Source organism: Triturus cristatus, chromosome 2_1 (assembly GCF_964204655.1).
Source record: "Triturus cristatus chromosome 2_1, aTriCri1.1, whole genome shotgun sequence".
In the NCBI taxonomy this organism is placed as follows: Eukaryota; Metazoa; Chordata; class Amphibia; order Caudata; family Salamandridae; genus Triturus; species Triturus cristatus.
This window is the reverse complement of record NC_140581.1, coordinates 50,888,389-50,960,477: the sequence shown is the minus strand read 5'-3', so window position 1 is coordinate 50,960,477 and position 72,089 is coordinate 50,888,389. Positions and strand designations below refer to the sequence as shown.

General features: G+C 47.4%; 1 protein-coding gene across 1 annotated transcript; it reads left to right on the top strand.

Moving 5' to 3' along the window:
• The first annotated feature begins 11,978 nt into the window (after positions 1 to 11,978).
• Positions 11,979 to 38,319, top strand: LOC146863710 (uncharacterized). The gene is made up of 3 exons (XM_085627860.1): positions 11,979 to 12,311; positions 17,936 to 18,059; positions 35,772 to 38,319. The coding sequence occupies exons 2-3, from the start codon at positions 17,975 to 17,977 to the stop codon at positions 37,886 to 37,888; spliced, it is 2,202 nt and encodes a 733-aa protein (XP_085483986.1). The 5' UTR covers positions 11,979 to 12,311; positions 17,936 to 17,974; the 3' UTR covers positions 37,889 to 38,319.
• Positions 38,320 to 72,089: the final 33,770 nt, after the last annotated feature.

The following is a 72,089-nucleotide window of genomic DNA, read 5'->3' as shown; positions in this document are numbered from 1 at the left end:
CACACACAAGATGATCGAATTCTCTCTTTCAGGCTGCCCACCTTAGGGATGTGACTAGCCTTGACATGCAACATGCCGCCTTGCATAGCTGTTTCCCACCTGTCCTGGTGCCAAAAGGGTCTTAGGGCCAAGGGTGGCATCTCCCAGGTTTGAGGGAAGCCAGGCTCCCATATAAAAAGGAGGTGTGCTTTTTTAAGCTCCCTGCCTTGACATGCCAATTTACTAGCCATCCTGCTGGAGGAGGTGTAAACACCTCTTCATAGGGCAAATGCTATCTCTGACATCTGACGGCGGGACTCTCACCTCCTACAGGGTCAGAAACTTGTCTATGGTGACAGGCTGGGGTGGAGCAGTCAGCCAGCACACTAGAGAACTAGTAGAGTTTAGGGGTACCTCTAAGATACCCTCTGGGTGTATGTATTAGCAAAACCATCACTGGAATCAGTGAGGGTTTATTAATATGAGGTGTTTGATACCAAGCACCATAGGCTTCAGTGTTGCCATTATGGAGCTGAGTAACTCATTTTGACCAGTGCCCAGTGCGTACCTTAGGATGGCTTCCCGGTTCACTTGCAATGTCTAGCAATAGAACCAGACAGTACAGGGGCATATCTGCTCATGCAGATATGTCCTCACATAAAACATAATTCACCCTGCCTTAGGGCTCGAAGGCCTGCTGTAGGATGACTTACATGTATTAAATGCGGTGACTTTGGCATGACACACAGGAGCGTGTCAGGTCATGTTTTCAATCATGGTTTGCCCCATGTCATACAGCCCGCAATGGCAGTCTGTGTGGAATTTGTGTGTGGGTCGCTTAGGGCGGCATAAGATATCCTGTAGCCCTTAGGGACCCTTCTTAGTACCCTGGCCCTAGACACCAGGTGTACCATTTACTAGGGACTTACAGGGGAGACACAGGCCTTAGTCAATTGTAAACAATCAGACGTCACTTTGGTTCAAGGAGGCAGAACTGGCACTGAGATCTGGTCAGCAGGCCTCAGCACTGGCACTGAGATCTGGTTAGCAGGCCTCAGCACTGGCACTGAGATCTGGTTAGCAGGCCTCAGCACTGGCACTGAGATCTGGTTAGCAGGCCTCAGCACTGGCACTGAGATCTGGTCAGCAGGCCTCAGCACTGGCACTGAGATCTGGTCAGCAGGCCTCAGCACTGGCACTGAGATCTGGTTAGCAGGCCTCAGCACTGGCACTGAGATCTGGTTAGCAGGCCTCAGCACTGGCACTGAGATCTGGTCAGCAGGCCTCAGCACTGGCACTGAGATCTGGTCAGCAGGCCTCAGCACTGGCACTGAGATCTGGTTAGCAGGCCTCAGCACTGGCACTGAGATCTGGTTAGCAGGCCTCAGCACTGGCACTGAGATCTGGTTAGCAGGCCTCAGCACTGGCACTGAGATCTGGTCAGCAGGCCTCAGCACTGGCACTGAGATCTGGTCAGCAGGCCTCAGCACTGGCACTGAGATCTGGTCAGCAGGCCTCAGCACTGGCACTGAGATCTGGTTAGCAGGCCTCAGCACTGGCACTGTGATCTGGTTAGCAGGCCTCAGCACTGGCACTGAGATCTGGTTAGCAGGCCTCAGCACTGGCACTGAGATCTGGTTAGCAGGCCTCAGCACTGGCACTGAGATCTGGTTAGCAGGCCTCAGGGCACTGTCAAAGTAAAAAATCAGCATCTAGTAGCTAAAAAGGGGGGCAATAAAGTTGGGGGATAACTGCAACAAAAACCCAGTTTCTTACATTTTCACTTTTTCCCTGTGTGTGCTGCATAAACACACTGCTGCTTTGGTGCTACCCTCTCCATGGGTACAGCACAGTTTATTTTAGCGACTTTTGTTTGTCACCATGACAAGGATTGTGTTTATTGCTTGAGTAGGGGGTTCACCCTCCTCAACCAATGACCCAACGTCTTACAGCCGTGATGCATGCGTGGACTGTAGGGGCAAAATGCGATGCATCCCATATCAAACAAGCATTTGCAATGCAATAGGTCTCGCATTTTCGCAAGTTTAAGCTATTGGCATTGTTAATGACTGCCTTTTATTTATGTTTTAAAAACCAAAACATTAATAAAAGTAATTGTCAATTACAATGCCAATAGCTCAAACTTGCTTAAATGCGAGACCTATTGCATTACAAATGCTTGTTATAAGTGGTTAGGTTTTTCTGGCTGATGACAGAGCTGTGTTAAAGTAGTAACGCATTCCATCGGTTAGTTTCCCAGTAAATATATAATGTAGCAAGTACACTGCTGGTTGCCCTAACAGCCTATTATTGCATTTTCAGACTACGTGGCTTTGCGTTTCTATTTCGGTCTTAATGTGTACTATTGTAATGCAAGGTAGTTGAGCCAAAAAAATGAATAATTATACATCCGTCTTTCAATAACTTTAGATTCTTTTACTATAATTTAGATTACTGAATGTTTGCTGTCTCGGATCACGAGAATAAAATGGACACACTTATAAAGGAGGTACACTTTAAAGCTACACTCGTCAAACATGGCAGCAAAGGTTTACTGTTGTGGAAAGTAGAAAATAAGGTTGTGAATCACTTCTCATCAGCATCACACAAGCTGAGTGGCACAGTATGTTAATACCCACGTACCCAAAAGAGTAAGAATTCCCTTCGCGCAGCAGAGGGCCATCGGCAACACTGTACTGAAAACTCTTCTACAGACCTGGTTGGTGCCCAGCAGACATTCCTGCATGAACATGCATGAGAAGTTGGGGAGGGGGGGGTTAGGTAGGGCAATCCCTTCCTTAAACATTCCAACTCCTCCCTCTCTTCAAAGGTGCCAATGCCGACAAACAAAGAACACAATTGCCTGAAAACAGCAGTGATTTCTGATTAACACGTTTCACAGACACAACAGACCCTGGCTCCAAAGGACAGCCTTTTGTTCAGTGAAGTTCTGTGCACCCCTCCCACCCCCAATGGCCCTCCGGTGGGATCCATCTTGGCGAAAAGGATGTGCTGTTAGTGAAAATATCCAGAGCACAGGGAAGTGGAGCAGCACTCGGGTGTTTCCAGGGAGCAAATGTACTCTGGACATGGCGCGCCACTCTGGCTTTCTACAGCCGTTGGAGTGGAAAAGAGTAAACTCTTCATCGTTTCGTCATGGCTGGTATTTTATAGTTCAAAAGCTTTATTTCGACAGTTAGTCATAAAAGCACAACAATACAACACATATCGCACAATAAATAAGACATAATACAATACAGTTACAAGATAAAATGATTATTAAATTCCATATACTGTCGGATATCTAAAAGTTTAATAAAAAAAGGATATTACTGTAACAGCTGTTTCCTTGCAGATCTTATCCTCCAAGCCCAACCCAAAAATTTAGCTAAACAGCAGGCAAAGAAGGGACGAGCGTCAGAGTGCAATATGCGTAAAGCTTCCAAGTATGATCTTGTACCAAGGCTCCTACATAAAGGCTTCAGCCATCTCGACCTAGGCACAGAATAAGCATGGCACTCGAACAACAGATGAGCTATGGACTCGACCCTTAAATTACAAAAGGGACAGTAAGGGACAGTTTGGTATGGAGGTTTCCAGGTAGACGTAAAATGACCTAGGGGAAGAACACCCACCCTGAATTTAAAGTATAATGCTCTATCACCTGGGTTGGAGATTGCATCCAAATAAGGTTCTCTGAAAGGGATCTCCTTGACTAACAAAAACTGGGCGACAGATTTACAATGATTGGGGTTACACAACCTCTCATTATCCACCCAGAGCCAATCGATCTTTTTGAGCAATTGTTTTGAGGGTGCTGTTCTATTGACCCAAGCATCTCCTAAACCCAGGTCATAGAGAATTCGCTTAACCTCCCTGTTTTTCTTCGAAAGAGGGGAGAAAGGCCCCTATCCCTTACTCGCCAGGTAATAAGCGTTAGTCGAGAGGTACTGGTTCTTGCCCAATGACAGGGGGAAACCCCTATCCCCCTAGTTTTAGCAAAAGTTCTGATGGGTTGTCTAGGCAAGATTGGTATATTCTGATTCTTGGAGGAACAAATTCCAATTCAAAACAAGTTGATTTAAACGTGAGCTAGTCCTTTATTCGCACTCACACATAGGAGTGGGTATGAGAAAAAACCAAGGGGTGGCACAGCCAACACGTGTTTCGCCCCCTACATGGCCTTTGGGCCTGGGGCTTCTTCAGGGCGGGTATTACTGGAAATAGAAGTTTCAACGATGTGCTAGAAAAATAGCGTAGGATTCTAAGGGGAGGGGATCTCAAGTCTTGGCTAATGCCTGGTACGAGCGTTCTGTTTGATTCAGTTCAGAACTTCTATTTCCAGTAATACCCGCCCTGAAGAAGCCCCAGGCCCAAAGGCCATGTAGGGGGCGAAACACGTGTTGGCTGTGCCACCCCTTGGTTTTTTCTCATACCCACTCCTATGTGTGAGTGCGAATAAAGGACTAGCTCACGTTTAAATCAACTTGTTTTGAATTGGAATTTGTTCCTCCAAGAATCAGAATATACCAATCTTGCCTAGACAACCCATCAGAGCTTAACCTCCCTGTGCCAGATTACCTTATGCCAACCGGATGAGGATAAGATTTCGCTCAGGGCATCTGCGTAACTACTCAATTCAGGGACATTCCATATACTGGCCCATAATAAAAGGGGACGTAGCCTGGCTTGCTCGCTGATTGAGCGTGTGCCTGCGTCAAACAGGAGGGGAATTGTGGGGGTACTGTGGGGTAATTTCATAAGGTCTTTATGAAAGTTGTTTTCAAGGTGTGTCAAAATGTCAACTCTTTGTACACCCCACAATTCCGCACCATACAGAGCTGCACTCACCACCCTTGCCCTGTATATATCAAGAAGTGCCCCAATAGGTTTTAAAGCTGAGGCACGTTGTTCCTTGAGCAGGGCCCCTGTGACCCTCTTGTGGGTCAAGAACACCTTTTGGTGATGCGCCTTCCAGCTCATATTGGCACATAGACGGATACCTAGATAGTCAAATTCGTTGACTCTATCAAGGGGAACAGAGTCCAGGGAAGGAGGAACAGCCGCTTTCCTGGGAGGGTTGAGAACAAGGAATTTGGTCTTGCTTATATTTATGGACAGGCCCTTGGTATCACAAAAGGCCTTAAAACTAGAAAGCAACTTTTGGATACCTGCTGGTGACTTTGAAATTAGGAGGGTATCATCCGCAAAAAGGAGCGTAGGTACTTTTCTGCCAGCCAAGGATGGTGCGTCTGACGGCTGTTGGAGCAGATGTTCCACCACTCCGTTAACATAAAGAGAAAACAGAGTGGGGGCAAGCACACATCCCTGGCGGACGCCCCTATCTACGGAGATACGAGATGTTTTCTCCCCCTGGGTACCCCACCTAATCTGGGCAAAGTTGCTTTCATGAAACTTTATAAGCAAGGCCAACAAATAGGGAGGTAAACCCAACCTACCTAAGACATTCCACAGTTGGACTCGTGGGACCAGGTCGAAGGCAGTTCGCAAGTCTATAAAGACTAAATACAAGCTGCCCCCACCCAGCACAACCACTTTCCAATATATCATTAGAAGGCGAAACGTCTGCTCGATGGTACCCATCCCTGCTCTAAAACCAGCCTGGAAATCTGACAGAACCTGATTTTCTTCAATCCACTGCAGAATCCTACCTAGTACCACTTTGCCCGCAACCTTTTGAGTAGAATCAAGCAAGCTAATAGGACGATAATTAGCTGGGTCGTCCCGACAACCTTTTTTGAAAATAGGGACGACCTCAGCACCCCTCCATGAGTCAGGGAGAGAACCTCCCGACACAACCTCATTCAATAGTGATGCAATTAACCTACTCCAGGATAATGGGTATTTCTTCAGCAAGTCACCCGGGATTCCGTCCGGTCCGGCAGCCTTGTTAGAAACAATACAACTAATTGCCCTTGCAACTTCCTCAGTGCTGAAGGGGCAGGGATTAATGGAGGTCTCAGCTGATAAGCTGGCGAGAAGGCCCATGTTAGGATGAAGTACCCCACTTTGGGCAGAGTAGAGTTTAGAGAAGTGGGCAAACCAAAGATCGCCAGGAATATTGCAGGTAAGCAGGGAATCAAAAGGTTTGTCCCTAGCTCTCAGCAGCTCCCAGAACCCCTTGGTGTCTTTCCTGGAGTTTGCCTCCACTAAATCCCACCAAAAACTATAATCATGGGCCTCCTTTGCCTCAGCCATAACTTTTTTATAGCGTTTCCTCGCCCATCTAATGCTGCCTGCATCCTTGCTTTTCACTGCAGAAATAAGTTCCCCCTTTGCGGCCCGACATTTAGAGGAATACCACTTGTTTCTTGCTCTAGGAGCGCTTTTCGCAGAAACATTCGCGCTGGGTTGGGGTATAATAAACAAATCACTTAACAGCGCAATGGTTTCTGTGAATAATGATGAAACAGATTGGCCGGTGGTACCCAGGGCTTCAAGGCGCGTGCCCGATGCTGCCATAGTGGTCCCTGCCTGTGCCATCCTTTCCTCATCCGCTGCTACTTTAGCCCACTTTAGGCGCCTGCCACAGCGCGAAGGAGCAAGCTCATGGGAGGTTTTCCACTTGTAGGGGAACTCAGCTATGTTCCCAGCCTGCCAGGGGGAAATCAATGTTAAGGAGAGAGGATTATGGTCGCTATCGCAAGACGCAATAACCTCCATATCGTAATGGAGTGGCCACAAGTTATAATTCAACAGAACATAATCTATTCTAGAAGTGTGTCTAATCCTGTTATAGGTGTGCGCACCCAAAAGATCCGATTTGGATCGACCATTAGTTGATCTTAGGTCAAATTCCATACAGAGAGCATTGATGTCTACCGCGCTCTGGGACCATTTAGGGATCGGGTCTAGGGTCAGGGTGGGAATGCCTCTCCTTATATCCTCATCCCAGGTATCCAGAATATCCTCCCTGGCCAATGGCTCGAAACAGCAATTAAAATCGCCTGCGAGAAGAATATAAGAATCAATACAGCAGGCGGCAAGATCGTTACTTAATCCTGTGGAGGATAGAGTAGAAGACCCGCCCCTAGCCCCCCTTAAGTAGAGGTTAAAGACCTCCAACTTCCTGCCCCCTGGGCAAAGGATGGATATCCTCTGGAGATCAGGAGAATGCGTCGGCTTTTGGGTTACACTTAAACCTAAAGCGATATTAACCCATATAAGAAGGCCACCCGACGGGCGGCCTTTACGTCCATATTGAAGGGAGGCTGGAACAAAGTAGGTCGTAAATCCCACTCTGTGTTTAGGTTCAAGGCACCACGTTTCCTGCAAAAGACAGATGTTATAAGGGTCCAAAAAGGCATTCCATTCAGGGATTTCAAAGTTACGGGCGAGCCCTGCTACATTCCAATTTATAATCTTTAACAAAGGGACGTCAGGGGTAATCTCCCTTGGAGGATTATCTAGTGTGGCAAGAATGGACGCAGGTCCTACCCCCTCCGCAGTAGATCTGTTTAGCCTAGGTAGTGGCTCAAACTGGTGGTGATAGGGTGCTATTGCTACATCAGACAACCTCCTGATTGATGAAACATTTTGGATTGGCAAAACATCCTGAATTGGAGGCAAGAGGATCGTACAAGATGGATTCAGTTGATCCCCTACTACTTGGGAGACGGAAATACATGGCGTATACAAACTCTCCTCTATAGGTAAAACAGAAAACGTTCCCTCTAGACTAAGGGAGCTAACAACCGAAGGAACAGACACTACAAGAGAAGAGTCGTTGTGCCCCAAGGCCTGTAATGAGGGGACCTGGGGAACCGGTTGGCATACGAGTCAATCTACCTCCTCAAGCCCAGCAAACCGATTCGGGGTGGAGAAACCATACCAATTTATACATGAATCTTGAACTTTTTTGGGATGGCTCCTCCAGTTATGGTGGTGTACAATAGACCAATTCTCTTCCCGTGTGTAACTAGGACACGGAGGGTAAAAAAATGGCAATGGCCTAGGTGTAACAAGAGAACCTTCACCAGTAGGCCAGGAGCAGATGAAATGTGCCGTGTGAGGGTCCTCAAAGGTCACCACTATACAGTCCCCGGGACTAGATTTCTTTGAGGGGCCCACCCAGGGGGTTCTGCGTACCATCAAGATTCTACTTCTCTGTCCAATAGGGATTGGTCTATTCACGTTAAGCCAATGAACTGTCTTGTTCTTCAGAGACTCATAGTTCTCATGATGGCCACTTCCTAACTCAGGGACACCCGTCAGCACAACCACATGTTCATTGGCCTCTGGAGGGAGATCAATGTAACCCCCTCTAAAGTTGTTCTTAGCAGGAGGGCTCTTAGATGAATGTAACGCCACTTCGCTAGGAGGGGGCCTACGCGGTGCACCAACTTTGGATTTAGCTAATAGTTGGGGGGTAGGACGCTTTAGAGCCTTAGGTATGGAGGCGGTGTTAGTAGGATCCACACCCACAGTCCCTGATGTAGGAATAAAACGTGCAGTGGCGGGGACAGGAAGGGAGGTTTGCGGGACTTGAGGGGGTAAACCATGGGAGGGTGGCTCAACAGCAGGAAAACCCTGGTTTTCTAGACTTCTCAGGCCGAGAGTGGCCAGAGCAATGATGCTCTTTTCCATCTCGAGCAGATTATTCTCAATACGTGAGAGTCTAAGATCGAGAGGAGTAAGAAGTTTTTTGAGGGTTTCCCAAACTAAACCTATGAATTCTCCTTCATTACTATCCCCATTCTCTACATGTAGGCCCTCTACCTCAACCTCTGACTCCGTGACCGTAGAAGCAGTCAAGGGAGCAGAGACTGGACCCTCTTTGGCTCCCACATGATGTGGTTGTTCCCTGGGCACACGCCCTTCTATGGAATTTAATGCCGGGGCACTAGTCAAATTCGGGTATTGTGCAACCACAATTTTAGCCTTCTTGCGGCCGTAAGCAGACCGGGAGGTGCATCTTTTTTTGGGTTGATATTTTTTATTAATAGAGCGCCTGAGTGGAAACAAAGCAGGGGTAGAATTATTAGAACTAACATCCTGCTTAAAAGGCGTATTAGGAGAATTCATTGCACTATCCTGGGTCAGTGGCTCTAAAGTAGGGGGTAATGTGGGGAGAACCGGGGTGTGATGAACATCAACCTGTGCAACTACACAGTGGGGGATAGATGGGCTCACCGGGGTAACCACAGTAGCTATATGGCCTGGGGAAGATTTTTTTGACTGATCAATTACCTGGGACAGTCTCCTAGCGGATGCCAGTTCCAGAGAAACTCGAGTCTGGAGTTTAGAAATCTCATAGTCTATAGCTGTGTTAGTACGGGTAATAAAATCGTCCATAGGACCAATGATTGAGGGGCCGCCATTTGCGACCTTGCTCCGTGTCTGCCTTGTAGACATAGCTTTGTAAACAACAACGGCAACCCCCTGGCCAGACTGAGGGTAAGAAATAGTAACTAATCAACAAATAAGGAGCAACAGAACTGTTAAAATGATATACAAAAGAGGGTAGCCCCGACCTGACCTCGCTGACCTCGAACGGCCTCAAACGGCCCGCTCTTTGCCCGGTCTTTGCCCCGGGCTGCGTCCCGCGCGCGTCCCGCTAGCGCGAGTAGGCAGGGAGACGATCATATAATGGAGGGCAACAGTATTGGGGGAGGAGTCAGGAAGAGGACCAGGTGCGGCTGATCTGCATCGTGCACAGCACCCTGGTCCTCGCAGTCCTGAATACGCCGGTTCTTGCAGGGTCAGAGTCAGCACACCAGCAACAATTCCCCAAGTGACTGCAGCAGAGTCCCGGTCCCTCGAGCGGCTCCCGCGAAGCGGGGGCCGCGAGGGGCGGTGTTGATTTCAAAAGAGCTGGGATGAAAGTCCAAGAAGTCCCTCCGATGGGCAGCAGCACCAGCCGAGATCACAGATGGAGCCCACGATCAGGGGGCTGCACCGCCTGTTTAAGGTGTTGGGGGAGGAGTCAGGAAGAGGACCAGGTGCGGCTGATCTGCTTCGTGCACAGCACCCTGGTCCTCGCAGTCCTGAATACGCCGGTTCTTGCAGGGTCAGAGTCAGCACACCAGCAACAATTCCCCAAGTGACTGCAGCAGAGTCCCGGTCCCTCGAGCGGCTCCCGCGAAGCGGGGGCCGCGAGGCGCGGTGTTGATTTCAAAAGAGCTGGGATGAAAGTCCAAGAAGTCCCTCCGATGGGCAGCAGCACCAGCCAAGATCACAGATGGTATTTTATAGAAGGTGAAATAAAATTGGGTGCAATTTTTTTTTTTTAAAGCGCCTGCTGCTTTCTGACAGGTAACATTTTCGGGGTGTTAACGAACACAATTGTGTTGGCATCTATCTTTCATGAGGATGTTCAAACAGCTAAAACATGGTTCCATGACCAGAGACACTGCTCAAACGTTCCACATTTAAAAGGCAGTAAAGTAAAAGTACCGGAAGCGGAGCCAATGAAGTACAGGTACAAAGAAATGCATGCAATGAAAAACAAGAGCAAATAAGTGTGCACACGAGTCCTAGTTAAAAGAACCAAAGCAATCATTCCCACATGATGGGCTGGGCAGAAAGCAACTAAAATTTACCCCATCTAATGCGTGGTGTGTCGATGTTGTGAGGGCTAGTCGGGAGGGGCTCTGGAAGAGAGACTCGACATGAGGCTCTTTCAATTTACAGTGAAAGCACTTGTTGTACACGTTTGTGTAATGAAGGGAGCCCAGTGAAGCAAAAGGGAGGAAGGGGTTAAGGGTGGGTGCATGATGGAAGGGTGGCTCTGTGAGGCCGGGAAACCAAGATAAACCTTGTAAAAAAGCTTAATGCCTGTAACCGAGGATGTGGCTTACCATCCAAGGCTGCTGCCTTTGTAGCTGGCGTCTTGTAAGTAAATAATTCTTGGGATTGCTAATGAAAGCACCCAATTTAGGACACTAGTAAAAGGGGGTGGCAAATGTTGTTCACGGGCGCTTTGATGTCCTCAGTGGCCGCGCGGCTCACTGAGAACATCAAAGCGCCCGCGAAATGTAAGTGATCGCAATCGCGATCACACTTCAAAGCGCGGCCGTGTGGCAGGCGAAAGTGAAAGAAAACGAGTGCTTTCAGGCCTCCAAATGGTGCGCGCGCCCGGCACACATGCACTGTATTTGGAGGCCTGAAAGCACTTGTTTGCACTTCCAAAACTCGCTTACTATAAGTCTCGCCAGAGCAGCGCTAAAGCGCTGTCTCAGACGAGACCTAAAAAACCCACGTTCTCCTCTTTATCACTTACACACAATATTATGCCTAATTGGCCCAATGACGCCACTACGGCAAAACTGGACTATATTTCTGAATTTCCTTCCTCTCATAGACCATGAAATCTGACTAGGGTATGCACTTTCTGGACTGTGCATGTACACCCATCAGTTTCTCTACCCAAACACTATTGATGTGTGTTTTGCAAATGTGGGGCCCATTTGAAACATTTTAATGTGGCTCCACCATTCTGTGAAAGTGCTGACACACTGAAATGAACAGAATATACTAAACCATTTCACAGGGTAAAACATAAATATTGATGATTTGGAAAATACCTGATTAGGCAATTCTCTCAGTCATTTCACTGAAAAAGCGATGAGAGCCTCTATCTTTCATCTCTGCAAGTCACGGCTTCATCTTGAAACTTTGCCTTTTCTTGCTGCGTGATTTAGTCAAGCCAGCAACATAATGTGCACTTTTGTGCTGAAGACAATTCAAATGAATAATGTTAGCCGAGTCAGTAGCTGAATGTATTTTAGGGCTGTTATGTCACATTTCAGAAGCATGCTTAGACACATCCTGGTCTTTCACTTCCCGCCTTCCAGAAATGCTCCCCTGTGCGGGCTCGCCCTGTCCTTCGGTGGGATGCAGATAGCACGAGCTTGGGTGCCAGCATGTGCACCATTAGATGCTCTCTCTGGGGAGGACACCTAATGTTAGGAGGGTGGAGTATGAGCTAATGCTCGGGGAGGGCTCTGAAGGTCACTCCCGATATCAGTAAAATGTGCAACATTTGCTCGCAGGTGTTTGCCAAGATTATTCACCATCTGGTTAATAGTCGCAGGACGAGAATTTCCGTCTGTTGATTGTTGGCATTGGTTCTGTGGAAACAGTTCTACCTCGAATGCTTCCTCCTAATTTGCATTTCAGATTCTATATCTACAAAGATCTCTACTCCACCATCACTCACTGAGTGGGACATCCCACCTGAGGCGACGGAAGACAAGAGCGGCATCGGTGAGGCCTGACACCATCACTCACTGAGTGGGAGAGATCCCATCTGACCCTGGGAGATCCACCAGCGAAGTGACCTGACCTGACCTCGAGTAATCCGTCAGAAGGTGAGAAGGTTATTTCTTTGCAACTTTGAGAAGTTTGAATTGGTAAAAACACAAATGTCTTGGCAGGAGCTGCAGGGCATCTCTGCCAAATGTTAGTTTGTGTGAGAAACCGTCAGCAACAGAAGGGCTTTTATTGGCAACACATGTTTTGAGAGAAACTTCAAGGGCAAACCCTTCTTTTTTGTGGGATAAACACCTCCTGCAAAAAAAGAAAGGGGAACTTGCAAACCTGTCAAGCTTTTCAAAGGCCACACACAGTTCAAAGGAGGCCTGTCTGCAACATAAGCGCTTCCATTAAATAATCAATATCTCCCCCCTCAGGCACTCCCGACGTGGGTTTAAGGCTGGCATTCCTCAGGGAACACTTAGGGCAGATCACCAAAGTGTTTCCAAAGGCTCTCAGCCCAGATACCGACTCGGAAAGGCTTCTCTGAATCATGGAACAGGTTTAGGGAATCAGACCGAACTGGAATTTGCGAGGCGCATTCCTTCTAAATACAGCTTTATGTTGGGGTGTATTAATGGTTTGCAACCAAGATCCGGTCGCAAACATTGAGAGCCATAATGACCATTGATTTATGCAACGCAGCGAGACACCTTGCTGCGGTGTGTGTGGGAGGGGGCAGGCATGTGCCATCTCTATCAAGACACGTGGCGTTCCTGCTATCTCCTTGGCTACGCACTTTTGGCGGCCCAGTGCCAATGCAGGCAGGATTGCTTCTGTGCAGCAAGGGGCACCTGCCTGCACAGAAACACTCCTTGGGGGAGCTTTCCCCTTTCAACATGGGCTGCAGAATGCCGCACATGCAGAAGAGGGAAAAAAAAGATTTCTCCTTGTTACGCCTCCCCTGGGAAGGTGTAGCGTGTTCATGCACTCCAGGGTCTACCACTCATGGTAAATCTGGGTAAAAGCCCGAATCCCGCGCTCCACCCCTGGGATGCCTGCCTGGAGCAGAGTGAGCTACGGCAGCAACGTGTGCGGGCTTGCGTCACTCCAGGCTTGCGTGGCTTGGTAAATCACATCTACGTTTTGTATGGCCGTGAGTTTGCTTTCATGCCGCAAGGGAGACACACATCTTTGATACATATGACCCTAATATTTTACGAACATTCACCATTTGCAAATGAGAAGAGGTCCTGTCACACTGGGAATGTATTTCTTTTATTAGTAGGCAGTGGACCATCTGATAACTGCTTACCCTGACAGTATGTGAGACACTTTTTTAATGCTTTGAATGATCTTTTCAGGAAAGCATGTTCATTTAAAAAACATGATTGCTTTATTTAAAAGCGATCATAGATGTGGTGGCGTTCTGACTGCGTTGTGGGTTGTAATTTGCAACTTACCTCATTAATATTAATGAGGTAGGTTGAATTGCAACCCACTATGGTTCTGTATTTTGTGGAATGACGTACTAGCACATAGGTTGGTTCACAAAGTCACAATGCATTGTGTGCGAAGTGCAAGTGTGCCAATGGCCACCAGCACTCCTGAGGCCACCCACAGAGCTCGTGACCAGAGCACCCCCTATCTTCCTTCTGCCGCAGTAGCAAACACTTGCATGATGCTGCCATCACTGGTGGTTGCACGTCATCGCTGTGTTGTGGCGGTAAACTATTGTCTTCCAGTCTACCCTGCCCCTTTGAACACTGTCCCCATATGACTAGTACCGATATCCTGAGAAAGGGCGGGCACTCTGTCAGTGTCTACATACCTTTTTAGCATCTGGCTACACACAGCTGGAGCTGCCTGGTGGCAACACTAATGTTATCATTGAAATGACACATTGCAGACAATTCCATTATGCGGGGCGCGATAGGTGAAGATTGCGGTGCACCCCTCATCCATGGAGGGGGAACAACCTTTACAACGCAACTTTTACAACGCACTACCATTACAACGCATTTTTTACAACGCATAATCCATTACAACGCATGACATTACAACGCATGACACTACAACGCATTTTTAAAAACTACCTTTACAACGCATTCCATTACAACGCATACTACCATTACAACGCATACCATTACAACGCATAATATTACACTATACTATCCAACACTTACCCTACTGATGCACCCCCTGGAGTTAGAATAGTAATTTTTACCCCTATACTATCCAACACTTACCCTACTGATGCACCCCCTGGAGTTAGAATAGTAATTTTTACCCCTATACTATCCAACACTTACCCTACTGATGCACCCCCTGGAGTTAGAATAGTAATTTTTACCCCTATACTATCCAACACTTACCCTACTGATGCACCCCCTGGAGTTAGAATAGTAATTTTTACCCCTATACTATCCAACACTTACCCTACTGATGCACCCCCTGGAGTTAGAATAGTAATTTTTACCCCTATACTATCCAACACTTACCCTACTGATGCACCCCCTGGAGTTAGAATAGTAATTTTTACCCCTATACTATCCAACACTTACCCTACTGATGCACCCCCTGGAGTTAGAATAGTAATTTTTACCCCTATACTATCCAACACTTACCCTACTGTTGCACCCCCTGGAGTTAGAATAGTAATTTTTACCCCTATACTATCCAACACTTACCCTACTGTTGCACCCCCTGAAGTTAGAATAGTAATTTTTACCCCTATACTATCTAATACTTACCTTAAATGTAATTTAATATTATGCGTTGTAATGGTATGCGTTGTAAAGGTAGTATGCGTTGTAATGGTAATGCGTTGTAAAGGTACTTTTTAAAAATGCGTTGTAGTGTCATGCGTTGTAATGTCATGCGTTGTAATGGATTATGCGTTGTAAAAAATGCGTTGTAAGTGCATGCGTTGTAAAAGTGTGCGTTGTAACGTCATACATCCCCATGGAGAGGCGGCTTGGAACCCGTGTCTGATTAACATCCTCGGGTCGGCACACTCCGCGTCTGCATCGCACCCAGGGAGAGGAGCGTGGCCTGTGCATGTCAATGTCACCTCACGAGCTCTGGACCTGCTTGAGTGCAGGGGGAGAGTCGACCCCCCCACTCCACTGCACCCTTTGGCACATGCCCGCCGATGCACCGCAAGGCTTCCGCCCTCCCTCCCTGCAAACACAGGAGCGGGCTCAGTCCTTCATCGCTCTATCGCGACAGGTCCTGATTATGAATTGGTGCAGATAGCTGAAAATACTTTGTATGATTTGTCCACCATAAACAGACATAGCTGTGGCCGCTCAAGGGGCTGACGTACCCTATGACACGCCCTCCCCGTTCGACGGCTGAGAGCCGCTGCCAGCTGCAATTTTAAAACTAGCATCAGCAAAGCCAGGGTCATCGCATTTGCAGCTTAGTGGCTCAGCCAATTTCTTGTGATGACGCTGTACCTCAAAATAAAAAGTAAAACAGTAAAGGTGCGTGACACATGCATGCATTAGAGCACGTGCACTCACCCGGGGTACTGAGGTCCAAGGGCTTGTGGGTAATATGGAGGAGTGTGTGGGGGTGGGGAAGGGAAAAGCAGCACACCTAGGGTAGGGGAGAGAACATCAAAAGGGAGAGAACACCACAGAAGCACACAGGTGAGAGAAGGCAACACTGCGAAACGCAAGAATGCGAGAGAGTAGTGCGGGGGAAGGAGCAGAACACAGGCAAGGGAGTAAAACAAGGGGGGGCAGACAGCTGCATGTGTGCAGTGCTTGTTGTTTAATCAAAAACAAACAAGCGGCCAATAGAGGGAGGGAAAGTAGACAGACGAAAGAGAGAAAAATTAGATGGAGGAAGGGAGAGAATAACATGGTGGAGACAGCTGGAAAACACACGCACTCTCGGGGAGTGCTTCATCAAAAAAATTGTTCCCTGAAACTGAGCAGTAGAAGGATTCAAGTTAAGAGGTTATGCTACAAAGGAAGCACAAAGGCAAGATGGACAATGCAAGTCATCCAATAAGAAGCAAGCAAATGAGAGTGACAATAAAGCCACCCTATGGCAAGCAAAGGTGTGCTTTCAACACACTGCGGACAGTCGATCTTGTGCAGCCAGAGAGCTTGCACTGTCTCGGCGGCTTGACCTAATGAGTGGATATCAGACACCTAGTGTTGGTTTTGTTATGTTGGAATGGTGGGTGATTCCCTTAGCAGTATAGTGATGAGCTGCACCACAGGGGAGTCTCCTGCCGATGCCTCTCCATGTGAACATGGAGTCAGCAGAGAGCTGAATCTCAAGACAGGATTGGCCAACTGCTGGGACCTGAGCCATGTCTTGTATCAGCTCTCCAGTGTCATAGTGTAGACTGCAGCTCTCTGACTGCTGACAGTCATAGTGCCAATATCGGCAACAGTTATCACAACGCACATAAGTACATAAATAAAACACACGACACTGAATGTAAGTGGAGAAATATTGCTGCAGGTTTATTAGCATAAGCAATATGCAAACAAGGTGGGTTATCTTACGGGCGATCCCAGGGCAGGCCAGCCCCTATGCCGCCTGCCCGTCTGATAAGCCTAGAGTCACCATGGCAACGCCAATTGGTGTATACCTAATGTTGGGAGGGTCCCCCCCCTCTCACCCGTGGACCACCAGTCCACTTGCTTCACACGCCCCCCCGTGATGGGTGGGCGGAGCATACATGGCAGCCCCCGGTTGCTCAGACCCACAACCGCCTGTCGGATAGCGGGGCGCCGTCGGTCTTCCAGTGGACACGCTAAACATCCCTGGGTATCCTGGCTTAGCACCACGCGGTGCTGCTGCATGCTATACCCCTTGGTATGTGCAGACCCTGGATCGCCCTGTAACTCCTCCTGCAACACAAAGTGAGAATTGTTAGAAAACCTGGCCCCCCCTTTGTCCCTCCGGACGCCGGGTAAGCGGATGGGCGGGCAAGGCGAACGAGCGGACAAGAGGGCGAGGAGGGGGCGGAGACAGAATATGTACCCCCCCCTGGCTCCTCCCCGCCGGAAGCAGCTATCTGCTGGGGTCTCCCTTGGTCTATCCCAGGGACACGACCTCCCACCCCTGTGCCTTCCTGTGGCACTAAGGCGGCCGCCCTCAAAGGGGCGGGCCGCTGCGCAACCCCCCCCCGGGCAGCCTTACACAGCAGGGGCAGTGTGGACACTGGGGTGGAGGTGATGCTGTCAAGAGAGAGACGCTTCTGATGGGAATCCTGCAGGAGTTGACTCTTTCCAGCCTCTGTCCCTCTGAAGAACACATCTTCTCTATCTCGTGTACTTCTCAAGTCCTTCAGGGTGGTAGAAGGGGCCCGGACTGGCCGTAGCGTGCACCGGGCAATCCCCCGGTGTGCCGCACGGGTCGGGGCCGGTTTTGGCTCCTTGGATCCGTTTTTGTTACAGGGCCGTTTTTGCAGAATAGCCGCAAAATCGGCCCTGTAACAAAACCGGCCGAAAACCGGCCCTGACAAAGCGCTCGGCGGCACCCCCAAGCCGGGGGGGGGGGCGGGGGCTGGCCGAGCACTTTGCCAGGGCCGGTTTTGGTTCTCAGTCCGGCCTGAAAGGTTGAGGTAGAAACAAACTCCTGCAAACCTCACTACTTTTCAAGGGAGACTTTTCCCGCCACCATTCTTTTCTTGATTGCCACAGCTTCAGGTATTTAGCGGTCTCTGTTCTTTACATAAGCGCTTATGATATCTCTCTGCCCTCCTATGCAGGACGAAGACCCGGCTAGCAGTTATCTGAACCCCGGCACCATGGGGCCCCGAATACTGGTTCACTCGCTGGTCATCGTGCTGTCCATCATGGAAAGTTCATATTCTGGTCCAGTTGCCATTTACAGTAAGTTTTCTGACACAAGAGTCTGATGTACTTCCGGTTAAAGAGGAACTTCATGCAGAGACAACAGTGATCATGACACTGTTAGACACCCCCTCCCCCCCAACAAGAGGGTGAAAGCCGTCTCACCCTTACAAAGAGTACTAAAAACACCATCTAATGTGTCCAACCAATGCCCCCTCCAGATGTGCTGCCGCCCAGCTTTAGTGATGTCTCCATAGTATGCGCGCTCTTGGACGGCGCTGAGGCCTCCTCAGAGGTGATCAGAGGAGACCTCCTTCGCTGAGGTGCTTCACCTATGGTACAGGCACGCGCAGGGGTTTGCACATCAGGGCGACCACTGACCGGCAGGTGTTTCTGAACTTTCAAATGTCACTTTCTGAGAACAGTGCTGAACCTGTGATTCAATCACTTGATGCAGCCGGAAGCTGTGCACGTTCCTTATTACTCTTACCTGTTAAATGTGGTTCCAGAGGCTCAGAGCAGAGTTCATCAAAGTGTGTAAAATCATGACTTTAGCAGTTTACTTAAAGGAGTAAAGCCACATGTCCCTGTATAAGGGCACAGAGCAGAGCTCACCCATGTGTGTAAAATCATGGCTTAACCAGGTAACAGAAAGCCTTATGCAGCCCAGCGGCGCTCATTCATGTGTGTGAAGTCATGGAGTGGGCAGTTAATAGAAAGGGACAAAAGCCTTATGTGTTACCATGCAGCCCAGCGGCGCTCATTCATGTGTGTGAAGTCATGGAGGGGGCAGCTAATAGAAAGGGACAAAAGCCTTATGTGTTACCATGCAGCCCAGCGGCGCTCATTCATCTGTGTGAAGTCATGGAGTGGGCAGTTAATAGAAAGGGACAAAAGCCTTACGTGTTACCATGCAGCCCAGTGGCGCTCATTCATGTGTGTGAAGTCATGGAGTGGGCAGTTAATAGAAAGGGACAAAAGCCTTATGTGTTACCATGCAGCCCAGCGGCGCTCATTCATGTTTGTGAAGTCACGGAGTGGGCAGTTAATAGAAAGGGACAAAAGCCTTATGTGTTACCATGCAGCCCAGCAGCGCTCATTCATCTGTGTGAAGTCATGGAGTGGGCAGTTAATAGAAAGGGACAAAAGCCTTATGTGTTACCATGCAGCCCAGCAGCGCTCATTCATCTGTGTGAAGTCATGGAGTGGGCAGTTAATAGAAAGGGACAAAAGCCTTACATGTTACCATGCAGCCCAGCGGCGCTCATTCATGTGTGTGAAGTCATGGAGTGGGCAGTTAATAGAAAGGGACAAAAGCCTTATGTGTTACCATGCAGCCCGGCAGCGCTCATTCATGTGAGTGATGTCATGAAGTGGGCAGTTAATAGAAAGGGACAAAAGCCTTATGTGTTACCATGCAGCCCAGCAGCGCTCATTCATCTGTGTGAAGTCATGGAGTGGGCAGTTAATAGAAAGGGACAAAAGCCTTAGTTGTTACCATGCAGCCCAGCGGCGCTCTTTCATGTTTGTGAAGTCATGGAGTGGGCAGTTAATAGAAAGGGACAAAAGCCTTATGTGTTACCATGCAGCCCAGCAGCGCTCATTCATCTGTGTGAAGTCATGGAGTGGGCAGTTAATAGAAAGGGACAAAAGCCTTACATGTTACCATGGAGCCCAGCGGCGCTCATTCATGTGTGTGAAGTCATGGAGTGGGCAGTTAATAGAAAGGGACAAAAGCCTTATGTGTTACCATGCAGCCCGGCAGCGCTCATTCATGTGAGTGATGTCATGAAGTGGGCAGTTAATAGAAAGGGACAAAAGCCTTATGTGTTACCATGCAGCCCAGCAGCGCTCATTCATCTGTGTGAAGTCATGGAGTGGGCAGTTAATAGAAAGGGACAAAAGCCTTAGTTGTTACCATGCAGCCCAGCGGTGCTCATTCATGTGTGTGAAGTCATGGAGTGGGCAGTTAATAGAAAGGGACAAAAGCCTTATGTGTTACCATGCAGCCCGGCAGCGCTCATTCATGTGAGTGAAGTCATGAAGTGGGCAGTTAATAGAAAGGGACAAAAGCCTGATGTGTTACCATGCAGCCCAGCAGCGCTCATTCATCTATGTGAAGTCATGGAGTGGGCAGTTAATAGAAAGGGACAAAAGCCATATGTGTTACCATGCAGCCCGGCAGCGCTCATTCATGTGAGTGAAGTCATGGAGTGGGCAGTTAATAGAAAGGGACAAAAGCCTTATGTGTTACCATGCAGCCCAGCAGCGCTCATTCATGTGCGTGAAGTCATGGAGGAGGCAGTTAATAGAAAGGGACAAAAGCCTTATGTGTTACCATGCAGCCCAGCAGCGTTCATCCCAGTGCGTAAAGTCATGGAGGGGGCAGTTAATAGAAAGGGACAAAAGCCTTATGTGTTACCATGCAGCCCAGCAGCGCTCATTCATGTGCGTGAAGTCATGGAGGGGGCAGTTAATAGAAAGGGACAAAAGCCTTATGTGTTACCATGCAGCCCAGCAGCGTTCATCCAAGTGTGTAAAGTCATGGAGGGGGCAGTTAATACAAAGGGACAAAAGCCTTATGTGTTACCATGCAGCCCAGCAGCGCTCATTCATGTGCGTGAAGTCATGGAGTGGCCAGTTAATAGAAAGGGACAAAAGCCTTATGTGTTACCATGCAGCCCAGTGGCGCTCATTCATGTGCGTGAAGTCATGGAGTGGGCAGTTAATAGAAAGGGACAAAAGCCTTATGTGTTACCATGCAGCCCAGCAGCGTTCATCCAAGGGTGTAAAGTCATGGAGTGGGCCGTTAATAGAAAGGGACAAAAGCCTTATGTGTTACCATGCAGCCCAGCAGCGTTCATCCAAGTGTGTAAAGTCATGGAGTGGGCAGTTATTAGAAAGGGACAAAAGCCTTATGTGTTACCATGCAGCCCCGCAGCGCTCATTCATGTGCGTGAAGTCATGGAGTGGGCAGTTAATAGAAAGGGACAAAAGCCTTATGTGTTACCATGCAGCCCAGCAGCGTTCATCCAAGTGTGTAAAGTCATGGAGTGGGCAGTTAATAGAAAGGGACAAAAGCCTTATGTGTTACCATGCAGCCCGGCAGCGTTCATTCATGTGAGTGAAGTCATGGAGTGGCCAGTTAATAGAAAGGGACAAAAGCCTTATGTGTTACCATGCAGCCCAGTGGCGCTCATTCATGTGCGTGAAGTCATGGAGTGGGCAGTTAATAGAAAGGGACAAAAGCCTTATGTGTTACCATGCATCCCAGCAGCGTTCATCCAAGTGTGTAAAGTCATGGAGTGGGCAGTTAATAGAAAGGGACAAAAGCCTTATGTGTTACCATGCAGCCCAGCAGCGTTCATCCAAGTGTGTAAAGTCATGGAGTGGGCATTTATTAGAAAGGGACAAAAGCCTTATGTGTTACCATGCAGCCCAGCAGCGCTCATTCATGTGCGTGAAGTCATGGAGTGGGCAGTTAATAGAAAGGGAAAAAAGCCTTCTGTGTCTCTCCTGGTGTGAAGGAGAGCTCATCCATGTGTGTAGAGTCACAGTGTGGGCAGTTAGTAGAGAGGGATGCGGGCCATAGGTGCCCCTCAGATTGGAGAGGAAAACTCACCCGTTTGATTTGGGCAGTTAGGTGAAAAGGCCAAAAGCCACACATGGCTCTGTCTAAAGCTGGAAGCGATGAGCTGCATTGAAGAAGGATGTCCTTGATGGGAATCATGACCTGTGCGCAGCACTCTTTTCTCACTGAACCCACCCCTTTTCTAGGCAGAGGATACTACCGCATCCAGAGCTGATGCAGTGCAATGAGCGCATTATACCTTATCGACTCACACACACTCACTGTATCCTCTAAACTGCAGCAGAATACACACTGATACACTCCATCAACAGACCCTCACACCCTGTCAGGCCTGCTCAATCTTGGGTAATGCCACTCGTGCCGTTACCTCGCTGCACTCTGCATCAGCTTCCTGCATTGTCATATCAATGAATCTGTGATTTAATGAAAGGAAATACCAGTATTTGTAAAGCGCACAGCTAGCTCCGAAGTGGTGTCTGGTGCTGGGGCATTTGGAAGAATAAGCAAGCTATTGCCCAGAGTCACATGGTGCTGGGCTGACCTGCCGCCGGCACCGGGATCAAACCGTGAACCCTGTAGTCTGGAGTCAGGCAGCCTGGCCGCTGCGCCACACCTCTTTCCAACAGTGCATAGCTCTAAATCAGTCAAATATCATATTCCACGTTTTTAGGCATGCAAAAGGCCCAATTTGTAAGATGTTTGCACACCTAAAATGATTTATCAATTGCAAAACCACATTTGCTGATGCACCAATGTAAAGAACATCACATCACAATGCACTACCTGCCCCCAGCCCTGCTTCCTCGCCCATCATTCGTTGACTTTATGATTGTCTTTGACCAGGTACAGGGCTCCACTGAGCCACCAATAGCAGGAATCGGCCGTCTGATCACAAGTGGGCCGTAGACTTGTGGCCTGATTCCAGCTGTCACGGAGACGCTTCTGGCCGTTAACACAAGGGACTAAAGCCCCATGAATCACTGCCTATTAATAAGTGTCATCATCATCCTCCTCATCATCATCCTCTTCTTCATCATCATCATCATCATTATCATCATCATCATCATCATCAAAGTAATAGTAATAATTGTAATCATATTAATCAAACAAAAACAATACTACTACCACCAATACTATTAACTCTTTAACCGCTGCGGAAATTCCACGGCGGTGCGGCCGTTTAGCAGAGTGGGCGGGGCTGCGTCAGCCAACGGACGTGCGCAGCACTGCAGAGGCAGTGCTCGCGAGGGCCGTTGGCCGACGAACACACGCAACAGGTTAATAATAAAAATAATAATAATCAATGTATTGGAAACGAGAAACAGTACGCGGCACAGTGTATGATGAAGGCACCAAATTGTGCATGGATCACAAAAGATGATTTTAAAAAGGCTCAATACATCCTGTTGACCATTGAAGGCCAAATCAGGTCATTTACTTGTGTCTCACGGCCAGTACAATTTCAACATGTATGAAAATTGTAAGAATACGAATGACATACAGGGTCCTCTGCATACAAATACAAAGGGGAGCCCCGGTGACCACAAAGGGTCCTTGGAGGTTCACCATAACACGCCAAGTTATCCCTGAAATCCAGAGGGGATCTTCTTGTGAACACAATTGACTCAAGATGAGTTTGGGTCACAGCAGAGCAGCACGAGGCAAGGCTAAACACTGAAGAGGTGGGGAAAGGAACTTAGTGTCCAGGAATGAAACACTGGACTGGCAGAGAGCAGCACAAGGTAAGGTTAAACACTGAAGAGGTGGGGGTCCAGGAATGAAACACTGGACCGGGAGCAGAGCAGCACAAGGCAAGGCTAAACACTGAAGAGGTGGGGAAAGGAACTTAGTGTCCAGGAATGAAACACTGGACTGGCAGAGAGAAGCACAAAGCAAGGCTAAACACTGAAGAGGTGGGAGTCCAGAATGAAACACTGGACTGGCAGAGGGCAGCACAAGGCAAGGCTAAACACTGAAGAGGTGGGGGTCCAGGAATGAAACACTGGAATGGCAGAGAGCAGCACAAGGCAAGGATAAACACTGAAGAGGTGGGGGTCCAGGAATGAAACACTGGACTGGCAGAGAGCAGCACAAGGCAAGGCTAAACACTGAAGAGGTGGGGAAAGGAACTTAGTGTCCAGGAATGAAACACTGGACTGGCAGAGAGCAGCACAAGGCAAGGCTAAACACTGAAGAGGTGGGGGAAGGAACTTAGAGTCCAGGAATGAAACACTGGACTGGCAGAGAGCAGCACAAGGCAAGGTTAAACACTGAAGAGGCGGGGGTCCAGGAATGAAACACTGGACCCGGAGCAGAGCAGCACAAGGCAAGGTTAAACACTGAAGAGGTGGGGGTCCAGGAATGAGACACTGGAATGGCAGAGAGCAGCACAAGGCAAGGCTAAACACTGAAGAGGTGGGGGTCCAGGAATGAAACACTGGACCGGGAGCAGAGCAGCACAAGGCAAGGCTAAACACTGAAGAGGTGGGGGTCCAGGAATGAAACACTGGACTGGGAGCAGAGCAGCACAAGGCAAGGCTAAACACTGAAGAGGTGGGTGTCCAGGAATGAAACACTGGACTGGCAGAGAGCAGCACAAGGCAAGGATAAACACTGAAGAGGTGGGAGTCCAGGAATGAAACACTGGACTGGCAGAGAGCAGCACAAGGCAAGGCTAAGCACTGAAGAGGTGGGAGTCCAGGAACGAAACACAGTACTGGGAGCAGAGCAGCACAAGGCAAGGCTAAACACTGAAGAGGTGGGGGTCCAGGAATGAAACACTGGACTGGCAGAGAGCAGCACAAGGCAAGGATAAACACTGAAGAGGTGGGAGTCCAGGAATGAAACACTGGACTGGCAGAGAGCAGCACAAGGCAAGGCTAAACACTGAAGAGGTGGGGGTCCAGGAATGAAACACTGGAATGGCAGAGAGCAGCACAAGGCAAGGCTAAACACTGAAGAGGTGGGGGTCCAGGAATGAAACACAGGACTGGCAGAGAGCAGCACAAGGCAAGGCTAAACACTGAAGAGGTGGGAGTCCAGAATGAAACACTGGACTGGCAGAGGGCAGCACAAGGTAAGGCTAAACACTGAAGAGGTGGGGGTCCAGGAATGAAACACTGGACTGGCAGAGAGCAGCACAAGGCAAGGCTAAACACTGAAGAGGTGGGGGTCCAGGAATGAAACACTGGACTGGCAGAGAGCAGCACAAGGCAAGGCTAAACACTGAAGAGGTGGGGGTCCAGGAATGAGACACTGGAATGGCAGAGAGCAGCACAAGGCAAGGCTAAACACTGAAGAGGTGGGAGTCCAGGAATGAAACACTGGACTGGCAGAGAGCAGCACAAGGCAAGGCTAAACACTGAAGAGGCGGGGGTCCAGGAATGAAACACTGGACTGGCAGAGAGCAGCACAAGGCAAGGCTAAACACTGAAGAGGCGGGGGTCCAGGAATGAAACACTGGACTGGCAGAGAGCAGCACAAGGCAAGGCTAAACACTGAAGAGGTGGGGGTCCAGGAATGAAACACTGGACTGGCAGAGAGCAGCACAAGGCAAGGCTAAACACTGAAGAGGTGGGGGTCCAGGAATGAAACACTGGACTGGCAGAGAGCAGCACAAGGCAAGGCTAAACACTGAAGAGGTGGGGGTCCAGGAATGAGACACTGGAATGGCAGAGAGCAGCACAAGGCAAGGCTAAACACTGAAGAGATGGGAGTCCAGGAATGAAACACTGGACTGGCAGAGAGCAGCACAAGGCAAGGCCAAACACTGAAGAGGTGGGGGTCCAGGAATGAAACACTGGACCGGGAGCAGAGCAGCACAAGGCAAGGCTAAACACTGAAGAGGCAGGGGTCCAGGAATGAAACACTGAACTGGGAGCAGAGCAGCACAAGGCAAGGCTAAACACTGAAGAGGTGGGAGTCCAGGAATGAAACACTGGACTGGCAGAGAGCAGCACAAGGCAAGGCTAAACACTGAAGAGGCGGGGGTCCAGGAATAAAACACTGGACTGGCAGAGAGCAGCACAAGGCAAGGCTAAACACTGAAGAGGCGGGGGTCCAGGAATGAAACACTGGACTGGCAGAGAGCAGCACAAGGCAAGGCTAAACACTGAAGAGGTGGGGGTCCAGGAATGAAACACTGGACCGGGAGCAGAGCAGCACAAGGCAAGGCTAAACACTGAAGAGGTGGGGAAAGGAACTTAGAGTCCAGGAATGAAACACTGGACTGGCAGAGAGCAGCACAAGGCAAGGCTAAACACTGAAGAGGTGGGGGTCCAGGAATGACACACTAGAATGTCAGAGAGCAGCACAAGGCAAGGCTAAACACTGAAGAGGCGGGGGTCCAGGAATGAAACACTGGACTGGCAGAGAGCAGCACAAGGCAAGGCTAAACACTGAAGAGGTGGGAGTCCAGAATGAAACACTGGACTGGCAGAGAGCAGCACAAGGCAAGGCTAAACACTGAAGAGGTGGGGGTCCAGGAATGACACACTGGAATGGCAGAGAGAAGCACAAGGGATGTATGTCGTTACAACGCACACTTTTACAACGCATGCACTTACAACGCATTTTTTACAACGCACAATCCATTACAACGCATGACATTACAACGCAGGACACTACAACGCATTTTTAAAAACTACCTTTACAACGCATTTCCATTACAATGCATACTACCTTTACAACGCATACCATTACAACGCATAATATTAAATTGCATTTAAGGTAAGTATTAGATAGTATAGGGGTAAAAATTACTATTCTAACTCCAGGGGGTGCAACAGTAGGGTAAGTGTTGGATAGTATAGGGTTAAAAATTACTATTCTAACTCCAGGGGGTGCAACAGTAGGGTAAATGTTGGATAGTGTAGGGGTAAAAATTACTATTCTAACTCCAGGGGGTGCAACAGTAGGGAAAGTGTTGGATAGTATAGGGGTAAAAATTACTATTCTAACTCCAGGGGGTGCAACAGTAGGGTAAGTGTTGGATAGTATAGGGGTAAAAATTACTATTCTAACTCCAGGGGGTGCAACAGTAGAGTAAGTGTTGGATAGTATAGGGGTAAAAATTACTATTCTAACTCCAGGGGGTGCAACAGTAGGGTAAGTGTTGGATAGTATAGGGGTAAAAATTACTATTCTAACTCCAGGGGGTGCAACAGTAGAGTAAGTGTTGGATAGTATAGGGGTAAAAATTACTATTCTAACTCCAGGGGGTGCAACAGTAGGGTAAGTGTTGGATAGTATAGGGGTAAAAATTACTATTCTAACTCCAGGGGGTGCAACAGTAGGGTAAGTGTTGGATAGTATAGGGGTAAAAATTACTATATTATGCGTTATAATGGTATGCGTTGTAATGGTAGTATGCGTTGTAATGGAATGCGTTGTAAAGGTAGTTTTTAAAAATGCGTTGTAGTGTCATGCGTTGTAATGTTATGCGTTGTAATGGATTGTGCGTTGTAAAAAATGCGTTGTAAGTGTAGTGCGTTGTAAAAGTTGCGTTGTAAAGGTTGTTCCCCAGCACAAGGCAAGGCTAAACACTGAAGAGGTGGGAGTCCAGGAATGAAACACTGGACTGGCAGAGAGCAGCACAAGGCAAGGCTAAACACTGAAGAGGTGGGGGTCCAGGAATGAAACACTGGACTGGCAGAGAGCAGCACAAGGCAAGGCTAAACACTGAAGAGGTGGGGGTCCAGGAATGACACACTGGACTGGCAGAGAGCAGCACAAGGCAAGGCTAAACACTGAAGAGGCGGGGGTCCAGGAATGAAACACTGGACTGGCAGAGAGCAGCACAAGGCAAGGCTAAACACTGAAGAGGCGGAGGTCCAGGAATGAAACACTGAACTGGGAGCAGAGCAGCACAAGGCAAGGCTAAACACTGAAGAGGCGGGGGTCCAGGAATGAAACACTGGACTGGCAGAGAGCAGCACAAGGCAAGGCTAAACACTGAAGAGGTGGGGGTCCAGGAATGAAACACTGGAATGGCAGAGAGAAGCACAAGGCAAGGCTAAACACTGAAGAGGTGGGGGTCCAGGAATGAAACACTGGACCGGGAGTAGAGCAGCACAAGGCAAGGCTAAACACTGAAGAGGTGGGGGTCCAGGAATGAAACACTGGACTGGCAGAGAGCAGCACAAGGCAAGGCTAAACACTGAAGAGGTGGGGGTCCAGGAATGAAACACTGGACTGGGAGCAGAGCAGCACAAGGCAAGGCTAAACACTGAAGAGGTGGGGGTCCAGGAATGAAACACTGGACCGGGAGCAGAGCAGTACAAGGCAAGGCTAAACACTGAAGAGGTGGGGGTCCAGGAATGACACACTGGACTGGCAGAGAGCAGTACAAGGCAAGGCTAAACACTGAAGAGGTGGGGAAAGGAACTTAGAGTCCAGGAATGAAACACTGGACTGGCAGAGAGCAGCACAAGGCAATGCTAAACACTGAAGAGGTGGGAGTCCAGGAATGAAACACTGGACTGGGAGCAGAGCAGCACAAGGCAAGGCTAAACACTGAAGAGGTGGGGGTCCAGGAATGAAACACTGGATTGGCAGAGAGCAGCACAAGGCAAGGCCAAACACTGAAGAGGTGGGGGTCCAGGAATGAAACACTGGACTGGCAGAGAGCAGCACAAGGCAAGGCTAAACACTGAAGAGGTGGGGGTCCAGGAATGACACACTAGAATGGCAGAGAGCAGCACAAGGCAAGGCTAAACACTGAAGAGGTGGGGAAAGGAACTTAGAGTCCAGGAATGAAACACTGGACTGTCAGAGAGCAGCTGATGTTTGAAAATACACATAATGACAACTATGGTGATTTTTGACAACCTTGTTTTGTTTTCTTTCATTTTGGCAAGGTTAACGCCAAAACCACTAAAACGTAACCAAGTAAGAAATGAAAAAGAGTGAGTGTAAAACATCACCAGAGTGGGTATTATAAGTATGAGCATGGTTTCTTGAAGAAAATGACAAAGGTACCACAGTGGATAATGGTCTGTTTGACACTCAGCAGCCGCCCAGCTCTTACCAGCCCTGTCTGCCTCCTGTAATTAACCACCCCTGATGTTTTACCCCACTACATGTGTCTCCTCAAGTTCCGCACAATCCTGCTCGATTGATATCTGTTTCCAGTAATACTGGGCTTGCTGGACAATCTAAATATGATACATTTCACTGGAGACTTGTTCAATTTTTGCTGCAAAAAATACATTGAATTGAGCTATTTACTAGCTTTTCTGCCAAAAGTGGCATCACAAGGCCACCTCAGAAATGACATAAAGTCAGAGTAACAGAGAAAACAAAACAACTCGGTGTCGGTGTGTTGAACCCTGTATGGAGGGAGACGGCTCTCATACCTGGCTCCCCCACCCAACAGTAGGGGGCAGTCTAAGGTAGAGCAGTGAACAAAGAGGACAGATTACAAGAAAAATAGTACATATTTTTAAAAGTACTTCAGTTGCACGCAAACTCTGATGTTCTTCTTTGGAAAATAATCAATAAATAAGAACATAAAAAACAACATTTGATATGCTTTAACACTACAACATGTCAACACACGTAAACTGGTGAAGTCAATATAGCTGCTTTGTTAATAAGAAGACAGCCTTTGACTTAAGAGACTGTAGACAGAAAGTACGTTTTTAACCTGTGGTCCACACTCCACTCGGGGTCCCCGATAAGTAATCAGGGGGTCCCGGACTGCTTACAAAATTAAATAATATTAACAAATCAATAAAGTATACATACATAAAAAATCAATTGTAAAATTGAAATTTCTAAAAACGTCTGGAATCGTGATGGAATTTGAAATTAGAGGCAAAACATTAAGTTGGTATCTTCAGATAGATTCCTGAGAGCAATGCAGATGCATCACACAGTGTATATTATAGACGACGGGTGGCCTCAGTTGAGTTTAGAAAATCTCTGAGCTTTCCAATAAAATTCAAATGTAATTTGTTTGTATTAGTTTGATAATTAAATTAAATATTTGATATTTTGTGTTTAATTCATGCCTGTCTCTATTTTTGTGTTTTATTTTGCGGTTCAAATCATCCAAAATTCTCCTGCCAGGCTACCCAACCCCCAGTAGTAACACAGTGGGGGGTCTCAGATTACAATAATGAATCAACAGGGGTACCCGGACTCCAGTAATGATTACGTGGGGGTCAACAGAAGTCAAAAGGTTAAGAACCACTGCTCTAATTGACCATGTAAGTTCAAAGATTCATAATTGTTAACCGGGGGCCACTTAGAGATCCTTGGTGACTGGCAATATATAAAGAAGAGCCCATATACAGAAACTCACTAAATATTAACGGATTCTTCAATTCTTTAATCTTCCCACATGTGCTCCGCATTTTACAACAGTAAATGATTCCTCTTTTTTTGTGAAAGGCATCTAAGGAACAACATTTCACTTGCTTCCATTGGTGAAGGAAACAGCAGACACCATCTCTATCAAAATTGGAAGATCCGTAGGAAGACAGTGAATCTCTTCAGTTTAACAAGAGTATTCCAGATTCTGGAATCTCCATGTGAAAGTCCTTGAGCAAATAAGGAATTGCCAGGGGAATCCGACCCAGAATTACACCTCCTCATGGCAACTATTCATTTCTAAGTGAATCCTCAGGTTGGTGGGATGTGTAACCCCAAGTGAGTTGCCAACACTCCTGGCATCAGTAGCTCTGGGTGTGGGGAAATACAAGTCCAATCTTCACAATGAGAGCCTACAATGGATTGTATTTGATTCCACGTTGAGTTTCAATCACTAAATTTGAGGCACTGTCCACCATGATATCTTTCAGTCAATCCTCCTTACTGTGTGTCAGATCCAGTATTATCCTCTCATGCTCTGGAATGTGTTGCCTGAGGCGTATCCTGCACTAATTCTAATATGTCCATGTCTGATATTACTAGTATATGTCTAGTATAACCATGTCTTCTGATATGGTAAGCATATCTAGTTGATTGGACTAATGAAAACAGCTGCAAACCTGCAGGCAGAGATTAACACCTTTGTACAGGGGCAGATGTTCTACTTTCTCCAGAAGAAGTTCATCTTGATACCCTGCCAACATCGCAGTTTTCCAGTCATGCTTAAGGAACACATCTATACATTCCTATATGCTCCAATGGAGGATCTGTACACACTGCACAATTTAGTCAGGGAAAAAAGTCAACTAATTTTTGCAATTGCACGGTTTTCGTTATGTTTTTTTCTTTAGGAGGAAAATAGTATTTCCACTGAGGAATCACTTAGCTGACACCCACGAACTTTGGGGATGGTCTTCTACCCTACCACCCTGGAAAATAAATGATTCCTGCCCCTGCTAAGAGAAAATCTCCAACTAGGCCTGAATGGAAAAGGGTCATAGGAGAGCTTGTGCCTGCCACAGTCCGGTGTGTATGTGGGCATTGATAAACTTTGAAGGCTGACCAAGCATTGAAACACCAAATCTCGTCCACTCATGTGAGATTCGCTCCTGCAAAATATTGAACTTGGTTTGGGTAATATGACGTGAGAGTGGCAAATTTCATGCAGCAATATTAACTTTTGTGAGTTCATGAATTACTTTTGTGAGATGCAAAGGACTTTGTGTATGTGTAATCTGCCTATGTATGTTTATTATGTGTAGTATGTATTTATATATCATGCCTGTGTAGACTAGGATTTGTTTCCATGTCTACTATGTATCTATATACTGTTAGCCAGACTCTTTAATTTGACTAAAATTGTATGTATGAGGGGCTTTCAGACACCTCTCTTCATCCATTGGCCGGGTGCGTTATTTGCATTTTGCTTCAGCCCACTACAGCATACAGTATCGGGCAATGGGTCAGCTTAGTTAAGCAAGGTAGGTCCCTCAGTACCAGTCGTTCTGTTTTCGCTTTATAATTACTTTAGTGTTGTCTCTGTGTTTAGAGTCCAATGTACTGACAAAACCATTTTGATTGCAGTACAGGCCAAGTGCCAGCTTTATGATATCCCATCTCCTACTAATACTGTGGTCAATTTATTTTGCAGTGGCCTTTATCAATCTGACTACTGCTATTTCACATCTGCACACGCAAACTCTGAACATAAGCTAATCAGTGTGTTTTAGCATTGCAACCCTACATGTCTTTCTTTCTTTCTTTCTTTCTTTCTTTCTTTCTTTCTTTCTTTCTTTCTTTCTTTCTTTCTTTCTTTCTTTCTTTCTTTCGTTCTTTCTTTCTTTTGTTCTTTCTTTCTTTTGTTCTTCCTCTGTTTCTTTTTTCCTTCTTTCTTTCTTGCTTGCTTTCTTTCCTGCCTTATTTCTCTTTTGCCTTTTTTCCTTCTTTCTTTCTTTCTTTCTCTTAGCAATGGGATCTCTGGTTGGCTAAGGCTTGCGCCAAAGCCAGGCAGGGACCACCACTCTAGTCAGGGCAAGGGAGTTACACGCCAAAGATAACCCCTGCTCACCACCTTGGTAGCTTGGCACGAGCAGTCAGGCTTATCCCGGAGGCAATATGTAAAGCATTTGCTCAACACACACAGAAGCAACATACTAGGCACACCACAAAAGGAAGTCCACACAAGGTTATATCAAAAATAGTCTTTGTATTATCATAAAACACATTAGAATAGTAATCACACAATATACACTGTGCCAACTGGCACTGGGCAATATTTACAGGGGATTATATACACATGACAGGGCCACTTAGGCCACTGTCAGAATCATCACTTAGTAAAAATAGTAAATGTAGAACATAGAATAACCATAGAACACAACCAGTAATTACTAGCAAACACTGTACTCATCATCATCCTGTAACACAAACCATGTTATGCACAGTATCACCTGAGGCGTGAAATATATTCTGCGCCAACCTCATAAGCATAAACACATTATGCAATCTTCTCATAAGTCTAAACGCATTAGACCATAACCTTCTGAGCATAACTCACATAGGAAATAATCTCACTAGCATAAACCACAGTAGGCAAATAACCTAATACCTAAACCATAGTAGAGAATAGCTCAAACATAAAACAGTATGCAAAACCTCATAATCATAAAACCACATTTAGAGGCATAAATCAGGGTGCGTAAATCATACTACATAAATCACATTTCCTAGCACCACATAAATCACATTGGTCCACCTGGCCAACTGGCCTTCTTCAAAAGGGGCTCAAATGCCCTATGTCAAAAAGTCAGGGCAGCTGCCAATGCAGCAACATCTCCAAAAGCGCGTAACTGCACTGGGACAGAGAAGTGTCTCTCACTCCTATCTCACACAATGCCCCCAAAGAACTGTGGCCTAAACTTCGCAGCTGGCACTAAGTGCTGCACAGCTGTGGATGTCAAATGAGGCCTGGCACCACTGTGCCCTCCAACAAATATGCGAAGCGTTGCAGCTGCCTGCCCTGGTGCGGTGCAGCTGAGAATCAGGTAAAAGGGTCCTGGCACAACTGTGCCCTCGGGCCCCACTGGGCTTCTTTAAACAAACTTGGCCCCCAAGACGCTGCAGCTCCCCTCTAGCAAAATGGGGCAGCTGTAGAAGACAGCCAGAACTGGACACTAGTACAGGCACCACTGGTCCTCGAGACCCCCACTGGGGCCCTTAAAAAATGGTTGTCCCATCGTTGGAGAGGCCCTCTGTCAGACGGGGCCGCTCAGGAAATAGGTGAGGGGCCGGATCCGGCTCCACCAACGCCAAGAAATGCCCCCATCGGCGGAGCAGCCCGCTGCCCTGCGGGCTTCTCAAGGGAAGGTCACCGCCTGTGCATCGATTCTACCCCCCCCACCCCCCCAGCGATCCCTTACTCACCGGGCTCTCGGCTGTGGGTGAAGCCTCCTCATCCCTTTCAATGTACAGCGCGGGTTGGGCTCCCGCCTGGATTCTCTATTTCTTCATGCAGGCCCTGTCCTGGGACCCGGGACTCTACATCGACATGGCCGGCATTGGCACGGGGCTTCCCTTACTCACGGGAGCCCCGCGCTGCTCTCGGCGGCCTCGGCTGCCTCACTAGACTTCCTCCTCTGGCTGTCCCATGGGCGCGGGGCATCCCTCGGGGAAGCGTAAGTCCCGCCCCACATCAGGCACCACCACCTGGCTTCCAGTTTCGGGCCGCGGCGGTGATTCTTTTCAAGACGCGACAATGAGGGGTAGGCTCCATCTTGATTTAAAAGTATAAAGCGGGGTGGGCTCCCACTGAAGCGGCCATGTGGGGTGGGCACCCACGATTAAAATATAAAAATAAGCGGGGTGGGCACCCGCCGAAAAAGGCACCAAAACGTGAGGGAATCCCCACATCAAACTGCAGCTCTGTTTTCCGAAGCTCACGCTCTCCTTCTCCCAAAGTCAAGCGCTCCCCAGGCGCTAGAACAGGCAAAAGTCCTGTAGTTTTAAAAGAATAAGTCTTCAGCAATGAATGGGGCAATGCAGGGCCAGGGAGGCAAGCCCTCCTGGTAGCCCCCCTGGGCCCTAGCAGCAGCCTGCCCCAGCAGGATCAGCACCAAAGTACAGAGAGACATTATGGGGTCTCAAGCCCTACTTTTATACACCCTTTTTCCTTTGTGTCACAGCACAGGGTTTGGGGATACCAGTCAGAACTGGTTTAAGGGGGATTTGGAGCACTTTGTTTGCCAAGCTCCTCTTCCCCTTTGTCAGGTGGGGGCTCGCCATCAGGGACACCACAGGGGGCGGAGCCAGCATTCACTAGGGAAGCACCATCCTATACAGAGTCAGGGGATTACCCCTCCCACTACTCTTAGCCCAGGTGTCCCATTCAGCCTAGCGCTGACTCACCCTGACCCTCCTGGAGCCACCCACACCTCTCAGGTCCTGTCACTCACAAGCCTGACATGCAATTCACATCAGGCAGGCAGACACATAGCACACAGAAATGCCAACTTCTAAAAGTGGCATTTCTAAAATAACCAGAATAAATCTGCGCACATCATTGCGCAGCATTTATTCACACAATTTCCTACATACCAGACTTGACCACACTGCTCCTCTCGTATCAGGAATAACCACTGACACACACTGATCAGGGAATGCCCAATGCATTCCTATGGGAGGGCAGGCCAACCTTACAAATGTAACACAGAGAGCTCACACACTTTACACTGGACCACAATGGTGAGAGCTAAGGCAAAAAGGTTAGGGGGGGAACCTGCCAAAAAGGGCCAAGTCCAAGATTTTCTCTGTCACTTTTGCCTACTTTCCTTCTTTCTTTGATACTTTATTTCTTAATTTCTTTCCATATAAGCCTCTAGTTGCAACATTCACATTTTTCTTCCACCCACTTCAGAATGCATCAAGGGCCAATGCATCAGCCCACTTCAGCCTTTGACTGACTTCACTATTTCCTATTACATGCTGCCCTTTCACAAGGGGCACATCCATACACTGAGTAGTTCCCTCCAGTGCCAGGGCATTCTACGGTAATGTCAACTTTTTTTGTCAAAATACATTTTTAGCTTTAGCCAATGTTTGTTTTTAGATTGATGGAGGCCCTGGAGCTTCTTGAAAAAGTACAGCTTTACAAAAAGCATGACAAAACAAACATGAGTTGCCAAAGGTTGGTGGCCAACACCAGACCTATTGCCTTAGCCAATTCTTGTTTTGACACTGTGATGACCTCGTAGTTTGCAATCTCCTGGGAGCAGCGTCTCACCTTCACTACTACAATAACGTATTCCTGATATTCCCCTACATTTTCCAGTAAGCCCCAGTTTTAGTAACTTCATACAAATTTATGAAATAAGGCATCAAAGAGGGAGCAGCCATTGGACCGGATGTGCACTTGGGTCACCCGGAAGAGATTACACACCCTATTTTCCCATTATTATATGTAAGATGAGAAGTTAGTTAATAATGTGTAAATTGCTCATTCGCCCATGCATTCTTGTTGCTACATAGTTTGGAGAAAAGGTTACATTTGTCCCTAATTAAGAACTTTTGAAAACAAAAGATGAGCCTTGTATTTGCTGAAGTGTGGTTCTGTGAGAGGGATAAACTCAGCAGCAGGAGCTACAGTTTACATATGTTTGGTTTAAAGAATTAATGATTTAACCTCTCCAAGATATATTTTCCTCCAGATGTTTGTTGTTATTTATTGTATTCTTTCATGTTTAATGGTCAGGCACTAATTAATTACATTGTTTTTTAACTGGTTTCTCTAGGATTCAAGAGGGAAGTTGACTGTAAATCTTCAGCTGCGAATCTCAACGATGCAGTCAGGAGTGTCACTAAAGCCGAGGACGTGAGGTTGGAAGCCGAGCTGATGATGAAGCCCTACGCCAACTGGGAAGAGTTCCTGATGCCCGCCCCCATCTCCATCGCCATTCTGGGAGAGCTGGCAGCCATTTCATCAGCTGGAGGCGACTTCTCTATCAACCTGAATCCACCAAAAGATGGATTCAAGTACATGAAATACCCAGAGTCATTCTCTGCCACCCTAATGCAGGTCTGCAATAAAGCCTGGGTTTCCTTCAGCACAGCAAACAAAAACATGGATCAGATCAGGCTCCTCACAGGTTCCATGCCAGGGGCCAATGCAGAAATTGTCAAGATTCTGTTCCAGAAGACTGCTTTTGTTAATGCCCTGCTCCCGAAGCGCCTAAGCGCTTTGCTCAGTGTGTCCAACGAGTGCATATCATTAGCTCAGTCAGTGGAGATGAGTTTTAGTGACACCATTCATCTAGTCCAGGAGGTGCTTGAAGCTTGTCTGAACTCCAAGAGGGGCTACGAGAAGAAGCTGACTGATGTGAAGATCGCCCTGGAACAGCTCACCATAAGAGAAGCATCTTCAAAGAAATCTGTGCAAATGGCAGAGGAGTTCAGGAAGACTACTGAGACACAACTAAAGGATGCATCAGATGCTTATAAGAATGCTCTGAAGAAAGTGCCATCTGTGTGGGAAACCTTGGGCGCTAATTTTGTGGGTGGCCTTCTTGATGCACTGTCTTTCGCTACGTACAAAGTTATAGACATCTTTCTTGGCCCAGGTAGGCCTGCCAGTGGGACTGCTGGTTCTGCTGGTTCTGCTGGTAGTGTTGGTACTGCTAACACAAGGGATGTGAAGTCCACCCAGGCAACCAACAAAATTTGCTCCAAGTCCAATCAGATGACAGCTATCACAGAAGGCCTTCGAAAAGTCTTGGATAGTAGAGGCACAACTATTAACATAAAGATTGTTTATGATGAGAGAGAGAACGCAGTGACAACAAACTATGTAAAAAGACTGATATTGTCTTTGAAACAGGATATAGCGAATGAAGCTAAGTGTAAAGCACAAACACTGATGGATGCTGTTTTACAATCTGCTGTTGCTATTTGTGAAGACTTGGAAAGAGCTGCATTATCTAAGAATACAGATGGCAAGGAATTGAAATCACTTGCTCAAAGGATACATTTGTTATTTAGCAGCTCAATAAAAGTTGATTCTTACTGTAAATCAGTGACCTACTCTCAGCCTTTGCAGCAAATGCCACTAAATGCGGCGCACACTCAAGGCGGTGTCGGCATAGGCACTCAATCTGCACAAATGGCACAGGCACGAGTGGAACAAGCCACACTCCAATTACAAAAAATTCAGGACATGTACAAGGAATCTTTTGAGAATGTCAAAAAGGAAAATGAGGAACTAACAGCCATCCTGGTTGAAATGAGGGGCCACAAACTGGAGCAAATTGATTTTGATACAGCCAAAAATATGCTCATTAAAGGCTTGGACTCCCTGGGGAAGGTGAAGGAGCAGTGGGAGAAGATGATCCGCTTTTTCCAGATGATATCCAGCCTCATCGGGTCCTGCTTAGGAACAAATGTCAATGAGTTAGTGCAGTCCATCAAATCGGTGCATAGCATTCCCAACTACTCTTCTGAAGCCTTTGTGAAGGACATGTTGTACAACCAAGCCTTTAAAGCCAGCAACATCGCCAACTTAATCAACATGATCTCGTCTACCTACTGTGAGGTGTCACAGCGCTACCTGATGGACCGCGTGAGCGCTTTAGGAAGATTTCTCACCATGACTCCCTCAAATCCGGCGTTCCAGATTGAGCGTGAGAAGTTACAAAGTGGTTGTGCAGAGGCACAAAAATCAATTCAAGATTTGGTGATTGTCAAAAAACAAGACTTTGACATGAGTATAGAGGCAAGAGTTGATGCAATCAATTGCCAGCTGGGATCAGCCATCCCACCCATGTCAGCAGCAGAAAAGAAGCAAATTGTTGAGGCTGTAAATGCAGGGGCAAACGCAGTGGAAGATTCAAGTAACCAGGGGTTGACACATATCTAGCTTTGTCTAAGAGAATAAATATGTTCTCTTTAAGTCAAGGTTAATTCCTTAAGCTTTGCTTTGGAGGTGGTGGGTGGAAGCTGTTTCCATTCAATGGATGTGGGTAGCAGGAACTTTACATTTGGTGTATCACATTTCTTGCTTCAAATACATGTTGTCCATTCATTTAAAATCATGCCTGATATGTCACTCTTTGGAAGTCACATTACACGCAGTACCAAGCAATGATTTATCACTTATGTGCATTGGTATAGATACCTCGATTCATAACCTCGAAGCCACACTCTGCCTTGAAATGAATACATTGATCCATAAGGGAGGGCGGGTCTAAATGGCCACAAGATACATCTGTTATTGAGCTTATATGTATGTGCTTGGACTCAACACAGTCTCAAATATTCTGCCCTTTCAAATTAAAGTAGTAACAGGTGCGTGGTTCCAGTGCCTTCTTCTGACAAGGAATTCTGAATTTAAAGTACATGTGCCTCAGAGCTGCTTAGTTCAGGATTGCCGGGTCAATTTGTATGCAGACCTAGGCCCAGATTTTAAAAAGTGTTACGGAACACATCATAGACTCAAAGTTGCTGAGCCGCATTGCATCACAGGGCCGGAGCAGGAACAGGCCATATCTACAGAGATAGGGCACTCTCCTCCCCTTTCCCTAGTGCTGATGCAAAATCAGGCTGCCGAGCACCACGCATACACCTTTGAACCTGCATAGACTTTGTACTGGAAGGATATCCATTGTAGCTTGTGTATGGTGCTTAGGTGGTGTTGTATAGGGAGTGCAAAGGTAAATTAATATGGTATTTGTAGAGCACAAACTACTCACCCCTATGGGTGAGTAGAGCTGGGGATCAAAGCGAGAGGTCTGTGCTGCAAAGTGAGATGGTCTGGCCCCTGCGCCACAGCTGTGTGGAGAATACAGATTGGCGAGGGTGCGGGAGTTGGCGTTATATGGCCCTAAAATAGGGGGCCTAAGTTGTAAGTTATAGGGTGGCTCTAAAAAGAGCCCTTGTGTTTATTAGTTAGAGCTACATATAAGTGCAGATGGACAGCTTCCAGTTATTCAGGAAAACTCGGTTTCCCTGATCTTTGAAGTGTACTCCATTTTTTCCGAGATTTTTCAATCGGTGGACAAAATTGTTTGGACTTCTGTCTTTGGCATATATTGGAATATACAAAGACAGTTTGAGGCAAAAGTAACATCAATTGTCCAAAGGTGTCCTTCATAAGCATTTCCAAATCTACCCCAGTCAATGTGCTTAGGTTGTTTCTACCACAAAGCACAATCATGAGGTCAGGGTGTTGGAGATGCAAACAGGTTTTAACTAAAGGCAACAATTGGAGCCACTTCAATCCTCTCTGTCCAAACCATTTAATGTCCACATTTTGTAAACATAGGTCTAAGTCAATACGTCTCTTTTCGGCATACCTCTTACACCAGAAAACATAGCTATGTCCTACGATACACACTAGCATTTTGGAGGTATGGCTGGAAGGTATGGAAAGATGTCTGTAGCTCATGCAGTTCCTTCGTAGAATAAGAGAGATGTTTAAAGATGGGGAACTAGTTTCTTTTCGCATACAAAATGGAACCTGATTGGGAGATGAAAAGCATTGTTTTTTAAAAGTAGGGTGCACATTCGTTTTGTGGAAAGGTATGTTTGTGATTGGTTAAGAAAAAGCAGTTTGCACGTACATATAGTACATATTATAGAATAAAATTTGCTCAACTTGCATTTGGAAGGCACTGTTCGATCTTAAAACAATCGTGAACTTTTAACCTGCACGTGCCGTTAAATGTTCGAGAAAATGTTGCAAAATTATATTGCTAGGTTTAAAAATAAATTATGAACTTTTAACCTCCACGTGTTGCAGAATGTTCTAGAAAGCGTGTTGATAGAATACGTTGCATTTCTGACTTCGATGTGTACTTGAATATTAAAAAAACGATTTATATGGAAAAGTAGAAAGACAGTAATAGAGAGAATTTTTGAAAGCTAAAAGAATCAAGGAACTATTGTAATTTGTTCTGGATTACCTACTGGCGGTCGCCAGTTGGTAGGTGTCACTGTTAACGGTCTGAAAGTGCGGTGTTGCTCAGAGTGTCATTGTGATGATATGATATGGTGCTACACTCGGGTATGAAACCAAGAGTCTAAACCATGAGGTCATTGCTGTAAAGTGATGTGGTCTGGTATTTGTAGCATACGTGTGTTAGTAGACGTTTATACCATACAGGGAGTGGGACACAAACTACTGACCGCTACTATGTGTTGATAGTATACCGGAAGCTGGAAGTGAAGTAGTTACGCCTACCGGTGTGAAGGCTTGGGGATGGAACCGAGCTGATTGCTGTAAAGTGATGGTTTCTGGGCGGTGTAGGATACTAGCCGCTGTAGTATAAGTGAGTAGGAAGTGTTAGTATGCGTTTATAGTATTCAGGGAGTGGGAAGCGAATTGCTCATCCCTAGTGGTGTGAAGACTCGGGGATTGAACCGTGAGCCTAAATTGTGAGCTCATTGCTGTAAAGTGATGTGCTCTGGGCGCTGTAGCATACTCGTGGAAGAAGTGTTAGTTTACGTTTATACAATATAAGGAGTGGGAAGCGAAAGTCTTACCCCTACCGGTGTCACAACTCGTGGATAAAACTATGAGCTCATTGCTGTAAAGTCATGTGCTCTGTGTAGTATTCCATTGAAAGTCATAGTAGAATGTTAGTATGTAATTCTACTAGAATCTAAGGGGCATATTATCAAGAAACGGCGTTAAAATTATTGCCGCTTTAGCGGCAGGAAACTGCCACTAATACTGTGATAATGGGCTTGATAATATGCTGTAGAGAATTCCAATAGAAGCCCATGTTAACACCAGAACATGGGCTTCTATTGAAATTCTCTACGGCATATTATCAAACCCATTATCGCTAAATTTAATTGATTTTAACGCCGTTCCTTGATAATATGGCCCTCAGTATGTAATGTTAGAATGTAGGGCTGTCATGAGGGGAACCTTGCGGAGTTTGTACACGGTGCTGGATTAGACAGTTGCTTTGCTGTCTGCTCCTGTTGGTGGTTGTTTCAGGTGTCTTGTTTTCTTGTAATAAATCTACTTATTGGATTCATTGCTGTCTGCCTCTTCACTACATAAATTTGGCGACGAGTGGGAGAAGGCAAAAAGAAGGCACCACTCAGCAATATTTCAAAATTGCGTGCGTTGTGCTGAAGACCCATTTTGTTCGTGTAGCTGTTTCTACTCATGCCAGGGTCGTCGGCTCATTGAACTATGTCATCCGACTTCTGGTAGGATTTATATTATTAGATTTTGCACTTCCTCTGCTTCTTCACTACATTCTGGTCGCTGTACTACACGTATGTAAGTAGTGTTAGTATGCGTTTATACTAACAAATGCATCATGGTAGTAGGGAGGGCGACCTCTCAGGTGCAGCTCATAAAATGTCCCGGGGTGTGCATTCGCTGGACAATTGTGTTTGCTAGTAAAGGGTGGTGCAGGGCTTCCACCCTGTGATAGCAAATACTAGTTCGACTACTTGAAGCGAGAGGAGGAAAACCTCATATCGCTGTAATAGAGGGGATACGGATGTTAAAAATGGAGAGAAAAGAACAAAAAAAAAAGTGGTGAGTGGGTAATGTTCCGTGCCCAATCCAATTATTATATTGTGGGGTTTCTGTAGGAATGGGAATCCTTCCCGGGTATTGCTTACTAATTGTTCGGGGGGTTCGAAGCCAACTTAAGTCCGGGGATAGCCACACTCCGGGTCTTTATTTAAATATGCAGGGTGGGCCTCGGCTGTCCCTGAAGCCTCGGTGGTCCTAGGCAGTGCCTTATTTGTTCTGTAATCACATTGGCAGTACTTATGGTGTTATAAAGTAATACACTCATAGAACTCTTGCAGTTGTACAATTGCCCAGGCTTCATTTGTCTAATAGTAAGTTAGATTATGTTTGGTAGGTGCACTCTAATATTAAATAATGTTATCCTTAAAATCTCCTATAAACAGATGATTTTCACAATAAACAATAGACAAGTGTCGTCAGAAAAAGAAGACCTATACACTCAGTTATTTATTTGAAAAAATAAGTAACCTTTATTAAAACAGAAATAAATAGAAATGTAACTTTAAGAGAACAGTATAATAAAACAAACGAGGGTTGGACTCCAGGGGAAGCAGCGTAGGAAACCTGCAAGACAAAAATGAAACATAAGTATATGTGCTCTGTGGAAGAGGTAAAGAAAGGTAGTATCATTCGTACTACCTTTCTTTACCTCTTCCAGGACCATAGTGAGAATGGAAGGGATGGGGAGTGGGTGGAAGGAAGAAGGGGAGGGAGAGTCAAAAGAAGAGAGGAAGGAGGAGACAGAGCATCGGCCTACTGCACCCAGCCCTTAGTGTTTACCTTCCGTCGCCCATTTGTCTAGGACGCTGGGGTCTGCGAGAAAGAGTGTGGTTCAGCAAGTCCTTAAAATTCAATACATGAGGCCCGAGATTATGGGCCATATTATGAAGGAAGGGCGATAACATTATCGCCGCTTTAGCGGCAGGAAACTGCCGCTAAAGCGGCGATAAGTGGTTGATAATATGCCCTTGTGAATTCTCTTAGAAGCCAAGGTTCTGGTGTGAACCAGGGCTTCTATGGGAATTTACAAGGGCACATTATCAACCCCTTATCGTCGCTTTAGCTGCAGTTTCCTGTCGCTAAAGTGGTGATAATGTTATCGCCGTTGTTTGATAATATAGTCCTACATTATTAGCTATGGGAAAATTGCTTGCATGCACCTGTGCACCCAGGGTGCTGCACCCCACCCCCTTCCCTGCACTGTGCTTAATTGTAGGTCTTGCACACCGAGGCTTCACTGCTCACATGTCCATCAACTGTTGTTTTTGCATTTGTCATCCCGAGTGGGACGGGTATGCTCAGACGTGAGTTCCGTGCTCTCCATGCCACTGGAATCAAGCTATCCTGGCTGAAGAGTGGTGAAACCCCGAAACCGGTCCTAGGATGCTTGTTTCCAGTCCAGGGAGGACCTGGCTTGTCAGTTCGAGCTGGACTGTTCCCATGAGGCACAGGGTCAAGACTGATTTGCATATGGCTGGGTCCAAACTGGAATGGCATGGTGAGCAAAAAAACGATGGATTTAGGCCCAGATCTCTGTACTGGGGTGAATGTATGACATTGTTCTGCATTCTGTCCATCAACTGTTGTTTTTGCATTTCACTGCTCACCTGCCACCACTGGTGTGTCCCACGACGTGTTGGTGCAAGCTCCTAGTCCGCGGTGCCTCTCTCAGGGTGGCACAGCAGGTCTCCGATCTGGGACGGTGTCTTGATACCACGATGGAAGGCGTCAGAATGCCCAGGGCCTCATCACGGGCTGAGCACCTGCTGCACGCATTTTGGTGCAACTAACTCAGTGTCTGAAAAGGGAGAAATAATATAATGATGGAAACGTCTTGAGGTAAATTAAGGTTTATTTCAAGCTTAATAGAGAACACCAGTTGAGTGCATCGTTCCTTCTTGAAGTATGATCTACCAACTGTTAGTGGTAATTGTGGTTCAAAGACGAGTTGGAGTGCACGAGAATACACAAGGTTAAATAATAATATGTTATGCCAACGTTCACATACAAATGAACAGAGCGCATGCGAGAAGTATAATGTGCATGGGTAATGCAGTGGCGTGGTCCTATGTGCATGTACACTTAGTAAGGAGTTCACTACAGTGTCCTAAAAGCCAATGCCACGTGTCTGTAGGGCAGCACTGCCCGCTGGCTCAGGCCTACAGTATGGTCCAGCAGGTCCTTAAAATTAGACTGATGTGACTGAATGAGGTCAGAGATAACATCATTACGCACGGCAACATCGCTTTTTCGCACATGCGCACTCAGGGTGATGCACCCCCCTCCCACAGAACCACCCTCAACAGGTGTCTGCAGGGCAGCGCTGCCCGTAGGCTCAGGCCTACCTTATGGTATAGCAGTTCTTAAAAATGAGACAGAGATGTGACTGAATGAGGTCAAAGATCACATCATAACACATGGCAATATCGCTTATTTGTACATGCGCAGTCTGGCTGATGCATCCCATCCCTCCCGCAGCACCGCGCTGAAGAGGTGTCTGTAGGGCAGCACTGCCCGCTGGCTCAGGCCTACAGTACAGTCCAGCAGGTCTTTAAAATGAGACAGAGATGTGACTGAATGACGTCAAAGTTCACATCATAACACATGGCAATATCGCTTGTTCGGACCTGCGCAGCTAGGTTGAAGCACCCCACCCCCCTCGCCGCAGCGCGCTCAATTGGAGGCCCTGTGCACCCAGGCCGCTCTGCTTACCTGCTGTCATTGTTGTGTGAGCAAACACTACGGGCAGCAGTGCTCACAATTCAGATGGAGTGTTGATTGCAGGAGAGTGTAGACCTCATGGATCCCTTTCGTAAATGACGGGCAGTAGGGCTCACAATTTAGAGCCTGTGTTGATTGCCAGGATGGAGTACTCCTCATGGATCCATTTCTTTTTTTAATGCGCAATGTGATATGCAAGGTGGATGCGGCAAATCATTTGAGGTAGTGTGGAAGAAGAGGGACGTGTGGCGTCGTGGTTATCCTATTTATACGTACGCAAAGAGGGCTGGGCTTGCGTACGCCAAGCCAGCATAGGGGTGTGAATAATTATTCTGGGGACTTGGGCGTTGTTCAGTTCCTGCCTGGCCAGGAAGTGTACTTATGTGTGTTTCTTTTGTAGTTTTGACCTCGCAGAGTGTGCAATTTAGATTAGTATAGCATGTATCAGATTGGCGGAAACTATCGTTAATGAGATGGCATGTGATCTAGGATGTGCAGTCTGCCCATGGCTGATGATGCTCCTTAGAGCCAGCAATACCCAGGCCGAAAGGCAGCACAATAATGTGTAGACACACACACCAGGGGCATTGTGTAACACATATTTGTTTTTTGATGGAACGTTTGAGATGCATGGCAATCACACGTGGAAGGCTAATGTACAGAACATGAATATTGATCAAGATGATTGTTGCATGTTGTGTGTAGTATAAGATATGTTTATACAGGAAAACACTTTTCCAAAAAGCTTTCTAAGCAGAAGAGGTGTCTCTCATCAAATGCTGTAGAGAGAATGAGTAAAATGGGTGGGGTCGTACAACTGTTACAATGGGAAGTGTTATGAACCATTCAAATGCTTTTTTTTTACGGTCACATGGCAATCGCACACCGAGCGTGCAAGGAGGCTGCACCCGACGTGATTTTGAAAAAATATATTTATCAGAATATAAGTTTATTACAGTTAGAAATATATAAATGTTTTAAAATAATTTAGATTTTCGCAAAGTCTCTCGTATACTGTTTAAAGTTATTGATATACTTTTGAGACCAAAAAAAAAAAAGGGAATGGCGTACCCGGCGCAATACTAAACGTCTGTGATGTAGCACAGGGCCTGGCAGTGTGTACTTGTCAAATACGCAATGCGCAGCAGGCGCGACCCATATGTACATGACGTAACGCGTGGCTTGGTACTGCGAACCTGTCGGATAACAAAGTAGTACCTGGGGTGACTTCATGCATATATAATATTACGCGGGATGCGGTGCCACAAACTCGTTGGATATGAAATGCGCATCATTTACGAGTTTAGCAATATGGCGGATAGGATTCGTGTGGTGATGGAGCTTGGTACGCTACCGGTATGGGAGTGCAGTTTTCACCCCCCCAAAAAATAAATATACATATTTTTTGGGGAAGATATAAAACATTACATGATTTTTAAAGTTAAAAACAAGAAGTATAATAGAGATCCAAAATATTTCAAAATATAATAGAAAAAATACAGGTTTTATAAACATTCAAACATGAAATTAGCAATTAAAAAACCTTCGAAATTCACTGAAAAAAACATAGATTTTACAGACGTTATAGTTAGGAATTAGCATTTAAAAACATTAGAAATTTACTAAAAAAAACATTGGTTTCAGGGACGTTATAGTTAGTTGAACATTTGACTCATATAAAAACCAGAGAAATTCACCAGTTATAGTTAGTTGAGCTAACTATAACTCGCGCACCCGCAATGCACTGCTGATGGTGTCACATATTACATCACTCATGACATGGTCAGTGACATCACTGATGACATCACTGATGACATCTCAAATGACATCACTCATGACTTCACTCATGACATCATCCATATGACAATCTGATGCACATACTGATGCTCTAATATAAACTTTGATACACACATTCTAAAATGCTGACTACTATTTTTGAAACCATACACAGAAGATGCCATATACTACATAGCACTCACTATTTCCTAGATCTACACACACATCCAGTCACTTATGCATGTAGTTACTCATTAATAGAGGACTATAATATGCACTCATACATCTATATATGCAGTCCCACGCTGCCACTCATCCATAGAGTTACTCACACGCCTAGTCAGTAATGCAAAGAATGAATCACACACCCATTTAATCATGTATACAGTTATACACACCGACTTTGTTATTTTTAGACATACCAAATCACTTATTTATACAGATACTAACACATATTTACTGTCTTATACAATCACTGATAGAAGCAGACTCCTATTTATACACCCACTCTTGAAATAACTTAGTCTCACGTATACTCATTTATATACTCCAGCACTCACATATAGTGGCTTAAAACATATGTAGTTAGTCACAGATATACCATTGAGGCACTTATTCACTCACCAACACACCCATAGACACACTAACTCACCCATACAGCCCTTTCCAGATGCACTTTTTAATCCATACAACCACTGAATCACCCACTCAGACATCTATGCACAGACTCATACACCCACCAACCCACACAGACACTCAGGGACCCATACAGATACTCAGACAACACATCAATAACCAATATAGACACTCATGTAGGTATTCAGCAACCCGTGCAGTTGCTTACACACCAATGGAGAGACTAATACAGACTTTTACATAGTTCAGTCACTAACCCATGCATTCAGTAAGACACGTTCAATCACTCACTTATACAGTCAGTCACACACATACGAAATAATTCCTTTAGGCACATGTAAATGCATTCATTCAATACACCTTGGCAGATATATATAAAACATATTTACATTTTATAGAAACACACATTCACTGGATGATGTCATGAGTGCTGTCATCAGTGATGACATTTGAGATGTCATCAGTGAAGTCATCAGTGATGTCACTGACCATGTCATGAGTGATATAATATGTGACACCATCAGCAGTGCATTGCGGGCGCGCAAGTTATAATTAGCTCAACTAACTATAACAGACGAATTTCTCTGGTTTTATATGAGTCAAATGTTCAACTAACTTTAACGTCCCTGAAACCTATGGTTTTGTTTAGTGAATATATATATATATATATATTTCTATCTATCTATCTATCTATCTATCTATCTATCTATCTATCTATCTATCTATCTATCTATCTATCTATCTATCTATCTATCTATCTATCTATCTATCTATCTATCTGTCTGTCTGTCTGTCTGTCTGTCTGTCTGTCTGTCTGTCTGTCTGTCTGTCTGTCTGTCTGTCTGTCTGTCACGGGTGGGAGTGTAGAAGGTCAGGCGATTGTTGAGGTATCTTGGGCCCAGGTCGTGGAGGGCCTTGTGTGCGTGGGTGAGGAGTCGGAACGTGATTCTCTTGCTGACGGGGAGCCAGTGCAGGTCTCTCAGGTGTCCGGAGATGTGGCTGTGTCGGGGGATGTCAAGGATGAGTCGTGCAGAGGCGTTCTGGATGCATTGGAGTCTTTTCTGTAGTTTGGCTGTGTGGAAATTTAGCTCGCAACTGAACATTATCTGCGCCATCTTGTCTCTCCCCAGCGCCGCACACAGAAATCGCGCGGCAACCATTTTAGGCACCCCGCCCATTGCCGATCACCAGCGCGTCCCTCAGGCGCTGCGAACATCCCCCCGCACGCTGGCCACCCCCGCTCTCTCATACATGGGCCATAAAACCTCTCCTTCTGCATGACCCTGCCATGGAATCGCACCCCGTGCCCGACCAAACACCTCCTTTGATCCCATACATGGTCATCCATCCTTTTGATAACCCCCTTCCTCTGCACCCGATTGTCCGGACCGATCCCAGGCCACCACCTAGCCCTGCAGATGCTGTATATTGCCCCTACTGTAAAGGAAACACCTCACATCAAAGGGATTACAGTAGATGAAGGCCCCCACCCCCTGAGACCCGACCGATCGCACACACCCCTGGGAACTGGCGGAATGTCCTGCTGTGTGACAGCCCTCTCCTACTGCGGGTGGGGTGGGGACTTCCACTGTAGTCATGTGCAGGAGCGGATCTGAACCGGGGATTCCGAGGATGTTCTTTCATGTTTCAAAAGCAATCTCAAGAATGTGCCATGTACAATAAACCGGTGTTAACACCATAAATGTGTGTATAAGAGACCAGGTCTCAGAGATGCCGTTAGAGCACCTCGTGACGATACCTTGCTGTCTGATCTGATGTGTTCTACTCCGACGGAATAAAACTTTGTTTCCTACCTTCCAGTCTCCGGCGCCTGCCTCTTTGTTGGTTAATTTTCGAATGGTATAAGAGGCGATTACCGCCGGGCAATACTTGAAAGGTTATCGACTGCAACTGCCGCTACCATTTAACAATTGGCGTCCCAAGCGTGGGGCCCATCAGCGACACGTGGATCCAGTGGGAGAGGTCCCGACGACAGAGTGAACGACTGCAACGATCGGAAAGAGCTCCTGCCCGATAGACCCTCGTCTGGCAGCCGATCATCCGAACTTCACTGGTTCCGAGCAGACCTCTCTCGAGTGATCTACGGTCCTGACTGGGAACCATCAGGAGTGCCGCGGCAATAACGGAGAGTAGAGGACGATCGGGCGCTGGAGGCGGAAGACGAGAAAACTGTCCACGCGGTCCGGGTAAGGTTGTGAAATACGACGAATTGCTAAATGATTGACTAATTGATTGAAAATACTAGTATTGCTTATTGATTGTTCTTTTTGAGGTATTCGCTGCCTACAAACGGGAAGAGTAGAAATACTCTCTCTTCCTTTGCAGATAGTGAAGGGTAGGTAGCGCAGACTTTTGTCACCCATTGTAATCTGTCGCGCCTATTTTCCTCCCCACTGATTGATTGACCGAATATTGATTGTTTTGAAGAATAGTACTTCTTGAGATATTCTCTGTTTACAAATAACGTAGAATAGAAATATTCTGCCTAAGTCTTTGCAGACAGTGAAGGATAAGTAACGCGGACTTTTGTCCCCCATTGTAACCCGTCGTGCTTATCTCTTTTCTCACCATTGATTGATTGATTGTCCGAACACTAGTTGTTCGATATTGGTTCTTTGGAGGTATTCTCTGCTTGCAAATAACGTGGAATAGAGATATTCTGTCTAGTCTTTGCAAGCAGTGAAAAGATAGGTAGTGCAGACTTTTGTCCCTGTTGTAACCCGTCATGCCTATCTTCTCCCCACTGATTGGTAGTTGGTTCTGCCCGGACCGCTTATTAGAGGTGAACCATCCGGCTCCACTGGAAGGCACCCCTAATAAGGACATGTTCACTAAATATGGACTAGTCGCCGTAGCTTATAGCAAGCTATGGCATAAATATACAAAAAAGGACCCCGAGAGTCAGTGGCCACTGATGGGATCCTTCGATGATCATAAAATAGAAGCACTAGAAATAGCTCTACGTAGTAATAAAACAACGCCTACTATGCTTGACAGTATCGGCATGTGGCGCAAAGAAGCAACGCAACGGAAAAAGAGGGAAGAAGTAAAAGCAGAAAAGGAATTACGAAAGGCAGCTCACCTTGCCGCTAGAAAATTAGAGGAAGAGATAAAGGAGAGAAAAGAAGCTAAACTAAAACAAGAGTCTGAAACATCAGGCCAGTGCCCTGTTAGGACCTCCTCTACGCTCTACCCTGAGTTACCTTCCAAACAACGAGCGAATGACGAATTGCTATTAGGTCCCCCGATCATCTACATGCCCCCTCCATACGCTCCCTCCCAACCTGTAGTACAGCACCCGCAACCCCCAAACGCAAGTGAAAGCAGTACCAGGGCCTCGGTCCTCACGGCCTCCGCGCCAGCCGAGCCTCTTGTACTGAACACAACGTTAGCAATAACGTTAGATGACCCTGAGATGAGAAAGAAAGATTCCGCCAGAATGAATCGACTAACAAAGGATGAACGAGCCGGAATCGATAAGGTAGTAAGGACACTAGTAGAACGAAAAGAAAGTGAGGAATATGTAACAGACATGTATAACTCGTATGCCGACAACCGCAGACGACACTTTGTCGTACGACTTTGTTATCATACCCTGAATGCCTATGAGGATAGGTACCAAGATAGAGGTCCCGAAGGCTTAGCGACCTTGTATAGGAAGGTAGACATTGGGGAGGAGGGAGAGGGCGATGTGACGGACCTCTTCACTCGTACACTCGAAGTCTTCCGGCATCTTAAAGAACACAGACAGACAACCAAAGCAGAGACCCCCATAGCGACTGAACCCCAGGCAGGAAAGGCTGATACCATGATGCCCATCAAAGAATCGCCCCCTACTGGGTCCCCCCACGAGGTCAGGGAACACACGATGACATCAACCACCAAGATGCGAAGGGAAGGGTTGTATATAACTGGGTCTACCAGCCATGGGACCGACAAGACATCTTGACCTTTAGAAAAACCCTACCCGACTTAAGAAAGAACCCGACGGCCTTCTACACCGAACTAGGTACGGCCTTAGGTTCAACCATAATGACCTTAGCGGATATCGATTTGTTCTTCGGGTTATGTCCGCCGGCTGATGTGTGAAAGCAAATCCGGAAAGTCGACCACGCTGAGCTGTTCGGATATACCTGGGTACAACTCAATACCATAGATAAGCAGCGAGAACCTGGACAAAAACCCCTAAAAGCCATATTGGAACTCCCAGACAAGATTGTACAGAAATTGAAGACTCTAATCCCAGAAAGAAAGGTAGACTGGTCAATAGTGACGGCTTGTCGCCAGAAACCCCAGGAGGATGTGTCTGAATACTTCTCTCGATTCGAGACAGTGTTTTCCGATTATAGTGGCCAGGACATGACCACTGCAACCGGACATCACCTCTTTGTCCAGAATTATGTGAAGGGTCTGTCACAAGAAGTCTCCCAGAAGCTACAGACCAGCGAGAGTAGTTGGGCAGCCTCCAAACCCGCAGCTATCCTCCAGATGGCCCAATACTACGAACATCAAAAGAATGAGAACGATAGGGCGTCCGAGAGAAAGAAAAAGGAACTGAAGGAGAGGGTAATGATAGCACAGTTGCAAGGGATGACCATAAGAAGGGAGCCCCCTAAAGGAAATTACCAACCAACCGCCCCTAGAAAGCTACCCCCTAGAGGCCATACACCTGCACCCTACACTGGACGAAGAGACTTAGACGGGAACCAATGTGCGTTCTGTAGAGGGTTCGGACACTGGAAATCCCAGTGCCCGGTCCTTCTGGAAATGAACAAAAATAGAGACACCAGAGACATAGCATATGACCCCAGAAGTAGAGGACAGGGACAAGGGTACACGAATGACGCCACCAACGACAGGCCAGGCAGACCAAACACCTTTGATCGCCCCCGACAGAACCAGTGCCAGCAGTCGGACTACGAAAACACCCATGACTTTGCATAGGACCGCCAGGGGCAAGGGAGGGATCCAGTCGAACTCCGTGTTGACCAGCAAGGTCCTTACGTCACTGCTAAGGTCTTGGGCACAAAGTCTCCATTTCTGGTAGATACTGGGGCGACACGTAGTGCGTCATCTAAATGACTGATTCCTAGGGCACCCTTGTCTGGCTCACACGTAACCTCAATAGGCTTTGATGGAACGCCCTCCACTAACCCCTTGTCAGCACCAATCTCCTTTTACTTAGAAGATAACACCACTGACACGACATTCCTGCTCTCCTCCAACACCCCCGATGCTATTATGGGACTTGATTTGCTAAAACATTTCCGAGCTACCATCAGATGTTCCCCAGACGGAGTGCGAGTCATTCTGCACGATAACCCGGATCTGTTCAGGTCTTGTCTCACACGACGTATGTTCTCCATAACCAATGCTGACTTGTCCCTACTCGACACGTTACCCTCACACCTGTGGGCAAAAACCGACTCGGACGTAGGACGCATGGTGATCGACCCCGTACACATAACTGTCCGACCGGACGCGGTGCTCCCAGCTTCCACAGTATCGGATATCGCCCGAAGGCGAGAAGGCATTGGTGGAAATCATCCAGTCCCTAGTCGATGCAGGAGTGGTAGAAGAAGTAGTCAGTAATGTTTGCAACAGCCCTATCCTACCCATTGTAAAGAAGCAAGGCGAGGGAGATGAGAAAGCATACAGCTTCATTGGTGACTTGCGAGAGGTTAACAAAGTAGTCATACCTCAGTACCCCGTGGTCTCGGACATCACCACCATCCTCACCCTGATTCCGTCCACTGCCACCACCTTTACCGTTATTGATCTCAAGAACGCATTCTTTTCCATCCCCATCCACCCAGACAGCCGCTACCTGTTCGGCTTCACCTTAAAAGCCCGTTCATACAGATTCTCTAGGGCACCCCAAGGCTACACTGAGAGCCCCAGCATTTATAGCCAAGCCCTCAAGAGACAACTAGATGCAGTCCAACTACCAGATGGAGTGGTGTTAATACAGTACATCGATGACATTCTTTTGGCGGCCGACACCACTCCACTTGCAGTCACAGCCACCATTCACCTCCTCCACTTCCTCGCGGAGAACGGTCACAAGGTCTCCAGGAAGAAGTTACAATTCTGCCAACCCCAAGTGACATACCTAGGCCACCTCCTATCCAAAGACGGGAGGAAACTTACACCTTACCGAATTCAGACCATCCTAGAAACCCCTTTCCCCAAAACTCAGAAGCAAGTGCGGTCCCTGGTCGGCCTCACCTCCTTCTGTCGACAGTGGTTGCCAAACTTCAGCCTTATTGTAAAACCTCTGCTTTCCCTGCTAGCTAAAGACTCCCCCTTCCCCCTCCCCTGGACACCCGAATGCCAGTCCTCCTTCAAAGAATTGCGAAATGCCCTTTGTTCAGCACCAGTCCTAGGAACCCCAGACTACACTAAACCTTTCTCCCTCTACACCCACGAAAGGGAGGGATGTGCGTTGTCTGTCCTAACCCAGTCCATAGGTCGTAAACAACGCCCTTGTGCCTACTTCTCTGCCACTCTTGACCCTGTAGCCAGAGCTTTGCCCGCCTGCCTTCGAGCAGTAGCCGCCGCTGCTGTCTCTATCCGGCAAAGTGAGGGGATCGTGCTCTCGAACCCCCTCACTGTGTTAGTACCCCATGCGGTTGACACCCTCCTGAACCAGACCAAGACTCAACACCTGACTAGCGCACGACTGACTGGTTATGAACTGACTCTGCTTGCACCCCACATCACATTGAAACGATGCACCACTCTGAATCCAGCTACTCTGCTACCTCTCCCTGACACTGACCCCAATGCGTCCCCTATACATGACTGCGTGACCCTCACCGACGAACAGACTAAGAGTAGGGTTGACCTCCGAGATACTGCCTTCCCGGACCCTGACGGAGAACTGTGGGTAGATGGCTCATGCATCAAGCTCCCCGATGGCACCACCTCAGCTGCCTATGCAGTCACCACAGCCCGAACAGTTGTTGAGACAGCCTGCATCACACAGCGATCCGCACAGGCGGCTGAACTGATTGCTCTCACACGAGCATGCATCCTAGCAGCAGGGACAACTGCAAACATTTACACAGACAGTCAGTACGCCTTCGGGGTAGTTCACCACTTTGGGCTCCTATGGAAGGAGAGGGGATTCTTGACCTCTCATGGCACACCCATCCTACATGGAGATCTAGTCTCCGCTTTGACCGAAGCAGTCCTCCTCCCCACACGGCTGGCTGTGATCAAATGCCAGGCACACAAGAAGGTGACAGACATTATAGGACAGGGAAATGCTCTAGCTGACATTACTGCCCGAACCACAGCCGAGAATAGGTCCACGACCAGCATGTACGTGACCAGGTCACAAACTGAGAAATGGAAGGATTCTAGGGAAACGATTAGGGACATCCAATTAGCCAGCTCACCACACGAATTGGTTGAATGGGCACGGGTGGGATTGAAGGACGATGACGGTTGCTGGCGAACTAAAGACACGAACAAATGGTTGCTACCTGACTCATTCCTGATTCCCATGCTGACCATGACACACTCCCCCGCGCACATAGGGTCTGCCCCCATGATCGAACTCATCTCCAAGGTTTGGCACAACGACAAGATCCCAGACTCAGCCAAACGTCTGGTCCAACAATGCCTGGTATGCCTCCAACACAACCCTGGTAAAGGAACTGCTGTACCCCGGGGAGGGTTTGGGGTTCCTAATCATCCCTTTGAGGTCCTACAGATGGACTACATCCAGTTAGAAAGGTGCCAAAGCTTGAAGTACGTACTTGTCGTTGTGTGTGCTTTCAGCAAGTGGGTAGAAGCCTACCCGACCCGCAACAACACTGCTATGACTACCGCAAAGGTATTGCTGAAAGAATTCTTCCCCCGTTACGGCCTTTGTCGAATTTTGTGGAGCGACAAGGGCCCCCACTTTGTAGCCGAAGTTATCCAACTCATCTTAAAGGGGTTGGGTGTAAAACAAAAGTTCCATGCGGTCTTCCATTCCCAATCTGCAGGCTTGGTTGAGCGACATAATGCCACATTGAAGCTCAAAATAGCCAAAATAGTTGCAATCACAGGACTGAAATGGCCAGACGCTCTCCCGCTAGCATTGCTATCAATGCGTTCCACCCCCACCAAACACCACTTAACCCCCTACGAGGTCGTCTTCAGGCGGCCCATGAACCTTTGGACCGCACCAAAACCAACATCCATTCACGACGTCCCGGACGTCCTCATGTCTGACTATTTGTACAACCTAACTAAAATGTTGTCTGTTATCCATCAGCAGGTGCTGCAAGCCATTCCCGATGCTTCCAGGGGCCCCGGACACGATATCCAACCCGGAGATTACGTCCTAGTGCGTAATTTCCAGCGTGCAAGGAGTCTGGAGCCCCGGTGGACGGGCCCCCTGCAAGTCCTGATCACCACCCGAACAGCTCTTCGAGTGGAGGGGAAGCGCAATTGGCTGCATGCACATCATTGCAAAAAGGTATCCCCGACCCTGACGACAACCGACAACATCGCCGGCCAAGAAGAACTCCTGGACGAAGGCCGACCATCCCTGAGCTGCTACCCGGATATAAAGACACTTGAATTAATGAAATATCCTGATCCCACTGTGCCATCCAAAGAAGGATATAACCTGCGATGAAAGGAGGGAACTTCGGCTAAGCAGATCACGAACTAAGTTGAAATCTCAAACCGGTAGCCTAATCACCTCAAAGGCCTCCAGAAGAGAAATTAAACAAAGTCTGTGTTTCTACCCGCTACCGAGTCCCTTGAAGGTGATGGAAGCGCCCAACATGAAGATGATGGAAGCAACTGGACGTCCGAATATCCACTACAAAAACCCAAAGACTGACAAAATGCACAGCTCAAAGACTATTGCACTTTTTATTACCCTCCTCTTTTGCCTTCTCCTCATGGTCACCTTCTGGATCGTGGAAGAGAGCGCACCCGCCCATAAGACATTGCTGACCACCGTTCAACCAACCACCATGAAAGAACACCATCTGGTCTCACTTTCACCCCAACTCCGAGAAAGGCGTAAGGAGTTCTGGAATAACTCTTTCGTGCAGTTGCTCCACCAACACAATCTTGCCGCCAATGCCACTAACTGCTGGATCTGTGGATTGCTACCACATGCCACTGGACACTCTATCCCTTTCATCCCTTCACCTTTCTCTGTCCATGGCTCCTGCCTCGCGTGGCTAATCCTCCTGCAAGAAAGCTATAAGGACAATGCCACTTCCGGCAAAACTGTGTCACACTTCTACCATAGGTTCTGGCTGAACAAGACTGGAAAAACTTCTGCTCCCTTCTGTCCTCTGAGATCAAACACTTCCTTTCACATGGACATCCCTGCCAAAGAAAGAGTTGAAATGCAGGTGTTCAACAACCCAGCCAGACCCACCTTCTCTTACCTTCGGAAACGAACGGCCGCCACCCTAACAGTGGCCCTATCCATCATCAACATCACTGGTCTTGTGTGCCTCGAAGGCCTGGGGACACAGCTGGTGGGCCACAGTTCCTGTCTCATCACCCGAACATTGGACTCCGTTGATCCACCCTCCTTTGTTACCTCCCCAAATATGTACTTCGTCTGTGGTACTAAGGCCTACACCTGGCTTCCGAAAGGTTGGGGAGGCACCTGCTACATCGCTTTTGTCCTTCCTCCGACATATGTGGCTTCAGCAAACCATCACCGGCAGAAGTGTGCCAAAGACATCGTTCAAGCCGACTCCACCGGAGCACAGTTCCTGGATGCAGTAAAGGGACTTGTTCCACTTTGGGGTCCAATGGCAAACAGCCGTGCCATCCGCCACTTAACCCAGGCAGTCGAAACAACGATGAACATTACGGCTGGCATCCTCGCCAACAACACCGCCGAGATTCAGGCCGTCCGCCTGGTGGCTCTTCAGAACCACCTCGTTCTAGATGTGGTTCTGGCTGACCGTGGAGGAGCATGCCGCATCATTGGATCCAGCTGTTGTACCTACGTACCGGACAACTCACCCTCAGTCTACAAGGCGATCGAACACCTCCACAGACTTTCCTCAGAGATTCATCAAGAACAGGAGGGATGGTCGCTTGGGAGTTGGTTTGGGGACACAATAAAGAGCGGGGGTGGAGATTGTTTTCGTTTATCCTAATACCGATTGTGATACTATGTGGGTGTTGCCTGGGGATTCAGTGCCTGCCACCTTTATGTTCGCTTTTCATGAACTACATCTGCCCTAAGACTTTGAACTTTGAAGCGGTACGAATGAAAGCCCTGTACGAGGTAGAAGTTCATGGTATTATGGGGATAGATCCGAACTAAACAAGCTGGCGAGATATGTTAAAAGGGAGGACTGTGGAAATTTAGCTCGCAACTGAACATTATCTGCGCCATCTTGTCTCTCCCCAGCGCCGCACACAGAAAACGCGCGGCAACCATTTTAGGCACCCCGCTCTCTCTCCCCGCCCATTGCCGATCACCAGCGCGTCCCTCAGGCGCTGCGAACATCCCCCCGCGCGCTTGCCACCCCCGCTCTCTCATACATGGGCCATAAAACCTCTCCTTCTGCACGACCCTGCCATGGAATCGCACCCCATGCCCGACCAAACACCTCCTTTCATCCCATACGTGGTCATCCATCCTTTTGATAACCCCCTTCCTCTGCACCCGATTGTCCGGACCGATCCCAGGCCACCACCTAGCCCTGCGGATGCTGTATATTGCCCCTACTGTAAAGGAAACACCTCACATCAAAGGGATTACAGTAGATCAAGGCCCCCACCCCCTGAGACCCGACCAATCGCACACACCCCTGGGAACTGGCGGAATGTCCTGCTGTGTGACAGCCATCTCCTACTGCGGGTGGGGTGGGGACTTCCACTGTAGTCATGTGTAGGAGCGGATCTGAACCGGGGATTTCGAGGATGTTCTTTCCTGTTTCAAAAGCAATCTCAAGAATGTGCCATGTACAATAAACCGGTGTTAACGCCATAAATGTGTGTATAAGCGACCAGGTCTCAGAGATGCCGTTAGAGCACCTCGTGACGATACCTTGCTGTCTGATCTGATGTGTTCTACTCCGACGGAATAAAACTTTGTTTCCTGCCTTCCAGTCTCCGGCGCCTGCCTCTTTGTTGGTTAATTTTCGAATGGTATAAGAGGCGATTACCGCCGGGCAATACTTGAAAGGTTATCGACTGCAACTGCCGCTACCATTTAACAGGCTGTGGTTCCGGTGTAGAGGGTGTTTCCGTAGTCCAGTCGGCTGGTGATGAGAGCCTGGGTGACCGTCTTTCTGGTTTCGGTGGGGATCCATCGGAAGATCTTTCGGAGCATGCGTAGGATCTTGAAACATGATGATGAGACGGCGTTGACTTGTCTGGTCATCGAGAGGGAGGAGTCCAGGATGAAGCCCAGGTTGCGTGCGTGGTCCGTAGGTTTGGGTGCGCTGCCCAGAGTGGGGGGCCACCAGGAGTCATCCCAGGCGGAGGGTGATGATTCCAGGATGAGGACTTCCATCTTGTCTGAGTTCAGTTTCAGGCGGCTGTTCATCATCCACTCGGCTACGTCTTTCATCCCTTCGTTTAGGTTGGTTCTGGCGGTGGCTGGGTCGTTGGTGAGGGAGAGGATCAGCTGAGTGTCGTCAGCGTAGGAGATGATGTTGAGGTTGTGTTGGCGTGCGATGGCTGCGAGGGGGCTCATGTAGACGTTGAAGAGGGTGGGGCTGAGTGATGATCCTTGCGGGACGCCGCAGATGACTTCGGTGGCCTCAGATCTGAACGGGGGGAGGCGAACTCTCTGGGTTCTTCCGGCAAGGAACGAGATGATCCAATCTAGTGCCTTCTCTTGGATTCCGATGTTGCTGTGGCGCTGTACTAGGGTGCGGTGGCAGACAGTATCGAACGCTGCGGGGAGGTCCAGGAGGATGAGGGCCGCTCTTTCCCCGTTGTCGAGCAGGGCTCGGATGTCGTCAGTGGCAGCGATGAGGGTGGTCTCGGTGCTGTGGTTGGCTCGGAAGCCGGACTGCGAGTGGTCAAGGGATCCGTTTGTCTCGAGGAAGGCGGCAAGCTGTCTGTTGACGGTCTTCTCGATGACTTTGGCAGGAAAAGGGCAGAGCGAGATGGGGCGGTAGTTCTTGAGGTCGGAGGGGTCTGCTGATGGCTTCTTCAGGAGGGTGCTGAGTTCGGCGTGCTTCCAGCTCTCCGGAAAGGTGGCGGTGTTGAAGGAGCAGTTGATGATGTCCCGGAGTTGGGGTGCGATGACAGAGTCGGCCTTGTTGAAGACTTGGTGGGGGCATGGGTCGGTTGGTGATCCGGAGTGGATGGTGTTCATCGTGTGGATGGTGTCTTCGGTGCTGACCGGGGTCCAGGCGCGGAGGGTGGTGGTGGGGGTCATCGGTTCGGTGGTTGGGTGCGTGGTCTGTGCGCCGAAGCTGTTGTGTATCTCTGCGATCTTGCGGTGAAAGAACGAGGCGAGTGAGTCGCAGAGGTCTTGTGAGGGAGTGATGTCGTTGTTTTCGGCGCTGGGGTTGGAGAGCTCTTTGACGATGCTGACGAGTTCCTTGCTGTTGTGTGCGTTGTTGTCTAGTCGTTCCTTGAATGCTGTCCTCTTGGTGGTGTGGATCAGCTGGTGGTGTTTGTGGGAGGTGCGCTTGAGGGGGTCATGTTGTCTGTAGTCGGGTTTTTTCGCCAGGCTTTCTCGAAGGTACGGCAGTTCTTCTTGGAGTTCTTGAGGTCGTCGTTGAACCAGGAGGCTTTCTTGCTGCCGGGCCTGCTGGGATGGTTTTTCAGAGGTGCGAGGTCGTCAGCGCAGTTGGTGATCCACTGTGTGAGGTTGTTGGCTGCTTGGTTGGGGTCCGTTGAGCTGGTGGGAGGGTTCTGGCTCAGTGATGTAGTGAGCTGGTTGGTGGTGATCTTGTTCCAGCTCCTGCGGGGAGCCTGTTGCGGGTGGTGGTGAGTCGTGGTTCTTCTGAAGCTGAAGTGGACGCTGCTGTGGTCTGTCCAGTGGAGTCCGGTGGCGTGGCTGAAGGAGATGTACTTGCTGGAGGAGAAGACTGGATCAAGCGTGTGTCCGGCGTAGTGGGTGGGGGAGTTCACCAGTTGCTTGAGTCCGAGGTTGGCGAGGTTGTCCAGCAGGGTGGTGGTGTTGTTGTCGTTGTTGTTCTCCAGGTGGAAGTTGAGGTCCCCTAGGAGGATGTAGTCAGCGGAGGGGAGGGCGTGTGGGCTGATGAAGTCTGCGATGTATTCGCTGAAATTGAGTGCGGGGTCCTGGGGGTCTGTAGATGAGGGTGCCTCTGAGTGTGGTCTTGGGGTCAAGGTGTATCTGGAAGTGAAGGTGTTCGGCAGCTGTGAGGGTGTCGTCGGAGTTGGTTGTGATGCGGATGGTGTTCTTGTGGACGATGGCGTGGCCTCCTCCTGTCTGGTTGACGCGGTCCCTCCGGGTGATCTTGTATCCGTCCGGGATGGCGATGGCGATGTCGGGTGCTGAGGAGGCATTCATCCATGTTTCCGTGAGGAAGGCGACGTCTAGAGATGTGGTGTCGAGCAGGTTCCAGAGTTCCACGGCGTGTCTGTGGACGGAGCGGGTGTTGAGCAGGATGCACTTCAGGTGGTTGCTGCTGGTGCTCGGCTTGACGGGTGTGGTGCAGGTCCGGATGCAGGAGAACTTGCATATCTATCTATCTATCTATCTATCTATCTATCTATCTATCTATCTATCTATCTATCTATCTATCTATCTATCTATCTATCTATCTGTTAGAATACTTTAAGAACATCACAAGAGATGTGTGGCGATCTGCTGGGGCTGTAAGCGCAAGCCACGTATGATGATTGGCTCAGGGACGCAGCATTCTGCCATAGTCAACTGTCAGAGTTCTGTGAACTAATGCCTGCACAAGCGTGCCCTCAGAACAAATAGGACTCATTGAAAAGTTTTTTCAGAACATATCCAGTTGACCAAGTGCAGGCCCCTGCAGTAGAAGTATGTGACAATGGGAATGTGAGAGACACAGGAGGGCCATCCCATTCAGTGGCATTTCACTCCACTAAAAACGTCCAGAAAGTCACACTTCCCCTTTCCCCCTCCCCCTCCCTTTCTTGATCCCAGCTCCTGTCATCTTTTCCTGTATTATCTTTCTCCTTTTTCCTCCCCAATTACTGACATGTGACTGTTTCCCACCAGGAAGTTATGCAAACTGGCCGTGGATTACATCGCTTCTGGGACAATGCATGAACTGCTCGACTATCGCTCTTCTTGATTTGCTAAATGCATCTGTGAATGTAAAAATGCAATTAGAAGTCCCTTCATGTATCTCCATTTCCCCTAAGCCTGGTACAATTTGTTGCTGTCTGTACTTGATGAAAATCTATAAATAAAGTTTAAGAAAAAAACAGTTAAAAAAGTGGCACCTGTTTAGAAAATTTTGCTGAGATTCGTTGAATGGTGCTAAGGTTATTATCAGCACAATAAACACATTTCATATATATATATATATACTCAATGAAAAAAACATAGGTTTCAGGGGCGTTATAGTTAGGAATTAGCATTTAAAAAACCATTGAAATTCACTGAAAAAACCATAGGTTTCAGGCACGTTACAGTTAGGAATTAGGATTTAAAAAACCTTAAAAATTCACTGAAAAAACCATAGGTTTCAGGGACGTTATAGTTAGCTGGACATTTCACTCATACAAAACCATTGAAATTCCCCCGTTATAGTTAGCTCAGCTAACTATAAATTGCGCGCCCGCAATGCACTGCTGATAACATCACATATTACATCACTCATGACAAGGTCAGTGATATCACTCATGACATGATGACATCTCAAATGACATCACTAATGACATCATCCTTGTGATAGAGTGGCAGACCTCCTATCACCCTAATATAACCTCTGATACACACATTCAAAAATAGAAACTAAAATGTTCAAAACAATGGACATACCAATACCAGTTACAACAACCTATTCAGTAATTCTAAGATCTACATACACATCCACTCATTCACCAACAGTCCTATATAGTCACTCATACATGTACTCACTCATCATATACTCATACACCTATACATCCTGTTACACACTGCCACTCATCCATAGAGTTACTCACACACATAGTCACTCATGCTTATAAAGAATCAAACATCCATTTACTTGCATATAGAGTTATACACACACCACCACACTTACTTCTACAGAAACTTACACATACTTACTCTTTTGAACAATCACTTATAGAAACACATACTTATTCATACAGGAACTCTTCCAATCTCTCACTCTCACATATACTCACTTATATACACCAATACTCACATATACTAGTTTAAAATATAAGTAGTTACTTATAAAGACACTATTGAGACAGTCATTCACTCACTAACACACCCATACTCATCCACCCATACAGTCCTGTACACATACTGTCTTCAGCACATACAAATAGTGACTCACTCATTCATGCATGTATGCACTAAGTATTTCCCCCCACTTAACCAGACAGACACTCAGACACTCATACTGATACTCGAAAAACCAAGTAATAACCCATATAGACACTCATGTAGCTACTCACCAACCCATGCAGCCACTTTTACACAAAGTGAGAGACTGATACAGATATCTATATATTTAAACATTACTCACTAACCCATGTATTCACTAAGATACACTTAATCAGTCAGTTACACAATCAATTTTTCATCAAAAAAATCATCCATTTAGACACTTATATACTCATTTATTCTTCCATCGACCTTGAGATATACATATAAAACATATTTAATTTTCAGAAAAACACACATTTACTGGATGATGTCATCAGTGATGTCATTTGAGCTACTCACCAACCCATGCAGCTGCTTATACACCAACTGAGACACTAAGACAGTTTAGTCACTAACCCATGCATTCAGTAGCACATGTTCAATCACTCACTTATACAGTCAGTCACACACCTACTAAATAATCCATTCAGGCACTTGTAAATTGTGATTCTCCTATTAACATGACTAGAGAATCTGGATTTCATTAAAGACACGGAGGCTATCATTATGCATTAATCTTTTAATGCAGATCACAAGAAGCCGCACTATATCACAAAGAAAACAGTTCTAGAATGCAGTGAGCACAAGCTATAAATGGCATGAGGGGCAAACAGACTGCCTCTTTTAAATGAAACGAAGCAACAAAAGTTCAAAGGAGAGATCTAACTTGAGCTTGAAACTGAAGATGGTGAGAATTCCGAAGCGGGATAAAGATGAGAGCAGGGCATCAGGTGGAGTTATCTGAAAAGAAAGAGGAGAAAGTAAGAAGGTCATAAGCTACCGCTAAAGGCAAAATATAAGCAAATGCATACGGTAATAAAACATTTCAAAAAGTACGCCGTCCAAGCGAGGGACGGGTGGGATAATGATAGCCTCCGTGTCTTTAATGAAATCCAGATTCTCTAGTCCTGTTAATAGGAGAATCGCAATTTCATTACAAGACCGAAGGCTACATTATGCATGTTGGTAGTCCTGAAGGACAACATCAGACATATGCTAAATAGGTTTAGTGGTGAGCGAAGGTTGAAGCATTGAACTAATCGGCCACTTTAAGGATATCATCCAACTTACCGCCAGACCAAAAGGATTTGCTTGCCATAGCACCTCTGAGAGAATGGGCTTGGAATTTAGAAAGGTCAATACCAGCTAGATTCATAACAGACTTGACCCATCTAGCAATGGAGGAAGAAGCAACTGGTTTAAAGGGTTTAACAAAAGAGATAAGGAGTTGTTTGGCATCTACAGGGCGAAGGTCTTTCATTCTCGAGTCATATTCTTTCATACAGTCTACGACACACAGCCTTTTGCAAACATAAAAACGAGGATAAAAAATAGAGTCTGAAATGGTTTTAGTCCTTCTAAATATTTCAAATTTAACCCCAAACATATCATAAGATCTATAAGAAATATTGAGGCATTTGACATCGGAACCTCTACAACAAGAGATTAGACATAAAAGAGTAGCAAGTTTAAGCGAGAGGCCTTTTCTGTTAAGAAAAGCATTATTAGGCCAAGAAGAGAAAAGGTTTAAGATAGCTTTAACATCCCACATGGTTTGGTATTTAGGTCTAGGAGTTCTTTTCAGTCTAATACTTTTCATAATTCTACAAATAATAACATTCTTACCTACCGTTTTACCATTGACAAGGGAATGTCCAGCGTAGATTGCTGATCTATAGCAATTAATAGATCTATAAGAAAGCCCCTTGTCAAATTGTTCGACAAGTAAATTAACTAAATTGACACTATTGAGACAGTCATTCACTCACTAACACACCCATACTCATCCACCCATACAGTCCTGTACACATACTGTCTTCAGCACATACAAATAGTGACTCACTCATTCATGCATGTATGCACTAAGTATTTCCCCCCACTTAACCAGACAGACACTCAGACACTCATACTGATACTCGAAAAACCAAGTAATAACCCATATAGACACTCATGTAGCTACTCACCAACCCATGCAGCCACTTTTACACAAAGTGAGAGACTGATACAGATATCTATATATTTAAACATTACTCACTAACCCATGTATTCACTAAGATACACTTAATCAGTCAGTTACACAATCAATTTTTCATCAAAAAAATCATCCATTTAGACACTTATATACTCATTTATTCTTCCATCGACCTTGAGATATACATATAAAACATATTTAATTTTCAGAAAAACACACATTCACTGGATGATGTCATCAGTGATGTCATTTGAGCTACTCACCAACCCATGCAGCTGCTTATACACCAACTGAGACACTAAGACAGTTTAGTCACTAACCCATGCATTCAGTAGCACATGTTCAATCACTCACTTATACAGTCAGTCACACACCTACTAAATAATCCATTCAGGCACTTGTAAATTGCGATTCTCCTATTAACATGACTAGAGAATCTGGATTTCATTAAAGACACGGAGGCTATCATTATGCATTAATCTTTTAATGCAGATCACAAGTAGCCGCACAACATCACAAAGAAAACAGTTCTAGAATGCAGTGAGCACAAGCTATAAATGGCATGAGGGGCAAACAGACTGCCTCTTTTAAATGAAACGAAGCAACAAAAGTTCAAAGGAGAGATCCAACTTGAGCTTGAAACTGATGGTGGTGAGAATTCCGAAGCGGGATAAAGATGAGAGCAGGGCATCAGGTGGAGTTATCTGAAAAGAAAGAGGAGAAAGTAAGAAGGTCATAAGCTACCGCTAAAGGCAAAATATAAGCAAATGCATACGGTAATAAAACATTTCAAAAAGTACTCCATCCAAGCGAGGGACGGGTGGGATAATGATAGCCTCCGTGTCTTTAATGAAATCCAGATTCTCTAGTCCTGTTAATATGAGAATCGCAATTTCATTACAAGACCGAAGGCTACATTATGCATGTTGGTAGCCCTGAAGGACAACATCAGACATATGCTCAATAGGTTTACAGTAGTGGTGAGCGACGGTTGAAGCATTGAACCAATCGGCCACTTTAAGGATATCATCCAACTTACCGCCAGACCAAAAGGATTTGCTTGCCATAGCACCTCTGAGAGAATGGGCTTGGAATTTAGAAAGGTCAATACCAGCTAGATTCATAACAGACTTGACCCATCTAGCACTGGAGGAAGAAGGAACCGGTTTAAAGGGTTTAACAAAAGAGATAAGGAGTTGCTTGGCATCTACAGGGCGAAGGTCTTTCATTCTCGAGTCATATTCTTTCATACAGTCTACGACACACAGCCTTTTGCAAACATAAAAACGAGGATAAAAAATAGAGTCTGAAATGGTCTTAGTCCTTCTAAATATTTCAAATTTAACCCCAAACATATCATAAGATCTATAAGAAATATTGAGGCATTTGACATCGGAACCTCTACGACAAGAGATTAGACATAAAAGAGTAGCAAGTTTAAGCGAGAGGCATTTTCTGTTAAGAAAAGCATTATTAGGCCAAGAAGAGAAAAGGTTTAAGATAGCTTTAACATCCCACATGGTTTGGTATTTAGGTCTAGGAGGTCTTTTCAGTCTAATACTTTTCATAATTCTACAAATAATAACCTACCGTTTTTACCATTGACAAGGGAATGTCCAGAGTAGATTGCTGATCTATAGCAATTAATAGATCTATAAGAAAGCCCCTTGTCAAATTGTTCGACAAGGCAATTAACTAAATTGACGATAGGAGCTTCCACGGAATCCACGTTCCTCTCAAGCACCAACAAAACCATTTTTTCCAAATGTTATTGTATTTATAGTGCGCTCCAGGTGCCCATGATTCTCCGAGGAGAGTGAGAGCTGATGACGAAAGGCCAGACAATTCATTGGATTGCCTGACACTTTCCAAGCAAGAAGGTTCAAATTCCCGGAAATAATTAGGTGATGATCTTCTCCGTCTGCGTTTGAAACCAGACCCTTGCAAGCTGGAATCAATCAATCAATCAATCATGTCATTTGTAAAGCGCACTACACACCTGGTGGGTTTCAAGGCGCTGGGGGGGGAGGGGAGGAAGGTACTGGTCGAAGAGCCAGGTCTTGAGTTGTCTCCTGTAGGTCAGCAGGTCTTCGGTTTGACGTAGGTGGATGGGGAGGGTGTTCCAGGTCTTGGCAGCGTGATGGGAGAAGGATCTGCCTCCGGAAGTAGTTCTCCGAATGCGTGGGACCGTGGCCAGGGCGTGGTCAGCGGAGCGGAGTTTCCTATTGGGTACGTAGAAGGAGAGTCGGCTGTTGAGGTATGCTGGACCGGTTTTGTGGAGTGCTTTGTGTGCGTGGATCAGGAGCTTGAAGGAGATTCTCTTGTAGACGGGGAGCCAGTGTAGGTTCCTCAGGTGGGGGGTGATGTGGTCGCGGTGCGGGGCGTCGAGGATCAGGCGTGCAGAGGTATTCTGGATTCTCTGTAGTCTGCTAATGAGTTTGGCCGATGTTCCGGCGTAGAGGGCATTTCCGTAGTCGAGCCTGCTGCTGACCAGGGCTTGGGTGACCGCTTTCCTCGTGTTTATCGGGATCCATCTGAAGATCTTGCGGAGCATGCGGAGGGTGTTGAAGCAGGTGGAGGAGACTGCGTTGACTTGTTTGGTCATGGAGAGTTTTGAGTCGAGGATGACTCCCAGGTTGCGTGCGTGGTCGGTGGAGGCCGGGATGGACCCCAGTGATGTGGGCCACCAAGAGTCATCCCATGCGGAGGGGTTTGACCCGAGGATGAGGATTTCTGTCTTGTCTGTGTTCAGTTTGAGGCAGCTGTCCTCCATCCAGTCGGCGACAGCCTTCATTCCCTGATGGAGGTTGGATTTGGCGGTGAGGGGGTCCTTGGTGAGGGAGAGGATCAGTTGCGTGTCGTTGGTGTAGGAGATTATGCTGAGGTCGTGATGTCGGGCGATGCGTGCTAGTGGTGCCATGTAGACATTTAACAGCGTCGGGCTGAGGGATGATCCTTGTGGGATGCCGCAGATGATCTTGAAGGCCTCGGAGCAGAACGGGGGGAGGCGGACTCTCTGAGTTCTGCCGGAGAGTAAGGAGGTGATCCAGTCCAGGGCTTTGTTTCAGATCCCTGCGTCGTGGAGGCGGGTGCGAAGTGTGTGGTGGCAGACGGTGTTGAAGGCGGCAGAGAGGTCTAGGAGTATGAGGGCTGCTGTCTCGCCGTTGTCTAGGAGTATCCTGATATTGTCTGTGGCGGCGATGAGGGCGGTCTCGGTGCTGTGATTGCTGTGGAATCCTGATTGTGATGGGTCCAGGCTGTTGTTGTCTTCGAGGTGTCACGTGAGCTGGGTGTTAACTATCTTCTCGATTACCTTAGCTGGTAACGGGAGCAGGGAGATGGGTCAGATGTTTTTGAGGTCGCTCGGGTCTGCTTTGGGTTTCTTCAGCAGGGTGTTGATCTCTGCGTGCTTCCAGTTCTCAGGGAAGGTGGCGGTCTCGAAGGAGAGGTTGATGATTTTGTGCAGGTGGGGTGCGATGGAGTTGCTGGCTTTGTTGAAGATGTGGTGTGGGAGGGCGTCTGAAGGGTAGCCGGAGTGGAAAGATCCCATGGTCTTGATTGTGTCCTCGATGCTCACAGTAGCCCAGGTGGTCAGGGCCTCGTGGGTGGTGGGTTAGGTGCGGCGTGGTCGGCCGGGGTCGTCCGGAGTCTGAAGCTGTCGTCGATGTCGGTGATTTTCCGGTGAAAGAAGGTGGCAAGTGAGTCGCACAGGGCCTGTGATGGTGGGACGTCGTTGGCGTTGGAGCTGGGGTTGGAGAGTTCCTTCACGATGGTGAAGAGCTCCTTGCTGTTGTGGGCGTTGTTGTCAAGGCGGTCTGTGAAGGAGGTCTTTTTGTCGGTCCTGATGAGGTGGTGGTGGTTGCGGATGGCGTCTTTGTAGGCGGTGTGGCTGTCAGGTGTCTTGTCCCTGTTCCGTGTGTTTTCCAGTTTCCGGCAGGTGCGTTTGGAGTCGAGGAGTTCCGGGGAGAACCAGCTGACTCTTCTGCTGGTGCCTCTGTTGGTGGGGTTTTTCAGCTGTGCGATGGTGTTGGCGCAGTCGTTCATCCAACGTTTGAGGGAGAGTGCCCTATCATCCGGGTTGGTGGGGCTCGTCGAAGGGTTGAGTGCAAGGCTTGTCTGGAGTTGTTCTTCAGTGATTTTGCCCGAGCGGCGGCGGGGGGTCTGTAGTGTGCGGTGGGGTGCGAGCGGGTTTCGGAGGGAGAAATGGATGCAGTGGTGGTCGGTCCAGGTGAGTTCGGAGACGTGGCTGAAGGTGACGTGGGGGCTTGAGGGGAAGATTGCATCAAGTGTGTGGCCGGCGGTGTGGGTCGGCGTAGTGACGAGCTGTTTGAGTCCGAGGTTGGCGAGATTGTCGATCAGGGTGGAGGAGTTGCTGTCATTGTTGTTTTCCAGGTGATAGTTCAGGTCTCCAAGGAGGATGTAGTTGGTGGAGGTCAGTGCGTGTGGGCTGATGAGGTCAGCGATGGAGTCGCAGAATTGAGCCCGGGGCCTGGTGGTCTGTAGACGAGGGTGCCTCTAAGGGTGGTCTTGGGGTTCGTGTGGATCTGGAAGTGCATGTGTTCGGCGGTGCTGAGGTTGTTGTTGGTGTTTGTAGAGATCTTGATGGTGTTTTTGTGAACGATGGCGATGCCTCCTCCGGCTCTGTTTACGCGGTCTCTGCGGGTGATCTTGTACCCGTCTGGGATGGTTATGGTGATGTCAGGCGCTGAGGTTTCGTTCATCCAGGTTTCGGTCAGGAAGGCGACATCTGGGGACGTAGTGTCGAGTATGTCCCAGAGTTCGACGGCGTGTTTGTGTGCGGAGCGAGTGTTGATCAGGATACATCTGAGCTGGTTGGTTCCGTTGTGGTGGGTGTCTTGGTGCTTTCGGTGCAGGAAAAGTTGCAGTTTCGGCAAGTGAAGGGGCCGTGGGTGCGCTTCGGGCGGCTTTGCAGCAGGTGTGAGTTCTTCCTGGGTTGTGAGACTGATGAGGGTCTTGGCGTCACAGCGGAGGCGGTGCTCCTCGTGTCTGGTACGGGGGCCAGGGGTTCTGGCGCTGGGCGTGGTCCAGGCGCAGACGGGTGCAGACGGGCTTGCCTTAGACGCGCCTTCGGCCGCCAGCGGCGCAGCCGCGCAGCGGCCGCCATATATGGGGAGGTGGGGAGGGAGGAGCAGCTGGGAGGCGAGGGACGGGAGCGGCGAATGGGCGTGGAGGGGGAGGGGCCACAGGGGAGGCAGCAGCAGGGACGGGGGACAGGAGACCGGCGAGGTGGTACAGAAATGAAAGCGGGGCACAAAACAGGGTCACAGGCACAAATTAGCACAAATTAAGGACGCGGACGGCGAGGTGGTACAGAAATGAAAGTGGGACACAAAACAGGGTCACAGGCACAAATTAGCACAAATTAAGGACGCGGACAGCGAGGTGGTACAGAAATAAAAGGGGACAAAGCAGCGGAGCGGCAAGCGAGGGGCAGGGGGTGCGGCAGATACAGGCACGGAAGCAGGGTCACATAGGCAGGAAGGCGAGAGACAGCACAAGGCAAATGAACGTACCTAAGGCCACCACTGGCCACCAGGGATGAGGTACAGGTGGGAGCCTGCGGGTGGTGGAGGGCCTCGACTTCTCTGGCAGCAGCGTCGACAGCGGGGCTGCAGGCGGAGCTGCAGCGGGGGGGCGACCTACCAGAAGGACAAGGGTCAAGGGATGTTGCAGGACAGTTCCAGAGAGGTCGGGAACCATGCCTGAGACGGCCAAAACGGGGTTATCAGAACCAAGGAGCATTGGTCTTTTCTGATCTTCTGTAGGACCCTTTGGATGATAGCAAAGGGAGGGAAGGCGTAACCCTGAATGTTGGACCAGCATTGGAGGAAAGCGTTCACCGCTAGAGCACCCGGGTCGGGCATCCAGCTGAAATATTTCGGGAGTTGGAAAGTCAATCTGCTGGCAAATAAGTCCACATCCAGTGGACCCCAAAAATGAAAGAGGACATTGAAAACATTCAGGTTGAGTTTCCAATCGGTGAGGTCTGAAAGGAATCTTGAGTTCCAATCCGCAGATAGATTTGACTTTCCGGGAAAGTATTCTGCCTTCAGAGAAATCTGGTGTTCTAAGCAAAACATCCAGAGTTTCTTGGCTAAAGCAGATAGGTCTGCTGATTTGGTACAGCTAAGGCGGTTGATATATGAGACTCCGGAGATGTTGTCCATCTGCAGAAGAACAGATCTGCCTTGAAGTAAGTGTTTGAATCTCATTAGTGCGTATAAGCCTGCTGTAAGTTCTAAGAAATTTATATGACAGGAAGATTCCGCGAGAGACCAAGTGCCACCAGTGTTTTGCTCGAGGAGGCGAGCACCCCAACCGTGGAGGCTGGCGTCTGATTCCAGAACAAATTCCGGGGCAGAGCCGAAGATTGCTTTTCCATTCCAGGCATCCAAGTTCTCCAGCCACCATGAAAGTTCTGACCTGGCTTCCTGATCTAAGGTCACAGAATCTCCGTACCAGAGACCAGACCTGAGAGCCTTCCCTTTTAATCTTTGAAGGGCACGGTAATTCAGAGGACCCGGAAAGATAGCTTGGATGGAGGAGGAAAGGAGGCCTAGAAGTCTGGCTAATTCTCATAGGGTTAGAGATTCTTGTCTTAGAACATACCTGATCTCTTTTCGAATTTTGGCAGTTTTCTTGGTAGGGAGAAGGAGAAGGCAGTTTGAGGTATCTACAGTGAACCCGAGGAATTCTAGTGATTTGGAGGGAGTTAGGATATATTTTTCCCTGTTTCTAAGGAAGCTGAGACTTTTGATGAGCTCCATGGTAGTATTGAGGCCTTTCAATATTTGAGAGTAGAGTTGGGACATGCTGAGGATGTCGTCTAGATAAATGATGAGGCGAATACCCCTCTCTCTCAGAAGAGAGACGATAGTCCTCATGATCTTGGTAAAACACCAAGACGCAGAGGAAAGAACAAAAGGAAGAGCTTGGAATTGGAAAAGACGCTTCTTCCAGAAGAATTGGAGTAAGCGTTGGTGTTCTTTGGCCATAGGGATGGTGAAGTAAGCGTCTTTTAAGTATAGTTTCACCAGCCAATCTCCTTTCAAGAGAAGGTCCCTGAGGAGGTGAATGCCTTCTATTTTGAAGTATCTGTAAACTAGGTGCTTGTTTACATCCCGAAGGTTTATGACTGGTCTCCACTCTTTTTCCTTTTTTTGAACAAGGAAAAGAGTGCTGACAAAGGTTTTTAGAGGCCATGGTACTTGAACGATAGCTCCTTTTTGAAGCATTGAAGAGATTTCCTCTTCGATAATCTTCTGATGTTCTTCCGAAAGTGTTAGAGGTTTTGGGAGTTGTGATTGAAAGTGAATGTCTATAAAGTCTATTTTGAAACCCTGAATGGTTTCGAGAACCCATGGGTCTTGAGTTAGAGATTCCTTTTTTTTTTTTATATATATTTTTTATTTAGCCAAAAGAGAAAAACAACCAAACAAAATACCAAACAAACCTTAGAGTCAAAATGTACAGCCTGGATAAGAAAATATAGGATTCTTAGTACATGTTACAGAGTATATACAAACCATATCATCGCTACCCTTTAATCCCATTGCAGACATTGCCAAATTCGTTCTATTTTGTTCTGGGAGCGAGGACCCCTGGCCTTTGCCAAGGCTATCTCCAATTCATATACCCCTCTTAACAGCTGCCAAAACTCCGCAAATGTTGGTGGTTTAGGTTCAATCCAGACCCTGGCGATGCATAATCGGCAACTAGCCATAATGATAGAAAATAGAGCTACTGAGATTAAACCTGGCTCATCTATTAACCCCAACAGTATCTCTTTCTCCGAGATAACAATGTTAGTCCCTGAGAGGTTGCATAGCTCCCTGGCGATCCTAGACCAAAAAGCAGATAATGATGGACAAGTAACA

Excerpts from the sequence above, each read along its gene's own strand:
- LOC146863710 (XM_085627860.1), top strand. The coding sequence starts at position 17,975 with ATGGGGCCCCGAATACTGGTTCACTCGCTGGTCATCGTGCTGTCCATC. Across the intron at positions 18,060-35,771 it reads TGGTCCAGTTGCCATTTACA|GATTCAAGAGGGAAGTTGAC; the intron begins GTAAGTTTTCTG and ends TGGTTTCTCTAG.